General features: G+C 35.6%; 1 protein-coding gene and 2 pseudogenes across 1 annotated transcript; all 3 read left to right on the forward strand.

The window, feature by feature from the left end:
• Positions 1–18,039: 18,039 nt before the first annotated feature.
• LOC142623930 (uncharacterized) lies at positions 18,040–22,375 on the forward strand. The gene is made up of 5 exons (XM_075797416.1): positions 18,040–18,305; positions 21,064–21,178; positions 21,624–21,713; positions 21,805–21,903; positions 22,029–22,375. Exons 1-5 carry the CDS (start codon positions 18,238–18,240, stop codon positions 22,128–22,130), a joined length of 474 nt encoding a protein of 157 aa, XP_075653531.1. The 5' UTR covers positions 18,040–18,237; the 3' UTR covers positions 22,131–22,375.
• A 7,401-nt stretch (positions 22,376–29,776) lies between these two features.
• Positions 29,777–41,913, forward strand: LOC142623176 (1-aminocyclopropane-1-carboxylate oxidase homolog 1-like; annotated as a pseudogene).
• Positions 41,914–48,736: 6,823 nt separating this feature from the next.
• On the forward strand, positions 48,737–60,712 carry LOC142623610 (1-aminocyclopropane-1-carboxylate oxidase homolog 1-like; annotated as a pseudogene).
• Positions 60,713–62,461: the final 1,749 nt, after the last annotated feature.

The raw sequence follows: 62,461 nt of genomic DNA on the forward strand, positions 1-62,461 counted from the left end.
GACATTGCTAGGCTCGGGTTCTTTTTGGGGAGTTACGTCCTGGAACTCAACATTGGGCCATGTGGTCCAATGGCTACCGGTGTACCTTTTAAGCATACCAAACCATTAAAGCCAAAATTTAAGAATCACGATAATGGTTAAATAAATATGTAATATGTGCTTGATATAATAGGTTTGATTAGTAGTTGTAATATAGTTGAAATAAAGTAGTATTTATTTAGAAGTAAAGTAGTCATGTACTCAATGATATAAACTTAAAGATATAGAAGCAAAGTCACTTATCTTCATATGGTTTGTAGCCCAGCTGTGTAGCATCAGTGAGCTGATAAGATTCCAGCAGAATGCCAACGGTAGAGGCTAGTTAAGCTTGCTCCTCTTATCATGCATTTAAATGAGTTTAAGCCTTAGTTAATAATTGTAATAATAGTTGGAATAAAGTAATATTTATTTAAATGTGAAGTAATCATGTACTCAATAACGTAAATTTAAAGATAAGGAAGCAAAATCACTTATCTTTGTATGGTTTGTAGCCCAACTGTACAGCTTCTGTGAGTTAATGATATCCCAGCAGAGTGACCCCAGCGGTAGAGAGGCAGTTTGCCATGATAACTCCAAGATTAAGGGGGAAAATGGGTATAACTGGAGAGAGAGAGAGAGAGAGAGAGAGAGTATGTCTAGCTGTGTGTAGGGGTTGGATAAGCTTGCCCCTCTTATCATGCACTTAAATGAGTTTTTTCCTTGATAATGCTCTTTTAGTTGTTGTGAAGTTATGAATAGTGTTGTCTTCCATAATAAGAGTTTTTTTATGGAGTACTTATATCTTCTAAGAGAAGAGCTTTATGTAAGATGGATTTATGCCTTTCATGAGAAGGGCTTTGATATGAGATTTTAGTGCCTTCTAGGAGAAGGGTTTTAGTATTAAAAGTTTATGCCTTCTATGAGAAGGGCTTTTATAAGAGAGATATAAAAGAATATCAATATGTGTTTATGAGTAGCAGAATAGTAGAATTTCAGAGTGAGAGAGTATGAGAGTGAAGTTTAGAAGAGTGTAGTGTATTATATATAATGGTATAGTAAATGTGTATGAGATTAGGTAAGAGAAGTGGAGAAAGAGATGTTTTGTGGGATGTAGCATTTGTAACATGTATGATATGTGGAAGTATGAGAGATATGGTGGTTAGAGATAGTAAGAATATGAGATTATAATCATTGGAAAAGTTGGAGAGATTGCTTTCCAAGAGGAAAGATTTTGTAAGAGGAGAGTATGAAGATGTGTTTAAGTGTTTGGAGATTGGAGCAGTAAGATATGTGTATTTTCTGAATATAGAGAATGAGAGAATGAGTATATGAGGGGTAATAGTGCTGCAATATATTTAGCAATGTTGCTAAAATTTACTACTGGGCTTTTCTGCTAGTATATACTGCTGAGATTTTTTGTTAGAGGGTGGATGAGGGTTTATGAAGGCATTTTAGGAGTTAAGGGCTGAAGAGTTTTGTTCTTGATTTGGAAACTAAAATCTCAGAACCTCAATAAGAGCTTAGGGAGAGAGCATAGAGAGGTTTGTGAAAGAGTTGTTCTTCTTCCTTTTTTTTTTATCCCCCCTTGATGAAGGGTCCTATTTAACAAAGTTTAAGGGGGGTATTTTAGCAAAGAATCTCAGCCAAAATCTGTCTCAAATAGCAATGAATCTTTAGAAAATTCATCTTAAGATTTGGGCAAAAATGGTAGGTTTAGCTTTAAGGTATTCTTGCTGTTTTTGGTAAAAGCTGCTGGGGAAAGAGTAGCAGAAAAGGAAGGTATTTTGACAAGAAAAAGATGGTTAGTTTAGCTAGTTTTGATTTTAGCCAAATGTGAAAAAAATAGTAATGCTAAGGCTGTTGGGTCGGCTGTTACATCTGTCCTAAAAAAGCTGTCCCAGCTGTCAGGAAAAGCTGCCCCAGCTGTCAGGAAAAGCTGTGACAGCTATCATGAGACAGCTGTCACTTTGGGCAGAAGCAAAAGAGGTCAGTATGGTGATTTCAGAGTGTTGGAGATGTCACTTAGCATTTACTTTATGGCTTTGGCTGAAAATGGTAAGTTCTACTTAAAGGGTATCTTGCTATCTTGGGCATAGCAGCTGGCAGCTGGGATTTCAGCATTAAATAGCTGTTGATATCACTCTCAGCCAGGTGTCAAGTGCTGAATACACTACTGGGGTTCTGCTGGAAATATTTTCCCTTTTGGGTGTTTTGTGTTTTTGGAGCAAGGTTCCATTACAACACATTTCTAGCAAGTAATAGAAGGATTGGTTGAAAGGTAATGAAGGTTTAGAGGTTTAGTCAAGGTCTCATTGTGATGTGACATAATCTTGGTGAGCAAAAAGAGTATTAAATGCTCTGTCCTGGCAGCTGGCAGAGATATATATGGTCAGATTGTGGCAGACAGCAGCTGGGTATGAGAGATGTAATGAATATTTTGCATATAGTTAAAGATAAAATATAGCCAATCAGACTAGGCCATGCATTTGAGTTGGATTTTAGCTGAAAGTAGTAATAAGATTTATGTAGAATAATATAATGAAGTTTCTAAATTTGTATAGCAACAGCTGGTGATTGAATGGACAGTTATGTTCCCAGCAGTTAGATGGCTGGGGGTATTAAGTATTTGTCACATGATGAATATTAAGTTTTAGAAAAAGAGCAATGGGGAATTTTATCATCTAAAGTGTTATGTGATAAGAGATGCTTACCATATGTTACCCGCTATACACGGACTCGTCAGAGTTTAGGGAGTTGAAGAAGACACGCCAAGCAACATGTTTCTTTTATCAACTTTAAATCGCTGGAACTTTACTGAACATACCTCTTGGCCCTCCAAACCATGACTCCCAAAGTTTCCTCAAAGAGACTTATGAGTTTGGATCATAAGTCGAAGATGAGATGACATACCTCGGGTTTTGTTGTCATTTTGTGTACATATGGGCTCTTGTTGAAGGAGCCGCTTGCCATGAGTGTAAGAGAGGTAATATGAGCCGTGAACTTTGATTCATTGCTTAAGCCCGATTCATTGCTTAAGCCCGATCCATGTGTTGATATTGATGATGTCGTGGGGTTATGATCCCGATTGATGAAGAGGAAATGTGGACCGTGAATCTGCTTCTTAAAGTAAGGATTTTATGGGCCATGTGAGCCTAATCCATGAAATATATAAGCTTATTTTGAGCTTTAAAAAGATTTACCCAAAAAATCAATAATATTTTGATGTAGCATGGGTTGCCAATGAAGTAGTGCCACGTGGGGCGAAAAAATAGTCCTCAACACCCACAAAGTGAATATCTAAGTTTTGTGTGCATTTATGTTTCAAATAAAATTTTATTTTATTTTTGGAAAGATTAGGAAGTTTTAGCAAGAAAGAAAAGAAAAAAATAGCCTACCTAATTGCAACACATCTCTTGATTGTGGAAATAGAAGAATATTTAGGGGGGGTTTTCACTTATTTTTGTTATTGTGATACTATAGATTTTGATGGATAGCCAAAAAGTCATAGTCGTCCACAAGAGTCATCTAGGGAGATTGAAGGAAAACCACCTCAAGAGAAATAGAGTTCGTACAAAAGAAAGCAATTCGTCTAAGACAAGAGCCTGTAGACGATGGATAAACACACAACAAATTTCAAGAACTCCCATCAACTAAGGAGCCGGTTACACCATGATCAACTATTCCAAGGCGTAGGGTGAATTCCCCGAAATTCGCTCCACTCTCCCCACTAAGTCCACACATTTCCCATGATCGTAGTGGCAACTAACGAGTAGACCCACTCCAAGTTCTCTATATAAAGGACCAAACCTCACTAAGCAAAGGTATGTACAACTATTCATCCACTTCCTATATTTGAGTCATTGAGAGAAATATTGACTTAATCGTCGAAGGGTCCTTTATTGGCACCACACCGGTGCACTTCAATAGTCCTTTTTTCTTTTTTCAGATTGCTAATTTGGTCATCGAGTTTGGAGATGCCCCAATTTGATTAATAGTGTGTATTGTCTTGGTGTGTGATGAGTCTCACATTAGGTATTTATTGGGTAGATATAAGCTTTATTAACAACTACAAGGAGTCTCAATTGTAACTAGTCTTTTTGAGGTATAACGCAGATGTGACTAACGCTTTTCCTTGGATCATGACAGTTAATGTATCAAACCTGGCTTGGAAACCCTATGTGAGCTCAGAGACATTACCCCACAAAGTTAGAAACAATAAATTTTAAATAAATATATATATATATTAATTAGGATATCAAACCAAATATAACATAAAGAAACTAAACTTATAGATATACTAAGTTAAGGGAAGCAGTTTCTCAAAAAAAAAAAATTAAGGGAAGCAAAATTAATGGAAAAAAAAATGCTACAATGCATATTTAATGCTGTAAAATCAAGAAAAGAAAACAATACAAAGTTCTAAATAATTAATAAAGAAAAAAATAAAAATAAATAAAGATGACCATATGAAGAACAAGTAAAAAATAAAATAGAGATAATTATACGAAAAACATTAAAAACGTTATAGTGTTATAAAATCAACTGTTACATTCACTTGAAAAATGAGATGTTCTCTAGTAATTATATAAAAGAGTAGTAGAAATGACTTTACACGTCTAAAAAAGTGGAATAAATAGAGTTTGCTTAAAGTATATGTACAAATTCACATTTATAAAAAAGTATATGTAAAGGTTTTAAAAAAAATGTATATGGAAGGTTTTTATTAAGTTAAAAAAAAGTATATATATAATCTTCATACACCATTACTTTTAAAAATCTAATGAACGATGATACCTCTGATTTAACGTCTCTATTATGCAAAGTATCATAGTTAGTAAATATATGATAGCAGATAGAAATGTTACAAGTAAGATCATGAAAAAAAATGAAAAAACTAATTAGCTAGTATCATTATGGAGTAGTAGTCTCTGATTTTACACATCTAAAAAAGTGGAATATAGATAGTTTACTTAGGGTATATGTAAAGATTCACATTAAAAAAAGTATATGTAAGGTTTTTATAACCTTAAAAGATGATAAAAAATAAATTGTTAATAATAATAATAATAATAATAATAATAATAATTATTATTATTATTATTATTATTTAATGAGATCATCCTAAAATAGTTATCACACGCAACTTGCGGGTCTATGACTAGTAACAATAAGAACCAAGTACAGGATAGAACACATAACAAAAGAACATAACTCAATGCATTTTTAATTTTCAACTTTACAAAAAGGCAAGGAAAAAACAACTTTTTTAATTTTTCAACTTTACAAAAAGAAAAGGAAAAAACAAAAAAGATTCAGGGGATTTTCAACTTTCTAAGAAGGAACCAACACATAAATTAAAACAACAAAACATTCTCATTCTCATTTTGATTCTGATTTAGATTCAGATTGGGTGGGGTCAAGGCTTAAGCGGTCATGGGTCGACAGGTCAAGGCTCGTTTTCTTTGTTAGGCTTAGCATTAGATGACTTGGGAGGCTTAGAGTCGAACTTAATGGATGGAAATAGCTTCTGTAGCCTAGTCCACCTAGTTGTGCCAGATGTAATCAAACGAAGCTAATCATCATAGATTTGCTCTAATGTGGTGGTATTCTTCCCCATCTATGTCATCAACGCTTTTTCACTCGCTTTGATGCTATCACGAATATCTTTGAAACCCTTTTTCAAAGGAAATGGGTAAAGTAGGAAATAATTTCAAGCACAAAGCCTGTTACGCTAATTGTAAGAATGATTATGTCAACAATTTTGCCAAGCATCTTGCCAATTCAAAGGAGAAACTGAAAACCAAATGAGCACTCATATATATATATAGGTGGCAGTTCACCTCTATAGGTGGCAATTCATCTCTACATGCTTGGTTTTTTCATGGAACACTGGATTCTATCCAATATGAATAGCTACTTGATTATCACTAAACATCGTGACAAGTTATGGATGAGTAACTTCAAGGTCCTTCAATAAAGCCAATAACCATGTAATTTCACACACTGTCACTTTTATGGCTTTGTATTCGGCTTCAGTAGATGATCTTGAGACAACTGATTGTTTCTTGGATTTCTAAGAAATCAATGAGTCTCCTAAGAAAATGTAATAACTAGTTTGGACCTTCTAGCATCTACACAAACTGCTCAATCAGATATTGTAAAAGCTTTTAAATGCAAATTTGACTTTGCTGAAAGAAGAATTCCTTGTCCTGGACAACCATTAATGTACTACAGAATTTTGTAAGCTACAACCAAGTGTGGCTTTCTAGGCTTAGTCATAATATCAGGTCTAGTGATGGTTAGATACAATATTCTACCAACCAATCTTCTATTCATTTATGGATTAGGTAACAGTTCAACTTTAAACTTGATGAGCTTAAAATTTTGTTCCATTGGCCCCCTAGAAGGTTTACAACCTGTAAGACCTGTATCCTTTAGAATTTATAGAGCATATTTTCTTTGACATAGTGTAATTCCTTGATCTGATCTAGCTACCTCAAGAAAATATTTGAGAGTTCCAAGGTCCTTGAGCATGAACTACTGATCTAGAAATGTTTTGAGTTCTTAAACAGTTTTAACATCATTGCTATCAATAAGATTGTCATCAACATATACTAATAAGGCTATGAATGAATTGTTAAATCTTTTAGTAAACAATGAATAGTCTGATTTTGATTGCTTGAATCCACACTTCATGATGGTAATACAAAATTTGGAGTACTACTGTCTGCTAGCTTATTTTAACCTATATAAAGACTTGTTTAGCTTGCATACTAACTCCCCCTTGCTGTGAAAACACTGAGGAAGTTGCATATAAATATCCTCATGAAACTCTATATGAAGGAAAGCATTAATTGTTGGTATCGGTGTGTGTTCCAAACACTTTTATTATTATTTATTTTCTAGTCGTTGGGAACTTATGAGTAAAATAGGAATTAGACAATTATGAGAAAAATAACCGCTGGACTAGCCATTGGGCTTTTTTTGGTTATTAGTAACCAATAACTATAGATTATTTTTGTCATAAATAGCCAATGTAATACCCATCATCACACCCTTTACTATAAGTCATAGTTTACTACCCTATATTTAGATATACACAATTCTATTATATTTCTCTCCCACATATTTTTCTACAATTATATTTTTGTTTAAAGGAAAGGAAATTGAGGGTTGTTCTTGAACCTCCATGAGTAGAAGTGTATCTATTATGAATGTTGACGCTATAATCTAATATTGTGGGATTATTTGGCTAACAGAACTAGTCGAATTGAGTTTTGCTCTGAGTGGCACAAATAAACCTCTAAGGACAAATCGTAGTTTGATTCTATAACATTGTGAGTTTTTTCTAAACTATTTTTTATTTATATTCTTACTAATTATTTATAATATTATTTTTTGTTTCAAAACTTGTATAATTAATAAAATGTTTCCAACAATATTAACATCCAATTATGTTAAAGACCATCCTCTCATAGCAAAAATAGCAAGCAAGGTCTTAACAGTAGCCATTTTAGTTTCAGTGAAATCTACGCCCTCTTGTTGCGTGAAACCTTTAGCAACAATCCTTGCTTTGTATCTTTTAATGGTACTATTAGAATTATACTTCACTTTGTAAACTCATTTGCTCCTAATTGCCTTTTTATTAGGAGGCAAAGGTGTAAGGGTCCAAGTATGACTAGATTTTAAAACTGTAATCTCAGCTGCCATAGCATCTTGCCATTTGGGATCTTGGACAGCCTCATGGTAAACTTTAGGTTCAAAAGTTGTAGAAATAAGGGAACAAAAATGGTTATGTGAAGGAGACAATTTATCAGGATTAAGATACTGTTCTAAAGGATATGACTTACCTCACATAATGGAAGAATTGGATTGAGTTTGCTTAGCACAAGTAATAGAGCTGCACTTATAAGACTGCAAATAAGATAATGGTTTAAATTGTTTTTGTGATTTCCTTAAGGGTGGAACAGAAGATTGAATATGATTGAGTGAAACAATATTAGTATCATTTGCAATATCTGCAATGGAATCAAAACCTACAGCAGTTATACCATTTGCAGTATTTGCATTAGTTGTAAAGGTAACATTATTAGAAGGTACTGATTCAATTGCAATATTAGCAAGTGTAGTATCCATAGTATCTAGAATGGTATTATCCATTATATAGGAATTAAAAGATGTATCAAAAGTAGGAAATATGTGAGGTAAAGGAATTGAAGAAGGTTATTAGAATGAAGAATTGGAAGGAATGAAAGGGAATGTAGCTTCATAAAAAATTGCATCTCTGATAGGAAAATTTGTTTGGTAGTCAAATATAAGAGTTTTTATCCTTTTACACCAAAAAGATATCCAAAGAAAGCAAAAGGTTTGGACCTAGGACTAAATTGGATATGTTATGACTTAGGGTGCGTTTGTTTGGGTGTAAAATATTTTCCGAGTGTAAAATAATTTCAAGTGAAAATATTTTCGGAAAAGGAAAATATTTTTAGGTGTTTGGTAGCATTTTAAAAAATATTTTGTAAAATATTTTCAGATGTTTGGTTGTGTTCTTGAAAATATTATAGAAAACAAGTTTTCTACTTGTTGCTCACATTTTCTTACATTTTCTCAGCTTCCAAACAAATATATAACATCATATTTCTTAGATAAACAAAAAAGAAACAAAACCCAAAAGAAAAATCATCAAATCCGGGAGAGAAGAAGGAAGAGAGAGGCTTCGATCGCGCGATCGGCGCGGCGGAGGCTTCGATTGCGCGATTGACGGCAAAGGCGAGACACGTGGCGGAGGCCAGATAGCGCGATCGACGGCGAAGGCCAGATCGCGTGGCGGAGGCGAGATCGCGCGATCGGGGGCGACTGGGTTCGAGATCGCGCGGCGTTGGATTGATCTTTGCTTGATTGGCGGTGAGAGGCACGGCTCGGACGGCGAGATTGCGCAGTGTTGGAGTTGATCTTGGTTCGGTTCTTTTTTTCTTTTCTTTTCTTTTCTTTTTTTTTTTTTTTTTTTTTTTTTTTTTTTTTTTTTTTCCGGAAATGGTTTGAAGGTAATGGTTTGGAGATGAGTTTTGGACCGTGGGAAATGGTTTGGAGATGGGTTTTGGACCGGGGGGCGGCACGATCTGGGCTGGCCGGAGCTTGGCTGAGGTGAGCTTGGAGATGGGTTTTAGACTGTGTGAGGAGTGTGCTCGAGCTCTCTCTTCAGGTGTGATTTTCGGAAATGGTTTGAAGGTAAAATAAAACTGTAAATGATTTTCCATTCGGAGGGGCTTATTTTCTGGTCAAACTGTAAATGATTTTCCGTTGACCGAATTTTCCGTGGCTGCCAAACATACGTAGACGCGTAAAATGATTTCCTGAAAGTATTTTCAATCCAAACAAACGCAGCCTTAAGGTTGATACAAAACATGAGCAACAAAAAACTTTGATATGAGAGTATGAAAGTATTTCGTTATATAATTTCTCATAAGGTGATTTTGTTTTGAAGAATTGGTGAGGGCAATCTATTAATGATATATATAGCAGTTAGGCAACATTCACCCTACAAATACAATGGCGCATTAGATTGAAATTTAAGAGCTCTAGCTGTACTTGTAATTTGTTGATGTTTTTTCTCTATAACTGAATTTTGTTGTAGAGTAGTAACACAAGAATATTGATGTATTATATCATGAGTTGCAAAGAAATCTTTCATAAAAAATAATTGTGCATTATCAATTCGAATGGCCTTAATTTTTATGTTGAACTGAGTACAAATCATGTTATAGAAATATTTTAAAACAAACCTGGTTTTAGATTTATATTTCACGAGATAAATCCATGTTGATCTGGTAGAATCATCTACTATAAAAAGAAAATATGTGAAACCATCTTGTGTGGTTTGAGCAAAAGGATCCCAAACATTACAATGTATAAGATCAAAGATAAAAATAGACATATGATTAAGAGAAGGGAGAAAAAAAAAGTCTTTTTTGTTTGGCAATGGCACAAACAAGACAATCCTTATTACTTTGGAAATTGAGTATATTAAGAATGATAGATTGAAAAGTTATTATTTTATTATCAAACACATGACCTAATCCCATATGCCACATATATGGTTTTGAAACATTGGAAGAAACTGAATTTACAATGGACTTGAAGATAGAATGTAAAACAGGAGAAATAGATATGCAATTTGAAGAATCTTGCAACAAGTAAAGCTTATAGTGTAGCTTACCCACTCCAATTGTTTTTCAACATGTAAGTTCTCGTATGAAGCAATAGGTTGAAAGAAAAACAACACAACAGGATAGCGATTTGGTCAATTTGCTAACTGAAATAAGGTTGAAGGCAAAAGAAGGTACACAAAGCACATTTTCAAGAACTAGTGTGGATATCACTTGAATTGTGCCCATGTGTGTGACAATTGCCTTTTCACCATTACGTAACTGAACAAAAGTAGAAGTAGAACTACTGATTTTGGAGAATAAGGTAATGGAGTGGACTATGTGATCTATTGCACTAGTGTCCAAAGCCCAAGCTTCATTTCCATAGGCATTTCTATTGACATGATTGACAGCAAATATAAAATGTTGCATACTTAGAAATGTTGAATCTGAAAATGGGTCACAAGATAGTATATTACTTAAAAGAGCATTGGGATTCACTGCAGAATTGGCTGAATGGATCACTTATTTGGTTCCAGACACAGCGGCTTGATTAGAAATCTAGGAACTTAGTAAAGACAACATCTGATGACACTGCTATGGTGTGAAGGGAAAATGATTGTTGTTGAATGAAGGATTGTTGTTGAAAGAAACTTCAAATTGAAAAGTATCTCCATCCACATAAACCTGATTTACCATTGAAGGTTTTACAGTATACTAGCCAAGGCATGGGAGAATGCTGACATGACTGGATTTGGACCCTACACGTGGAATGGCTATGAGCAAGGACAAGGAACGTTGGCTGGGATAAGGGATCTTTGGTTTGTGCCAATGGCGTGATCATCTTAGGGAAAGTGAGATTTGCACCTAACATGGACATCTAACACTCGCAAAAGGGGGATAGTGACTCTCTTTGGTTAGAGGTTGTGAAATCCTTCCCTCATATTGGCTGTGCTTGTGCTGGACCCCTATTGGAGACACGTGCACTGCTCTCAATCCCCCTGATGTCCCTTTCCTTGTCCAAGGATTGCTCCCCACATAATGGCAGGGTTACTTTTCACGCCGCTATACTGACTTCGACATGCTCATTCTCTCTCCTCTAGCCATTACATAGTACAACGGCTGTATTAGGGTTCAAATGGGGGAATCACAATGTGACACTTGTCCTATACCCAACAACATTCCTCGGACTATAAGAGGAACATGTTGCTGGTCTATTAGTGTAAGAACTAGGGATAGAACAATAGAGAAAATGGTAGAAAATTTTTAAGGAAGTGAGGTAAAGAAAAGATCCCTCATTTAGTGAGAATATCACCACTGTACAAGGGAAATCTCCATTTTTATGTAATACAAAACTTGACAAAGCAAGGGATATTAATCTTTGCTCACCTGTGGTTTTTTCTCCCTTCTAAAGGGTTTTCCACGTACATCCCATTGTCATCTTTACTTTCCTTGCATTACTTTCTTTTTCTCTCGACATCATGGTGCTAAAGCTTCCATTTTTATTATTTTGAGTTTTTTCATAAAAATGTACTGTTAGATATCTCACACACTTTCCACACGAGTTTTACAAATCTAATTTGCATGTACAAAGGCCATCCCTTTTGCTTATAGTCTAGTCTATTGTTAGGATTAGTGCCCTTAAATCCTATTGTATGATGCTATGTATGATATTATGTATGACATGATGTATGACTTAATATTGTGTTTGATAAAGTTATTTTATTATTATCTAAAATAATAGTAACATGAATATGGGACATTATCATATAGTCCATGAGATGCATTGTATGTGATTTATGTGAAAAGTCACAGAAGATGTAAATCACAAGTTTTTTGTAAACTCAGAATTAATAGTTCGTAGTCGGTGATGAAATTGGGCATTTCATCTGCGAAGACTATAACGTGTCAACTACGATGATTTGTCTTGATCATGGAAGTGGAAACTTCTAGTTGATATGTTGATATGTTTTAAGAGTTAAAACATATTGAACAGGACCGCTGTGAGATTTATTATTCTTCTAACGACTGTCAAATGAATAATAAATCTCACGACTTCTATTTGCATGAACTCTTAATCCTGAGAGAATAATGGACCTGATCATGAAGTGTAGGTTGCTTTGATATATCAGGAGTGAGATCTAAAGTGATGGTCAAAACCTCAGTATGTTGGGCAGCCACATTTAGTGTTGATGGAACATATATTCTCAAGATGGAATTCATAGTCTCTTGATGGAGATATAAAATATTCCCTTGAGATAAGTTTAATGGTTCAGTTATTCAGAGAGTTAGGCCTAACCACTTTAGTAAGAAATTGCTAAAGTATATATTTATGAAATTGGATTTCATAAATATATAATGAATAACTTTAAAGAATTAAACCAGGTACTCAAGGATAAGATGTAGTAATTTACAAAGTGGCAGTCTACGTTTATGACTTTGTGTTACTACGAATATTTTATGAAGGGGTTACGTATATAATAAAGTCTTGGGATATAATTTATTAATAAGGCCTAGAGTGCAATTATATTTATATAGTGGTATTAAATATAATTAATGGTAACTTTGGACTTGTCAAGAGTTGACGGAAAAGCCCAAGGCCCATTGGAGCTAGTGTCTTATTGGTCCCTTTTGGTCACACTCCAAGCCACACACTAAAGCCCAATTGGAAAGGCCCAATAGGCCAGCCCAATTAGATAATCAGTTAGTTATAAAGGGAGAAACATACAGAATTTTTATTAAGAAGAATTTAGAAAAGAAAAAGAAACGGTGTGTGAGAGAGTGTGAGACACACTTTCATTCTCCCTTTGAAAAACTGATTGAGAGACCACACATCTTGGGCGTAAAGTGGAATTGGAGTGAAGATTAAAAGTGTTCCCAAGTGCTTCTAATCTTTGTTTTGAATTTCTCCACACCAAGGTACGCTATCTTGTTCTTAAATTCTGAAATTTATATTGTGCACGTTATCAATCATGAATGAAATAGATCCTTGTTCGTCGCTTCCGCTGTGGGTTTTGTATGAGATGCAAAACCAGAATTTTTCCTTCATGTATAACCAACTAGCTTATAACACTACTCCATTATATGGCCAAGTTTGCCACAATAATCGTATAAAGGTCTGCCTTTTCTAGTATTTCCTTTGAAATTCTTTCCATTGTTGCTACCTTGATTACCATTGTAGTTAGATCCTTGATTCTTGACAGCAAGGGCTGAGGCTTCAATTGAAGGGGAGACATTGAAACCTAAAGACTGTTGTCTTTCTTCTTGAATAACCAAAGAAATAGCCCTATCAATTGAATGAATAGGATCCATCATTAGAATCTGAGTTCTAACTTGCTAATATGACTCATTCAAACCATTGAGGAATTGCATAATAGAATCTTGATGTTGCAGATTATTGATCTTCTCATTGACACCACAGACACACTAACCACAAGAATAACATGGCATTGACCTGAAATTCAGCAATTGATCCCACAATACTTAAAGATTTCTGAAGTAATTGGTCATTGTTGAATCTCCTTGCATAATTCCAGAGACTTGCTTTTGCAACTGCGAAATTCTTGGACCATTAGCTTGTGAAAAATGATTCTCAAGTACATTTTATACGTCAAATGTTGTGTCTCTATAGATAACACTAGTAGAGATTTGAGATGAAACTGAGTTTAGAATTCAAGAAGATATCATCGAATTGCATTTTGACCAAGCTTGCTTCTTAAGTGGAGTGAATGCCATTGCAGCAGTGATGCTTCCATCGATGAAGCCAAGCTTGCTTTTAGCGTCCATTGCCATTTTCATGGCTCTCGCCCAAGTAAGGTAATTATCGCCAACTAGAGGACGTGGAACAAGTATAGCTCTAGGTGTTTCGCCATGATGTAGGAAGAATGGACTGCTTGGATCTTCCATAGGTGAAATAACATGATGGGAAAATGAGCTGTGTTTGAGCTTGGATCAGAATTTGACAACATTAAAGCTCCAGCTTTGATACCATATTAGAATTGAAGAAAGCTAGAGAGGGTTTTGGATTATTTGAGTGAATTTCATTGAATGAATGAAAAACTATACAAAAAGAATTTGTTATGCACAATTAGAACAGGGATAACAGACTAAAATCTAAGTTAGTTACTACACGTGTGGTCTATCCACTTATGTTTACATGTGTGAGCTGATAAATATCTAAACGACTAACTAAAACTACTTGTAGCTTAACTACCAAAGCTATCTGTCGTTTACAGCTTCACTGTTGTGCACCAGCATCTTTCTTCTAAACCTTCTTCTTTTCTTTGCCTATAGCTTTAGAACTTTGACACTAACCCCCAATGTGTTCTTTACAACCCTAAATTGAAAACATTAAACTCTATTCTAACTGGTGATGTTGAAACTTCTGTTTTTATTATATTGAATATACCCATAATAATGGTACAATCTATTTTAGTTTGGATTGTATTGAATATATCAATTATTATGGTACAGATTGCATCATGACATTATTGAGAGATTTTGGGCTAGGAAAAAAGGAAAGGGGGACCCGGGGGCGGATTTGGGATGGACTATGCTCTGAATTGTACACATCATAATCTGATACCATGAGATTTGGCATATAGGCGTGTTTTCTATTATATTGACATCATAATCTGGTACACATCATAATGATAGTTTTCACTCACCTACGTACCTTTAAAGTATAAATAAAAGACGGTGAAGTTGGATCCAAGTTAAGAGCTCTCTATAGTCTATAGTGTCTCCCACCATTTTATTATAGAATTAATACAAATTGACAAGAGGTTTTTTATACATTAAGAGTAAATGATTACTAACTTGTATTTACTATCATTAATATCTCAGCCAAAAGCCATCTACTACTCAAAGTAACAATGAATACATTTGGATGGCATTGGACCATGCGATTAATTAACTGTCCATATCATACTCCATAGCTCCATACCAAACTGTCTTCTCTATGGACACAATATTTAATTGGAAAAGATTTCGAACATAGCATCGGATATTGCATGCATTTAATCTTCTATATATCATTTAGGTGAGTTGTAATATTCACGTGCAACTGCATCTTTTCTAACGTGGTGTGAAGCATGTTACTCTGCGTTTCTAGAGTTTCTGATCTAAAAAACACATAAAAATACAGGGAAAGCAAAAGGAAGGAAAAGAAATACCCAAGTCAGCCACGAGCTAAACTTAATTGAATAACAGGGTTCTGTTCCTGTAGGAACATGCATGCCTGACCTTACTTGTTCATTGCTTTTGTGTTGAGTTGACTTAAAATTCAATCTTGCAAATTCTTTAATTTACAACTGCATATGAATTGGCAACTTTTCTTTTCCCTTTACCACTCTTTGCTTGTTTATAATTATTGAGATCTGGAGAGGTTGGCTTGTTCTAAACTTTCTTTTCTTTCCCATTGGTTTGCCTTTGCCCAGTCATTTTCTTATAAAGAAAATTTTATTCAACTTCAACCCCGTGTGATGTGGCATTTGATCTCATCGTGTACATGCTCCCATCACCACAAATACTATATACTAAAATGCCAAATTTGGCTACATTTATATATGTACAAGTTGATCAGAATCCAACCATATATTCATCCATCTGCGACCCAACTATATATGCGAATATTATAACATTTTTTTTAGCTTTAATTTTATTTGTCTAAAGTCAGATGCCACCAAACTGCAGGTATCATTGACACCTTTGAAGCATTTATACTCCCTTACATATTACAACAACCGAATGAGAATCGTCTTTAGTTTCCATCGGGTTCTTGATGGAAAATGTAAGCATTACAAGTAATAAGTAGTGAATAGTAATGACCCGGATTTAATCCATGAAGCTGTTTGATCAACTTATTAATCACGTTCGTTCAGTCATGAAAGAAATTCCAACTTCTATCAACCCTGTTTATCAATCCACCAATTGGAAATTGCATTTGAAATTGCACATCTTTGAATTTTAATTGACATTCAAATTTATAATTGACTGGTCGAAGAGTGACTTCATTAGTTGCAACAGACCGGCAAAGCATGAAAAATGAAAGGAAAAGAAAACACGCAGAAGGGTGCTAGTGCAAAACACTAATATCACAATATTAATATAACTATAAAGAAAAAGGCTAACGAGCGTCGTGCGGCTGCTTAGTCATAAATTCCTGTAAGCTTCGTTCTAGTTGTGCATTACAGACCATTTTTAAGAGATGCTCTTAGTTGGGTGGGGTGAAAAATGATCCTAGAGTCAAATTTATGGGATGTGGATATAAAATTTGATGCTTTATAAATGCTGTATATTCAAGATTTTAATATACTTTTATTGAACATATTAGAGATATTGTACTTTATATTTAACCCAATTAAACTATCCATTGTCCTCGAGTAAGATATTTAGAATTTAAATTTAATAAAAAGCTTGTGATCAAATCCAGTTTACATAAAAAAAAAAATTCATTGATATATTAATATGATAATAAAGAATAATCGTATTGTAACATATGTTATAGGCTCAAGTCCTATTATATTTATTTAAAACAAAATTAAAATTTTTTTTTTGGGAAGGAGCAAAATTTTAATTAGTGTTAACTAATTAGAGTTATTTAGGGCATGTTTGGCACCATTGTTTTAACACATTTCAATACATTTTAAATAACATTACACACATTTTCACATACTTTTTCATCCACACATAAATAAAATATACTCAAATAACATAACTTAAACTATACTCTCAAATACTTCCTTAATTTGATACTTTTATGCTTTTCGGCTGTATGGCGGGCCATGTGGCCCATGTCCCTGTTTACCTCTTTAATAGTCATTTTTTGCTTATAGTTTGTACTCATTTCACTTTTCACGCTTGGCAACCCTTTACTCTTCTTTACATAGTATACTTTTCAAAATTATCATTACTCTTCTTTTTATAGTAATTTCAAACTTAACAGTTCAATTTTTTTATAAATTTATCTAAGTGTAGTTTTTTAAACTTATATAACTTTACAAGATAGACAAGACAATAAATAGAGTTTTATTTTTTAAAAACTTTGACTTTTGAAACATGACAAATAAATTAGAACGGAATGTGTATTTAGTATTAATACTGTAATGAAATCATTATTATTTTTTATATATTTACTTTTTGAAAAAGACTATCATAGTTGTTTTTTAATAATTGAATAATTGGAAGAAAATGAATTTGAATTTTGAGCTCAAAATTTTCTAGCAATTAATTGTTTGTTTTAAATAATTTATACTTAATTTTTTTGATAACCTTAATTTTATTTTTGATACTGAATTTAAGAGAGCAATGTATAATTTTAAACTTTAGATTAAAAAATTGAATTAATTTTTTTTTACTGAATATTAAAAAATTGAATTCGATTCGAAATTGAAACGTTGTATTCAAAATATTCCTTAAAAGTAAAGAAAAAAAAAAAAAAAGCAATGGCTTGTGAATAAATTAGACTTTTTAAATGCAATCATGCCCTTGACTAGATTTTAATGGAAAGCTTTTGTGACAAAACCATGAGCGCGCCTTCACCATATCGCTGTCCCCCCACAATCTATAAAGCCACAGCTCCAACACTTCCCAAACCCATACTCGCTCCCTAAATATTGCCACCTACCCAACTCTAAATCAAATCCGACAAACCCATTGGCTAACCATACGTGTAACCCCAGGCTAATACATCACCGCCACCCAATCACAGCGAGTTCACATCTATTACTTACACACCCGCGAGTACGCCTAACCCCTTCATAGACTTTTAATTTTTTTGTTTTTAACATTTAAATTAAAGTTGAATTCGGTGAGAGAGCGGTATAGCCGAAAATTTCAGACCCAATTTAGCCGGCAAAAGCGAAAAACACACCCCAAAAAAAAAAAAAAAGGTCAGTCTCTCTCTCTCTCTCTTTAAATATCGTACGACGTCGTTCCTTGTTTTGCTCCTTATATCTCTCTCTGTGTCTTTGCTTTTATTTTCTTTTTGTGTTACAGCACGCTAGTCTCGAAACACCAACAAGTTTCGAATCTCTGTTTTCTTTGGTTTTTTTGAATTGTTGTCCGTACAGCCATGGCCTTCGTTTCGTTCGTCGGGAGAGTGCTCTTTGCTTCGGTCTTCATTCTCGCTGCTTATCAAGAGTAAGCCCTTGGATCTGCTCTTTTTCTTCTTCTTCTTTTGATGGTTTTTGCTGTCGTAGAACTGTGATGTTGTTGCTCCGTTTTGGCTGCTGAGAAACTGTGTGGGGGTAAAAGACAGTGGCTGAAAAACTTTTAAAGTTCGATCTCTGAGTTTTTCTGTGTTTGGGAGTCGGGAAAGTGGGAGTTTTTTTACTTAACCTACTCTAATGCGGCTACTTTGAAGTGAAAACGCGTTTTACTCTGATATTCAGTGTTGTTTCTTTCTGTTTTTGCGTTTTTTTGGCTTCTGTTTTTTCTCGGGAACTAAAAGGTGTTGTATTTGGTTTGGGTACTGGGTTTTTTTTTTGCATTAGAGTTAGTAAGGTGGAAAATCTAGGGTTTTCGTTACTGGTTTTAGTGTATGCCTGCTTGTGCTGCTTTAAACTTTGAATCTATTGGATCTGGTATATTTGAAAGTTTGATCTTTTTTTTTTTTGATGAATTAAGAACCATATATATACTGGAATTTTTTAAATTTATTATAGAACTAGATGAGTGTAAATTTTGCTTCTTTGCTTAGTGATTTTGACTTTAGAAACAGCTAACTAATTTTTTTTTTTATTTAATTTTGGGTTTCATTTATAGCAACAAGAGCGTTTGTATTTTCGATGTTTAGTGATTGTACAATTATAAACTGCTTAAATAAGTAGATCTTGTAATGTTAAGCAGTGTTTATGTTTGATAGGTTTGTAAATGTTTGCTTGAGAAGGCCTGACTAGGTGTTTGTCATGATATGCTCTCATGGCGGTTTTTGGTTTGCTAAGATTCATATTTTCAACGATGTTTCTTGTATTGGGTTGTGTTCTTTTTTTTTTGATATTTTCCTCGAAAAACAATTGTGTTGAGAATTTGGTGGGTAATTGTAAATGGAATTGTCCCGTATTTTTTTGGAAATTGCAGAAAGCCACTTGAAGTTATTAGTTGACATAGATGAAATTTACAGTCTGACTGACTGGTAGCTTGGTCATTCACTAGGTTTATCAGGATTGCATGTTACGATTAGATCACAATAAGACCACAACTTAGCCATTACAAATCTTTTGGTGACGGTAAGAAAAAGTTAATTGAGTAGACAAGTTATTGCAAATACTTGGTGATTGACACTGATTCCTCATATGTGGTTATGTTATTAACCCTTTTGTTGGTGATGGGGAGTAGAGAAATTGACTGTAAGATTGGGTTTGAGCCCTTATTTAAGGTTTTTTTTTAGGTATCTTGAAGTCTTTATTAGGCTTTTTCTCTACCTAGGCAGTCGTTGAATGTTTATCTATTGGACTGATAGATTTGCCTTAGCCGTAACTTAGATTTATATGATTTGCATGCTGAGATTTATATACTTTTCCCTTAGACAGCAACCTAAGTGGATTAGAAATGGTGTATATGTTTAGCAGTTGTATATTAGCCTTGTTGACGATATTATGCATTAAAGTTGTTAGTTGAGAAGCACAAACACTCCAAAATCTCTGGCGTGTCTATGTCTGGAACACTCTTGGATGTGTCTTCAGTGTTTTGGGGGGGAAATTTGAAATTTTTATTTAAAAGAATATCTTAGATATGTTTCTATAGATTTTGATAGTTGTTACTTATTTTGAAAACTTAACATAAATAAAAAATATACCTAAAAAATAAATAAAATACACCTAACGACATTAAATAATCAATTACTTGTTGGATCTCCATCGTGCTGTGCCCTAATATTTCAAAAATTGCTAGGTTGTTGTGTCCGTGTTTGTGTCCATGCTTTTTAAGTTTTTAGGCCTCTGTATTTGATTGTATACTTGGTTTGGAAAACTTCTGTTCTTTGGAGTTTTTGGTTAGACCATCCATTGTTGGCGTCAAAGATTGGAATGGATGGTCTATCAAAAAGTCCCAAAGAACATTCATTCTATTTTTAGTACTGTCTTTTTCTCTATACAATGTGACTTGTTCTTTGTTAAGTGTGTTTATTAGTTATATTGTATGAGTTTGATGTTTGAAATGAACTGTTCCTACGTATAAAGAGTTATTTAACAAATAATACAGAACCCCGTACATGACATTGTGGAGAGCAATTCAAACAGGTTGTGGTGACCTTGTGGAAGGTATTATCTTTCCAATATGATAGTGGGTTTTTGGATTGGCCCAATGGATTCTTTATGTTAGTAATCTTTGCAATACAGTTGAAGCTGCCCAAGTTTTTCAACTGACTTAAAGAAATTTTGTGATATTTTTTAGCAGAACCTGCTAGTGCTGCTCTGTAAGTAGCCTGACATAAGATGCAGTTGTCAAAACTGGGAGCTCGCCTAATGCATGCACTTGGTTCATTCTCTATGCAATACTATTTTAAGGTCTTTAGTTGCTGACAGTCGTGGTCTAGTATTGCATGTCTTTACTTGACAGTAGGGTGTAGGGTGAATTTCCTGTCAAAGGCACATTCTTCCACCTTTTTACTTTTTGTTTACACACTGTATTTGATAGCTCTTTCATTATTAATTATGGTATTTGTTTTTGGTAAGGGATAATGAGTTTTGTTGTGCAGACAGGATGAGTGGTTTTTTGGGGATCTGGATTGATGGAGAATTGAACAACCAAAAATTTCCAGTATGGTTAAATAAACAATTCCAGCTGCCAGCTGTAGAGAACCCTCTAGTCCTCTAGTCCAGCTGGATACTATCAGTATCAATACTTGTATAAGATATCTGTGCTTGGTTTTGATTGAATTTGTTGTTTCCTCTTTCAGGTTCAATGATTTTGGTGTTGATGGTGGGCCGGCAGCAAAGTATCTGAGACCGAAATTCAACGTTTTCTTAGATCATGTGTTAACTCATTCTGGGTTGCAAGTGCCAGAAGTTCAAGTAAGAAATGCATTCATTTCTTATTACTGTAGAGATTACTTGATAATTCTATTTTGCTTTGCTATTTTGTTTTTTTATCTATATTATTATTTAAGGGACTTCTCCTGTTTGGACCGGATTTTTGTTTATTCTAAAATACTTTTACATCTCTATGTTTAAGTAAAGACAAAACTAAAGGACAATATGGTAAAAATACAACCCTAACTTCCACTAAAACATTTCTTAAAAAATAAGGTCACTGTCCTGTTGATTTCAAATTTATTTATTCACATATAAATTAGATTCTTAAAATAAAAATTATATATATAAAATAAAAAACGTAGATTTTTTTTTTACTACTACCACTAAAAAAAAGCCTAAAAAAAGAAAGCCTTTCGCCCGTGCGATGAGGCTAGTTAAAATAAAAAACAACTCAATTCTGACTGTATGGATTTGTTATTGCCAGATTAAACATTTAGTGGCTGCTGCAATAGTATTGAAGGGCCTTGGAGGTCTTCTTTTCATCTTTGGCAGCTCCCTTGGAGCTTATCTTCTGGTTTGTATATCTTTGCACACCTCTCCCTGTTTTGTACTGTCAGATCAACCAGAATTGAAAAAATTGATGTGTTTGTTATTGTCTTGCACAGCTTCTGCACCAGGCATTTGCTACTCCTATATTGTATGATTTCTATAACTACGATGTTGAGCAGAAAGAGTATACTCAACATTTTCTGAAGTTTACACAGGTTAGAATCTTTGTGCCTTTTGAAATGGTTTGTCAAGTGGAGATGCTGAGGAAGAGAAGGGGGGGGGGTGTTCAATCTTTTTTCCTGGTAAATTGTTAATTAATCTTTTGTTTTTGTTTTTGTAGAATTTGGCATTATTTGGGGCACTGCTGTTTTTTATTGGTATGAAGAACTCATTGCCCAGGAGACAAGCGAGGAAAAAGGCCCCAAAAACCAAGACAGTTTGAACGGAACATTTGGTAATATGAGGGTTCAGTTATTTGATCCGTCCAACAATGCCTGAATGTTGTTCAGGAACTAGTTTTGTATGCATGTATCAGTGCTTTCCAAAGTTTAGAGTACTACTATATTGGGGTAAAAGAAGGAATGCAGGTTGTTTTGAGGGTGTGATGTTTCTTAGTTCGCTAGTTTATGCACATTCAAATGAGGTTCAGAAAGATTTGCAATTTATGATTATTGGTTCTTTTGGTTCTTTGGTTGGTTTATTAAGTATCTAATTTGTTTTAGGAGTTTTGAGCTAGGCTTGGGATTTATATATAAAACCCTTCACAAAATATGATTTTTTTCCTTCAAATATTAAATGTGATATTATGAAAATTATTAATAGATATTTTTATGATTGTATTTTTTATATGAAACTATTTATTCTATCATATAATTTGATAAGATTATAATAGAAGTTTTAAATGTAGAATAATTTTAAATCAATTAGAAATAATATCAGACTAATTATGTGAAAAACTGTAAAGTTTTAAAAACTTTTGTAATTCCATATTATAAGACAATTTATAAGTTACATGCTTTGTCTATATCTTCTATTACTATGCTAATATTCTTGTTTTAAGTTCAGTAAAGTTTTATCTTTGGTGGATTTTAGTTAACTCAATCGGTAAATTTTCTTTTGGTTGAATAAGAGATTTGGATTTAATTTCTGTTTATATTAAAAATTGATTAATGTTTTGATTTGATGATAAAGAGTTATTATTAAGAGCGGACGTTATAGATTGAAGTTCTTAAAAAAAAAAAAAGAAAAGTAAATAGGTATTCTTAAAAAAAAAAAAAAAAAAAAAAAAAATAAAAAAGAACCTCAATCTATAGGTATTCTTTCACGCCTACCAGCTTCCTCAATTTCCTTTTGGAGAAAATATGCACTTCGAACAGTGAAGACACCTTTTTGATTTTTGGTCCAAATTAACAAGTCAGTTGGCCTTTTGACACTTAGGGTCTGTTTGGATAGAACTTATGACTGAAAATTGAAAACACTGTAGCAAAATAATTTTTAAATGTATAAATAATATTGTGGAACTCATTTTGAATAAAAAAATAACTGAATAAAATTTGTGGGTCTGTGAACAGTACACGAATGTACTGTTCATGGAAAAAAGCAGCTGAAAAGTCAGATATATACGGCTACTGTTCATGAACAGTAGCCGTTTGTCCCTGAAAAGTGTGCTGCTGCAGGAAAAAAAAAGAAAAAAAAAAGAGGAGAAACGCAGGACAGTCAACAAGTGCGGCTGGGGAAAAAAAAAAGAAAAAGAGGCAAAACGTTGAAGGAGAAACGCAGACGCCAAAACGCTGAATCCAAACGCATTCTTAGTGGAATAGACTTAATTATATTAGCTTCAAAAGGGAAGAAAATAGAGTCTATTAGATTTCCTTTCCACCTTGGTTGAAAATCAGACCCATCTATCAGATCAGAAACCTGAGCTTCAGCAGGCAAAATAGTCCGTGGTGACAAAACTTTCTGATTTGAGGACATTGGCAGCCACTTATCTTGCCAAATATTAATTGAAGATCCAGTTCCAACTCTCCAGCGGCTACCTTGTATCAGAAGGATTCGACTTTGGGCAATGCTACGCCATGCGTAAGGTGCATGAGATGGTATAGCTGCTTCTAAAAAGGATCCAGTGGGGAAATATTTAGACTTGAATACTCTGAAAAACAATGACTCCTGACAATGTAATAATCTCCACCTTTGTTTAGCAAGAAGGGCAAGATTAAAATATTTCAAGTCTCGAAATCTCAAACCGCCATCCTTCTTTGCAAAACAGAGATGCTTCTAGCTAAGCCAATGCAGTTTCTTCTCTTCTTCCTGTTGTCCCCACCAAAATTGACTCATCATAGAATTGAGTTCATTGCACAACCCAGTAGGAAGCATAAAATAGTTTATGGCATATGTAGGAATTGCTTGAAGCACGGATTTAATTAATACTTCCTTCCCCGCTTGAGATAAAAACTTACCTTTCCACCCACTAAGTTTAGATTGAATCCTCAGTTTAATTTCAGCAAAAGCTTGCTTCTTACCTCTACCAATAATAGGAGGCAGTCCAAGATATTTTTCAAAGGATGCATCAGATGTGGCATTTAAATAACGTCTAATCTCCTCCCTCATGTCCATAGGAGTGTTCTTGCTAAAAAAGATAGCACTCTTATCACAGTTGACCTTATGTCCCGAAGCCAACTCATACAAGTGAAGAATTTCTTTGATGGATTGACACTCTTCAATGAATGCCTTACAAAATAACAAACTGTCATAAGCAAAAATTAAGTGAGTAATCATCGGAGCGCCTCTGGAAATGCTCACACCATGGAGTTTGTTTGCTTGAACCGAATTTTTGATAAGAGCAGAAAACCCCTCGGAGCAAAGCAAGAATAGATAAGGTGACAAATGATCACCCTGTCTAATCCCTCTAGATGGTTTGATAAATCCAGATGCCTCACCATTCACAATTACAAAGTAGGATATTGAAGAAATTCCAACCATCACTAGATTGACCCATCGAGGATGAAAACCCATTTTCAACATCAAGGCTTTTAGATAGTCCCATTCAACTCTATCATATGCTTTGCTCATATCCAGCTTTAGAGCCATATGAGTAGAATTACCCCATCTTTTAGTCTTCATATAATGCAAGGTTTCAAAAGAAATCAGTATATTATAAGTGATTACTCTTCCTGGCACAAACGCACTTTGACATTTAGAGATAATCGTCCCCAAGATCTTCTTCAGTCTGTTGGCTAAGACCTTCGAAACAATCTTGAAAATTACATTACATAAACTGATTGGCCAAAAATGAGCCATATGCTCCGGATTTTTCCTCTTAGGAATAAGAGTAATGTGGGTTAGATTAACACTGCTTAAATCTTCCTTGAGTTAAGACAATCTATAACAGCACAAGAGACATCATGACCTACTATATGCCAAAAATGTTGAAAGAATAGATGATTCATACCGTTAGGACCCAGTGCTTTAGTAGGATGCATCTGAAAAATTGCAGTTTTGATTTCATCTTCTGTGAATTCTTCAAGTAAAATGCTATTCATGACTGGAGTAACAACACTGTCCACTTGCTGAATGACTTGATCAAAAGAGTTGGATGCAGGCGAAGTGAATATCTCCTCAAAATATTGCACAGCAGCAGCTTCCAAATCTGATTGTTGTGGTATCCAGCTTCCATTCAAATCTTTAAGCTTCAAAATCTTGTTACTTCTTCTTTGCTGGGAGGCCACCACATGAAAATACTTAGAATTACGATCCCCATATTGCATCCAAGAAACCTGAGATCTTTGGTGCCAATACATCTCCTCCTAACAGATCAGCTCATTTGATTCCGCCCTCGTTGCATTCCTAAGCTGAATTCTGTGAGGATCAGAAGGATTAAAGTGGCAATTTGTTTCTAGGCCGGACAATAGCTTCCTTTTAGCTGCAATAGATTTCATAAGTCCTCTGACATTCCCTCCACCCCACTGAAGCAAGGCCACTCGAGCTGCCTTAATCCTCTGCGTCAAACGGTACATTGGAGTGCCCCATTGTGAAGTATCCCAGATTGATCTAATAATAGCCTCACACTCTGAATTCTTGATCCATAAAGCTTCGAAGCGAAAAAATCTGTGTATCGGTCCTTTAGGCAGATCAAACCGAGCATCTTTAATGTCAGTCAATATGGCTAAATGATCTGAGAAGCCAAATGGAGTATGAAATAATTTGGAGTGAGGGAATAAATTCAGCCATTCTTGATTACATAATCCTCGGTCTAATCTCTCATAAACCAAATTTCCTTGAAAGCTGTTGTTGCACCAAGTAAATCTCGGACCTTCAAACCCCAAATCCATAAGAGAATAATCATCTATAGCACGCTGGAATTCAGCTATTTGATGATAAGGACGAGCACCACTACCCCAATACTCATCAGGATGGAGAATTTCATTTAAGTCACCCATTAACAGCCAAGGATAAGACATCCTAGCATGTAAATGGCGTAACAATTCCCATGATTCACCTCTTCTTGCTGTCACTGAATGACCATAAATACCAGTAAAAGCGCCATACCACTCCTTCAAACGAAATAAGAGCGTCCATGTGATGAGGTGAATAAGTTTTAACTGCCAGGTTGATGTTTTCATGCCACAAGAGTGCTAATCCTCCACCTAAGCCAATGCGTGGAACATCCAAACCCTGTGTCATATTAAGATTTTTTTTCAAATTAGCAAAGCCTCGTTTGTCAAGTTTAGTCTCACAGAGAAAGAAAACTTGGGGAGCTTCTTCTTTTGCTAAACAGCAAAGTTCAACTACTGCCTCTGGGATCCCAAGCCCACGGCAGTTCAGGCTTAAAGACTTTCATAGATTGACAGGGGGCTGAGTACCAAACCCGGTGGTATGAGCAACTAGTTGAAAATTTTCTTTTACAACTAACTGCTTTTTCTGTTTATGATCAATATTAGGTTCTGTGGAGGTATCCGCTTCTCCAAAAAACCGCTTTGCATGGACATAGAGATGGATGGCTCCTTAACATTCAACTCTTGCTTATCCCTAATAATCCGCTTCCAACTGCATAAAGAGATAGTTTTCAATTCAGGAGTTTCAGTAGCAATATCAGAGGATAATTCCATCTCTATATCTTCATAAATATAGGCCAATTTTTTAGGAGTTTCAAAATTTCTGGATTCTTTCTCCACATTCGAATAAACGATATGGGGTGCCTTATTAGGTGAGGCTAATCCAGCTTTCTCTGTAACATGAGTTTCGGCCTTATCACAATGTTTAGATACATCCCTCAAATTCAAATTTGAAACCGAATTGATATCAACCAACTCTGATAGGATAGGATAATCACCCTTCTCAGAGTTTGAATTAGGTGCAACTTCTGTAGTCTTATCCATTTGAGAATTCAAAACTCCCATGGAACTAGAAAGCACATCGTTTTCCTGCGCTAATTCTCCACCGTCTCCTCCTGGGGTTGTACCAATCGGCACCAACTTCCTTGAGTTCACCACCAGCACCGCCAACAGAGGGTCCATCTGAATATTTCGACGTTGAAACAGAGCCTCCTCATCCTCCGCAAAGGACTGAATATCATCTTCCTCATCATCTCGCATATCCGAAAAAGAGTTCCATGAATCTTTCTTCCTATTTCCTTTCGGTGCCAATGAGCGTAGCCATGGTCCAAATTGAAATCCATCCTCATCTGCAAAAAAACTTCCCTTCTTCAACTGAGGACATTCTCTATCTTGATGACCAAGAATACCACACCTATAGCAAAATATAGGAAGCCGTTCATATTTAAAAGTAACCCAACTAGCCTCAAGATCATCAATCTGAATCATCTTCCCCCGCATTAGAGGCTTAGTAATATCAATGTTCACTCTGACTCGAAGGAAAGGACCCCAAGCAATCCCACTTTTAGGTGCATCTACTATTATAAGCTCCCCCATTTCATTCCCAATTATGGTTCCAACAGCCTTGTTCATACTCTTTAAGGGAATATTAAATATGCGGATCCAGAAAGGAGAATGGCTAAATGTGACATTAGCTGGGCTAGAATGGGCTAGAATCATCTAGGAAACGCTTCATCAAAATCAGCTTCTTATCAAAGGACCATGGACTTTTATCAAGTACTATCATTAAATGATCTTCTGAGTCAAAAACAGCAATAAAAAGGTTTTGTCCCACCTCTTTGATAGTTACACCCTTATTAAAGCGCCAAAGATCCCCACAAGTAGCTTTAAACGCTTCCTTATTGAACTCCTTGTTAGTCTGCAGCTTGAATACAATACTGTATTGTGCCTGCTGCTTAGAGCTAGCCACTTCAAAGGCTTCCACCGTTGTGACTCCTTTTTCCTCTTCTGAAAGTTTGAAATTCCTCCAAAGTTCTTCCATCGATGCATCCATGATGAATAAAACTACCAAAACCAAAGAAAATGCAAAAGACCCGACCTTCTACAGCAATCTGGACACAGATTGGAGAAGTTTTACCTCACTAGAGCCAGTGAATTTTGTTATCTTCTACAGTCTACGGCTTCACAGAGTTGAGAGAGAGAGAAGTTTTTTTGTAATTTGGGAATTTAACTACCATTGGTGGACCGTACATAGTCATGGTATATTATATAAATGACTTATAAATTTGAATTGTTTTTAATTATATGATTAGGTGTTTTATGGTATATTTATATTGGATTCTTCATTTTCTACACTAAATTAACTCATTTGACATAAAAATTAAAAAAAAAAACTTAGATTAGATGGGACACGTGGTGCAAGATTAAACTATAATTGAAATCTAATTTTTACACTGAATTAATTCACTTGGCACAAAAATTTGAAACTTAAATTAGATGAGACACGTGGTATAAAAATTAGATTTTAATTGAATTCTAATTGGATTTTCTTTCACTTTTACCTATTAATATATATATATATATATATAAATTTTATTACCATCTGAATCCTTCTACAAAATATTTTATATATGATTTGCAACAGTAACGATATAAAACAAATCATTAATATATAATGCATTCATTTTGCAATTTGAAGGGGTTCAGGAGTGTCATTTTAGAGTGCGTGGGACTCTCAAGGTCCATTTGTCCTTACCAATGTATAATACTATAATTTTGCATTTAATGGAATTCTATTGCTTTTTCATTAGTAAATAAAAAAGAGGTCCTATTTGCAACTCTATCACATCATTAAAGCTCAACTCAGTTAACCAATCCAGACTTGAGAATATAGTTTTCTCAAGTTACGGCCTACGAATATGATGACTAATAGAGTTCTAGGACGCATTTAACCTCACAATAGGTCATTATAGAAATAAGGGTGAACACTTTGTGAAGGAGATTTTGCTGTGACATCAGTGCACCAAGGGTTTTGTACCAAGCAAAGTCTTTGACATTGGAATTGAAGATCAAAGAGTAAAGTTGTTGTATCAAGAACCTTCATCAACCGTGTAGAGTTCCAATTCTTTGTAGACTGGACCAGTGGCAGTGGTTTAGAGGGTAACCCCTATATCTTGATCCCAATTTTGGTATTGTGAAAATTTAATAAGTGGTTTCCACCTTCTATAAACACAAATCAATTGGATGCAAAATAGTAATCATGTAGCGGGTAGAGAAGAAGTTTTGCAGATGCTGTATTCTTCTACACTACAACTAAAATCTCAAGAACTGCAAAAATACTATATATATATATTCAAATATATATATATATATTTAAAGAGAATCATGTCTGTAATGTTATTAGATATTTGCCAAATCAGCAAGTCTACAAATTCAAAAAAAAAAGAAAAAGATGGACTTACCTTATAAATATTATTTCTTCATAGTTAGCGATTGATAGCTGATAATGATGGATTGTCTCACACACATTATTGGCTTTCAAATTCCAAATCTTGTTAAAAGTCAGTCTCGACTACTTGACTGCCCTTGATAAAGCCGTGAAATTGCTTTCTTTAGATTTCTTTTCACTGTCATAATTAATTAATTATAATAAAAAAAGGATATTCTGTGTTCTATTCTATCACTCACATGTTGCTCCTCGCATATATAGTTCCGTTTGAGCAGAACTTCCTTAGCTACCTCATAAAAGAAAAGAAAAATGGTTATTACCAGCAGAGATGAAGTGCCAGACTATGATAGAGCAAGTGAGTTGAAGGCTTTTGATGACACAAAAGCTTGAGTTAAAGGACTTGTAGATGCTGGGGTTACTGAGATCCCTCGTATATTCTATCACCCACCAGATAGTTTGGACAAGAACTCAGCCACTACTGGTGAGTGGTGACGCCCAGTTCAGTATTCCTGTCATAGACCTCGAAGGCATCGACAAAGATGTAATTAAACGCAAGGAGATTGTTGAAAGAGTTGGTGAAGCATCTGAGATATGGGGCTTCTTTCAGGTGGTCAATCATGGGATCCCTGTGAGTGTTCTGGAGGAGATTAAGGAAGGTGTGCGTAGGTTTTATGAGCAAGATACTGAGGTTAAAAAAGAGTTATATACACGTGACCCCATGAGACCGGTGTTGAACAACAGCAACTTTGATTTGTATAGTGGAGTTGCGACCAATTGGAGGGATACATTTCTTTGTATGACGGCTCCTTATCCCCTAAAGCTACAAGACTTGCCAGCTTCGTGCAGGTATGAAAGCTCGGATTTGTGCTAAAATTCAAGAGCTTGTTTAGACTCCAAATTAAAAAATACGGCTAGATTGCTTTTACTCTAACTTAAGCTAAGTGCGGAACTAGAGTAAATGAGTGCAATGAACCGATAAAGCTACCTTAAGCCATATTTATCCATCATCAACAATAAAATGAAAGCTTAAAGAGTAGGGAAGAAAGATGCAAACACAAGATAACACTAAGACATGTTATCAAAGAGGAAACCGAAGAACTCGGCGAAAAACCTTTTCGTGACCTTCCAAGTCAAAATTGATTCACTAGAGAATAAAGTTGGAGTACACGAATAACAAAAGATCCTCCCAGCCTAGTCTACCCCATGTACTTGAGCTCTCCAAACTCCTGCTACCAACGGATTTCTTGAAATCTTGTTTTTTCTAACTTTCTGGATCCCGCAATTCAGCTCAATTGCATCCGCGAATGATTGACTCCTTCTAATACTTCCCAATAGCACCAAAATCTCACTTAACACTCAGAATGAGTGTGGTAAGTGTTTGGGCGAACAATCTCTCAAAGATTTAGAGATGGAGAGGTAGGAGTTGAGGAAAACCACAAGGAAATGTGTAGATGATTATGAGTATAACAATTTCTAACTCTCAAATGTATTTGTTAGGGTTTTCTCTTTGAAAAGCACTCTATTCAATTCGTGGGTAATGATGATATTTATAATGTGGGTAAAGAATTTGGTAAAGCATCACAACTTTTTGCCTAACAGAAACTTTTGCGGGTATTTCGCAGGATGGCCTTTCTCACGAAACACTCGTGAAATTGACAGCCTGACATGACTCTTCATCTTCTAGTCATATGCTCCACATGTGGCCTTTTTGCGGGTTATTTCTCGCGAGCTAGTCGCGAATTCCACTAATTCACCTTTTGAAGCTTAATTCTTCATCAATCTCTCACACTCATCTCTTACAAAAAAACCCATATACATACAGGGAAAATGATTGAAGAAATTACAATCAAATTTTGTACGAAATTAAAACCAATACAAAATTACAGCTTTACAATCTACCCCTTTAGCTATTCCGTGACAAAACCCCTAAACAAACTCTAGACTTAATTGTGAGTTTGGGAACATAGGCAAAACTCACTCACACCTAAATCTAAAAGCTGTGAAGCACTTGAACCATATACACTTGTATCCTAAAACACTTGCACATAACAAACAAATTTCATTAAGCACGAGACAAGTAGAACACAAGGCATGTATAAAGAACAAGTAATATGTGATCAAGATACCACGTGAAATGTAAGACATAGAGCATAACTTGATCAAACATTAATAGTCATTAGGAAATGACCACAACGAACGCTTAACTGGTAAATGATCATCCGGACACACAATGCAATTAAGAGTAATGCTAAAATCAAGTGCATGTCCAACAAATCACATGATGCATTAAAGAAACTAAGACAATAAGCAATAGAAAACAATAAGCATCAAGGAACGGCTATGTTTTAAACTAAAGTACTTGAAAGCTTTAAATAAAAGCACTGTAAATATCCAAAAGCTATAAAAGTATAAAATAAAAACTAGACTAGCCAAACAATTGTTAGACTATCCAAAAGTGTGCGTGACTGTAGGTTAGCTTCCTCCTTTTGAGCCCATTGATCTCCCCCTTTCAATATGCACACCTCCTTTCCATGTAATGCTCTCCCCTTACTATAGTAAAAAATATTCACACTAAATGCTCTCCCCCTTTTTGGCATGAATAGCTAAAGGCTCTCCTCTAGCTTGCACTGAATCTCATCCAACTATGTCTCAATGGTGGTGAGATGATTCTGAACATGGTTGTTGGTTGAGTATATGACATTAGCAAGTCTAAAAATGCGTTCATGTAATCCCTCAATCAGGGTCGTCAACCTATCCAGATGAGAGCTAGATGGTCCTGGTTGAGTGCTAGTAAGTTGAGGCTCAGGAATGTGAGGAAATACTGTCTTGGTTTGCTCGGGTATAGTAGGAGCAGCTGATTTTTGTTCAGTAGGAGTGGCATGTTGGGAGGATTCGCTCTTTGGAGTCTTAGAAGGACTTTTCTTTTCCTTTTCAGCAGATGAGTGACCCTTGCTCATTTGAAGAGAGATCAATGATATTGGTCGTTGACGAGACAAGGTAGTTCCTTCTTCCGGTGGATGAACACCATGTGAGCACAAACATCAATTTGAGCTCCTTTGATTAGATCACATAGGAATTGTGCTCTTCTGAGGTTGATGAAACCTATGTTGGACAGAGGGTACAGGTTGAGGAACATGATCAATGTGAGAATCTTCATCTCCGGTCCAAATTTTGCAGTCCCAATGGAAGTGCCCGTGGAGGAGACTTCATGATCATCTCCTAAGGTGTCAAGAATCTCTGTCACTAGTGCTAGTCTATCATCATATGGGGAAGTGTCTACATTCTCTGGACGATTGATGTGAAGAATCTTCGCTAGGTAATCCAGAGTAATGACAAAATCTTTTCCTCGAACCCAGCACTTCAGTTTAGCTCCGATGAACCAAGTGTTTGAGTAGAATTCTTTAACCAATTCTTCAATGGGATCCTTAAAGTTATCAAACAAGCTTGCCTAATCCTTATCCGCAAATATCTTAGGGATAAAGGTGGATCATAGAGTGTCAAATCTTACAACCCTCTCCACCACTGTAGGTGCACCCTTGAAATTGTTGTAGAAGGATTAAGAATCCAAGAGAGTCTTGAATCTCTTGTTGTCAATGTCACCCAATGATTGACGAGTCCTCTTTGATACAGGAGATGATGTGAGATCAATCACATGTTCCTTGTTGTGAGAGGATCGACGAGACATTTGCAAAATAAACAACCACACAAACAAACAAAAGAGACACAAACATTGAAACAAACTTGATTAGATACAAGTTAGTTCATAAAAACGAAAAAATAGTCCTAAAAAGCAAATAGACAAGCAAACAAGGTCGCAAGGTCATGTTTTAAGTGCTAAAGGTCTAATAAGACTTATATAGCAAGAGTGAAATGCAAAACATGTCAAGTGATAGGGTGTGTGCATCCAGTGTGCTTGTGGTGTGTATGTGAGATGCATGAGCAATGCATGGCAAAGCACTCATGGGACAAAGTGTGTAAAATAGACATCCAATGATCAAAACATGTGAATCATGTAAAAACATGGTAATCCCAAAAATTTGTACTCAATGGAGTCCAAAAAAAAAAAAAAAAACCATTTAGGCATTTTATCGAACACTTAGAGTGCACACTTTCCACTAACATATGAAACAATGCATGAACATATGGAAAACTTGTCTAAATACATGTTAAAATGCCACTTGGGGCCAACACAAACACAAACAAACACAATGGGCACAACCCAATCAAGAAAATTAAAAAAATTTTGACAAGAAAATGAAATTTTCCTAACCCCTTTCAAAATAACCCAACCCTAGAAATCCTAGAATCTAAGGATTCAAAAGTGAAAAAGTGTTAAAACATACCTTAGATGAGTCATAGAGATGAAAGCCCTTGAGTTTTGGTTGAGATTTTGGAAAAAAATAGTGTTTTGGGTTGAGAGAGGCGCGGAGGAGGCAAAATACAAGTTTTGAAAAATTGTCATTGTTTGGCCTTTAAAAACTGAAAATCCGCTCATTTCGCGGGTAGGGTACTCGCAAAGTACTCGCGAAATGCCTCAAATGCACATGGCTAGTTTTGCGGGATTTATCTCGCGAAAGAGTTGTGAAACTCTCTGTGTAAAATTTTGGAAGAACTGGAAATTATCTTCCTCATTTTTGCAGATAGGCTGTGAGAAGACTTACTCGCGACTTACTCATGAAAATGCATCTGATGAAGTTTTTCAACAAAACTGATTTGGTTTTTTGGTAAAACTCTTCAAACACAAAATTGATACACAAAAACACTTTCAAAAATGAATAAAATACTAGAAAATCTTTTTGGGTTTGATCATCAAGCAATTGAGTATATACATATCACATTTGAACACGTACAATCACATAAATGAAATAGACATTCATTGAACATTAGACTTGTGTGTATAAAACAAGTATGAACTAGTTCATAGTCTAGTGTGAAGCTTCAATGATCAATTCAATCAAGTCATACACAACTAGTATGAAGTCAAGTGACCTATCTCACTAGTAGAAATGAACATATATGACCCCCCACTAAGGTGTTTACATTTGATTATACACTTTTCATTTGGCTTCCATTTTTCATACTTTTGAACTATATAACTCATTTTTGAGAAGTGATGTCATGAACTTTTGATATTTCTTTGATGAATAAGCCTTTGGCTTTGGTATCATACAAATGAATACAATTTTTGCTCCACATTTTCCTAGTCAAACTAGTTTTCGAAGCAAGACTTTTTCAGCTCTTTATCTTTTACCAATTGACGTTTGTAGAGCTTTTGACATAAAAATAAATGTGAGGAGATATATAGGCACAAGTCTACACATGTTTCAAGATCAAACAAGACTACTGACTAATCATTCATGATAAACTTGAAGATCTATTTAAAACAATCAAACGTAGATTTCTAGATGTTGCTTACATTTAAAAAATATGCATACATAACAAGCTAAGCTCGTAAATGCACTACGCCATTAGTACGGAGGTGCTAGGCCAAACTTAACATGTGCTATACACAACACAAACGATTAAATTTTTTGAGATTTTTTACTATTTATGGGTTTTTGAATTTTTTAACACACTAAAAAAAAAAGCAATAAAGTAAGATCAACAAAAATAAGGTAAACAAACAAAGACCTATAAAAGAAAACGTACTAGAACATATGCAATGACACAAGAAGATTGCATATGTCATGATGCATGAAACTATGACCCTAATACATTGGAAGTATCAACGTATGGACATAGTGAGTAATCATGCATGAGTACTCTTTTTCACCCACACTGTATGAGTGTTTTGGGTGAGGTCCTTAGAAGGAGGCGTGCGACTGACATAACTCTCAAACCTCGGGGTGAAGCTAACATGGCATGATGAAATGTTCTTCAATATTTCCATAACATCTCCAATGAGTTGTCTCTCATTTTCTCCTTTTGCTTGATTTCCCTTAGGCATTCTTCTTGAGTTATCTTGACCACATAGAGAATCAGCCTTTTTAAGAGCTTGAAGCTTGAAGCTTGAAGCAATTTGGTCTTGTGTGCCCTCGCACGCCACAATGATGATAGAAATGCTTCACTTGAGATCCCCTTTGACTCTTGGGCAATAACTTTCCTTTTTCATTTGGTCTTGGACCAATGGTTCTCTTTACAATAGTAGGGATCTCAACCTTGGGATTCTCCACTTTGGGCATTTCTACCTTGGGCATCTTTACATTCTTGGCCAACACGAACTTCACTTCCTTCTTGGGTTCATTGCTTGAGCTTCCTTCATCGGTATAGCCTAAACTGGTCTTGTCATGTGAAGGTTTTTGAGAAGAGAGCACACTGTCAAGTTTCTTGGTGGAAATGCGCTCCACTTTGACATTTGCTTGAGTTATTTAAAGTTCAAGGAACTTTATTTTAGAGTAGACATTCAGCAATTCTTCCATCAGCCCTTCAACTTCACATTTCGTGTCCCTTAGTTGCACAAGTGTGGTCTTATGCTCTTCTTCAATTTTCTTCATCTTTTTAATAGCGTTCTTCTCACCTTTGGCATATTTGCCACAATTTTCAAGCAACACATTGTACACTTTTTGAAGGTTCTTCTCACCATTATTGAGGTACACATTCTCATCTTCTGAATCATCAACTTCTTCACCTTCGGAATGTACACCTAGTTCATCAACCAAGTCGCTTAACTCATCTCTAGAATCAACGGTGGTAATCACCATGAAAGTTTCCATCACCTTTTGCATCGGAGTTTGAGCTCTCCGAGTCACTAAGTATAGTAGCAAGTACTTTACCCTTTCCTCTCAAGTAGTTTGGACATTCTTTCTTTGGATGCCCATGACCATCACATTCATAACACACGACTCCTTGGGATGGTGACGAGTCTTTCCCATCCTTCTCCTTGAACTCTCTTTTGTCACTTTTGGAGGGTGAGAATTTTCTTTCGCCAAACGACTTCCAATTGCTCTTCATCTTGAGAAATTTCCGGAAGTTCTTTGTAAGGAATGCCACCACTTTTTCTACATCGTCTTCATTGGATGAATCACCCGTTCTCTCATTTATGGTTTTGAGAGCAAGTGATTTGCTGGACTTTGGAAAGGGGAGTCCAAGCTCATAGGTTTGGAGAGAGCCAATAAGTTCTTGAATTTTGATATCATCCAAATCCTTTCTCTCTTCAATGGCGGTGACCTTAGCCTGGAAAGATTCGGGTAAGGATCACAAAATCTTCCTCACAACTTTGGCGTCTTCAATCTTCTCTCCAAGATTGAGTTTGGCAATCACAATCTCATTTAGTCTTTCATAAAAGGAATCAAATGACTCATCGTCACTCATCTACACTTCCTCAAATTGAGTAGTGAGCATTTGAAGCTTAGTGTCCTTAACCTTCTTGGTATCTTCGTAGGTTGTTTCAAGAATGGTCTACACCTCTTTGGTGGTCTTCACATGAAAAATCCTATGAAACTCATCAGTAGAAACACCATAGAAAATAGCATTAATAGCTTTGCTACTGGCGTTTGCCAAAGTAAGAGCAGCCTTATCTCATTTGGATTTGGCTGTTGTGGGTCTTACATATCCATTCTCAATAGAATCCTATAGTGTCTCATCAATAGCACAAAGTAAAGCATGCATTCGTATTTTCCAAAAAGCATAATTACTCCCATCAAAGTAGGGAGGTGCATTAAGGGATTGAGATTTATCCATCTCACACGGGGTCTTGGATCACACTAGGATATTGAAAGCCAACAAGTGTATTTGCTCTGATACCAATTGAAAGCTCGAATTTGTGCTAAAACCCAAGAGCTTGTTCAGACCCTAAATTAAAAATTACAGCTAGATTGCTTTTACTCTAACTTGAGCTAAGTGCGAAACTAGAGTAAATGAGCTTAATGAATCGATAAAGTTAGCCTAAGCCATATTCATCCATCATTAATAATAAAATGAAAGCTTAAAGAGTAGGGAAGAGAGATGCAAACACAAGATAACACCAAGACGTGTTATCGAAGAGGAAACCGAAGAATTCGGCAAAAAACCTCTCCGTGACCCTTTGAGTCGAAATTGATCCACTAGAGAATAAAGTTGGAGTACACAAATAACAAAAGACCCTCCAAGCCTAGTCTATCCCATGTACTTGAGCCCTTTAAACTCTTGCTACCAACGGACTTCTCAAAATCTTGTCTTCTCTAACTTTCCGGATCCCGTAATTCAGCCCGATTGCATCCACCAATGATTGGCTCCTTCCAATACTTCCCAAAAGCACCAAAATCTCACTTGACACTCAAAATGGGTCTGGTAAGTGTTTGGGCTAACAACCTCTCAAGGATCTAGAGATGGAGAGGTAGGGGTTGAGGAAAACCACAAGGAAATGTGTAGATGATTGTGGGTATAACAATCTTTAACTCTCAAGTGTATTTGCTAGGGTTTTCTCTTTGAAAAACACTCTATACAATTCGTGGATAATGAGGGTATAGTGTGGGTAAAGAATTTGGTAAAGCAACACAATTTTTTTCCAAATAGAAACTTTCACAAGATGGCCCTTCTCATGAAACACTCACGAAATTGATAGCCTAGCACGACTCTTCATCTTCTAGTCATGTGCTCCACACGTGGCCTTCTCGTGAGTTGCTTCTCGCGAGCTAGTCGCAAATTCCACTGATTCACATTTTGAAACTTGATTCTTCACCGATCTTTTACACTCATCCCTTACAAATAAACCCACATACATACAGGGAAAGTGATTGAAAAAATTACAATCAAATTTGGCACGGAATTAAAGCCAACACGAAATAGTTGAAAATCACAACTTTACAAGGTATGTGATTTACAATTTATAATCGACTGAAATTTATTTACTAACATTATTGGGCAAAAGATAACTAATCAGAAATCACAATATTGGTTTTATCTTCTATACAAATATTAAAATAGTTGTGTAAAAATCTTGATATAAAATTATTATTAGATAGATCATCCGGAGAAAGTAATGATGATGTTTCTCTATTACCTATCTGGCTTTTTCTTGAGAGAGCACTATTTTTAAAGTGAGATTGAATTATGCTTATTGCTTAATAAGCCTTATTTGTTTATATTCTTCTTCAAATCATTTAACCAGAAAAACAAAATGGTAGCAAAATTTATTTTTGTGTTTTTAGAAAGTAAACTTTGTAATCTTTGTACTCTTAAATGCTCATTTTGTGAACTCCGTATCTATATTCTAATGGTTGTATATAGGGCTGTCCACGGGTCGGGTCGGGTTTGGGCCTGACTCGGACTTGACCTGACTGAGTCGGGTTCTAAAAAATGTGACCCGCAACTGACCTGATATATAAGTTAAACCCGGTGGTTTGGGTCATCGGTTGAACGGGTTGAATTCGTCGGTTTGGCGGGTTTGGGCTTCGAATTGGGTCACTCTTCACATGCCTCACTCTTAGCACACTCTCTCCAAAGCCCAGCTGTGACCACTCATCCATCTTGGCAATAGCATTGCTCCGGCACCACCTCACGCATTGACGCGACGAAGATCTGGTCCGACCACCCAAGCCGTCCGTTTCCTCCACTCAATGGTGAGTTTTCTCCATCTTTTCTTCCCACTTAACCTCACCGCCATGCTCCACCGTTGCATGTCTTCGATCCACCACTGTCATCATCCACCCTCACCAGCATCCAAGCTACCCATCTACGCACATAACCCAATCCCCATTTCGGCAACCCACACCCACCTTGGCCGATCCACACGCACCATACCCACACCTACAGATCCACATCCAAGAAAAAAAATATACTAAGAAGCTGAGAACGAGAGGTTGAGAAGACTTAACCCATGGTGGAAAGTGAGGTGAAGCGGTGTCAGGTGTGGTGATGAGGAGGCGGCGGCGGCAATAGCATCTGGGGTTTGGAGAGGAGTGTAGAGAGACTTGAGATTGAGAGTAGAGAGACTTGAGATTGAGAGTAGAGAGACTTGAGATTGAGATTGAGAGTAGAGAGAACGAAGAGTAATTTTTGAGAGAGTGAGATTCTGCTTTCTGAGAGAGTGAGATGGTGAGATGAGATTGAGGAATGACTACTGAGAGAGGCTTTTGAGAGTAGAACTATGGAATAGACTTGCGTGTGGACTGAGGCTTTGCGTGTGGACTGAGGCTTTTCGTGTGCATGTAATCTCAGCAACTCAGTGTTTAGTCTTATCACTTATCAGGTCAGCGTCAGTCTTCACGTGTTGGCCTAAAAACAACTGAATTTAAAAAAAAAATCTTAAACTATCGGTCAGGTCGGGTAATACAGGTTTATAATACCTAAACCTGCAACCCGAATCGAAAATTCGGTTTTTGTGAGAGGCAGACCTGAATCCGACCGACCATGGACTTCAGATCCACCTGCTAGGCCTCGGGTTGGTCGGATCCGGTCGGTTTGGTCGGGTCTTTTACCCGCTGGACAGCCCTAGTTGTATATTCACTCACATTGAGAATGAAAGCATGACCACCTTATTTGCTTTCTATAATTACTTGCAGAGAAATACTAGCAGATTACTTTAAGCAAGTATTGAAATTGGAGATTTTACTTTTCAAGTTATTATCAGAGGCCCTTGGTTTAAACCCAAACCACCTTAATGACATTGATTGCGCTGAAGGGCTTGCAGTTTTGTGCCACGGCTATCCCGCTTGTCCACAACCAGATCTAACATTAGGCACAAGCAAGCATGCTGGCAATGACTTCTTCACTGTGCTTCTACAAGACCATATTGGTGGTCTCCAAGTTCTGCACCAGAACAAGTGGATTGATGTCACTCCCGTGCCGGGGGCTCTAGTGGTTAACATTGGAGATCTTCTTCAAGTAAGTATTCACATTATTTTTCTGATGGAATATTAATGTGCGAGTAATGTGGTTAGTTAAGGATAAAATCTAACATTGTATAACAATTACAAGAATAAGTAATTTATATAATATTTTTGGATTCAATTACATAGACTAAATCATTATTGACAATCAATTTTGGTAACGACACTTATAGATTTAGCAATACATTATAGGGATTGAAATTAGGATCTCCTACTCTAATACCATGTTAACTTACTGATTGTCCCAAACGTTTAAGCTCTTAGGATATGGTAAATTTAATCATTAAAGTACATACTCCTAACACTCTCCCTTACATGTGGGCCGAAACTACCTTTTAACAGGTGAGACTCAACATGTGAGAATTTAAATGGGAGGTAGAGTGGAGAAGACGGAAGATCTTGAGTTCGATCCCTATCTTTACTCTACCTCTTATTTAAAATGTTGAATTCCCACATGTTCGACCTCCACTTATTAATGGGAAGTTTAGGCCTACATGTGTGGGGGGAGTGTTAAAATTATGGTTAAGTGATTAAAAACATTATTTCCTAATAGCTTAGCCTTTTGGGTGAATCGGTAATTTAACATGGTATCAAAGTATTAGATTCATGAGTTCGATCATTGTCTTCTCCACTCTACCTTGCATTTAAAATCTCACGTGTTGGGCCTTACCTATTAAAAGGTAGTTTGACCCATACTTGAGGGAGAGTGTTAGAATTGTGTGGTTAAATGATTAAATTTAGCTTGACCCACACGTGAGGGGGAGTGTTAGAATTGTGTGGTTAAATGATTAAATTTACTATATCCCAACACCTTAACCTTTTGGGATAATCAGTAGTTTATCGGCAACTCCTAGAATAAATTGTTTTATGGAAGTGCATAGTATAATCATATGGGCAAGACTTAGGTATAGTATTTAAGTGTCGTTCCTTAAATTCTCCTTTTATGATTCTGTCATGTGGATTTTTTTCTCATGGGATGTAAATATATTTTTTAGTTAAGTAGTCACAAAGCTGAATCTTAAGAAAGGAACCTAATGGATAACACCTAAAATACTGTACTTAAGTTTTGTCTTAATCATATTACAAAGCTTTTTAATGACCCGTTGGTCTAATGTGAGAGTGACGAGACTCCGGATTTAGCCATTTGCCAAAGAGTAAATTTCATTTGCACGTTGGAAGGATCATTTATGTCCAAACAAAAGGAATACATGAACTTAAGTATTAATGATATGAAAAACTATCAAGCTTGTTTTTGTTTCCTTGGCGTGGGGCAGGTGCAGGTGCAGATAAATTTCTTATGTATTTGACACTTTTGATGCTCCAATATCAACAAGGATTCTTATTGTTGTAGCTAATTTACAAAATTTTACCGTTTGGTGTTTTCAGCTTATAACAAATGATAGGTTTAAAAGCGTTGAACACAGTATTGGCACACCAGGCTGGTCCAAGAGTATCTGTGGCATGCTTTTTTTGCACAGGTCTTCAGTCATCCCCAACACTTTACGGACCCATCAAGGAGTTATTGTTAGAAGACAATCCTCCAGCGTATAGGGAAACCACAGTGAGAGACTATTGTAAGTTGTAACTACTTCAATGAACTTTGATGGGACTTCTGCCTTGCCGCATTTCAGGCTTTGAACTTCGATAATAAAGATGAAGATGATAAAGAAGAAGAAAGTGTTAGCAAGAATGACTCCTAAGAGCATCAGCAATGGATACGCCAAATCTCAAATCTAGGCTTATTTTACAATTTAAGCCCAAAATGGCACTCCATTAGATGTTGGGTTTTGTAATTATTACAAAAAAAAAAAAAAACAATTGTGCTACAGTGCAATTCTAAACATAGAATTGCACTGTAGCTCAATGGTAAACTTTATATTAATATTTTATGGTAAATATCAATCCTTTCTCTCTCCACGGTCTCTCATCTCTCTCTCCCCATCATTGAAGCTATTTTTGGGTTTGGGTTAAGATCAAAATCAGCTGGTGTCAAGGAGCTTGAGGATTTTGGTGCAGATGTTGGAGAGCTTCGACTCGATTCGGGTCAAAAAGCGTCGTCGAAGTGGGTTGCGATCTGGGTTGTGCCGCCGAAGTGGAGAATCTGGTGTCAAAAAGTGCCGCCAAAGTGGGTTGCGATCAGGGTCCTCTGTGTGTGTGTGTGTGTGTTTTTTTTTTTGGTGACCGATGGCTAAAGGAAGAGGTCTGGGTTGCGATTTGGTTTCTGGTATGGATTTTTTGTTGTGATTTTTCTAGGGTGGCAGGTGGTGATTTTTTGTTGTGATTTTGGTATGGATTTTTAGATTTGTTGTGATTTTGCTGGGGTGGCAGGTGGATTTCAGGTGCTTGTTTGATTTGGGTGATTTTTTGTTGTGATTTTGCTGGGTATGGGTTTGCTAGAGGTTGAGGGAGAAAGAGAGGAAAAGGTAGGCCTGTCCACAGGTCGGTCCGGGTCGGGTTTGTGCCCAACCCGGAACCGACCCAACCGGATCGGGTCTCCCAAATTTACACCTGCCGCTGACTGGAGAGGTTGATCAGATTTGGCTGGTTGGAGCTTCCACAGAGTTCGGGCGGATCGGTCAGGATTGATTATTTCGAAAACGACGAGAATCGCGCCAAGAAAAGATGAAAAATGGTAGAACTCCGACGAAATTTTTTTGAAAAACGGTAGAAATCCGGCTAGATCTCGCTAGATCCAGCGAGATCTTGGCCATTTTCGGCAAGATCTTGGCTAGATCTAGCGAAATCTCGCCAGATCTACACCTTTTTCGCTGGAAAATTGATGGGTCGGTCGGATTGGGTTTCTCGGATTTAAGAGGAGGAGATCCGATCTCCGATCCGTTGATCTCGGATTTTGGAGAATCAAATCCATCGCCGACCGTCAGAGCAGTCGGTTCGGTTAGCGGTGGGTCGGGTTTCGGTCGGTGGCAGCGAGTGGGTCGGTCTGGCGGGTCCTTGGACAGCCCTAGGAAAAGGAATAGAAAAAGAGAAATAGTAAAAAAAAGATTAAAAAAGAATATTTAAATAAAATTGAAAAAAAAATAGAGTTTTGGAATGTTGGTATGATATAATTGAAAAAATAACTTTTTGAGATGATAAAATAAGATAAGATTGAAAAAACCATTGTGAATGCTCTTAAGAACATTCTTATGAAGAATGCTAAAAATTCTTAAAGCCAAATTTTACCATTAACACACAAAAATACCCACTATATCAAAAATTTTAAATGCCAACAATTTTGACACACAGTTAATAACAGCTTGTAGTAGAAATGTTAATCTAAATATTATTTTTTTATTCCAATGTTCACCTTTTCTCTCTCTTTTTTATTTTGGCGTAAATGCACTTTTAGTCCCTACATTTTGACCCGATTTCTATTTTGGTCCCTACATTTTATTTTTACCACTTTTAGTCCCTAAACTAATTTATGCGTGTTATTTTCGTCCTTTCCGTCAGTCAGCTGATGAAAATTGCTGAGGTGGCAGCCGGAGGCAATAAAATATTATTAAAAAAATTATTTAGCATTTTTTAAATACCAAAATTAAAAAAAAATTAATTACTCAATTTTAATTTAAAAAAAAAAACAAACAAAAGAATCAAAACCCAACAAAAGAACATTATTACTTATCAATATTATTTTTCATAAGAACATTACAACCTGTTCTTTTGTTCTTCGTGTTCATCCCAGATCAAATCCAGCAACCAAGAACACAAATCCAGCAACCAAAAACTCAAACCTAGATCACAACAACACAAACGAAAAAAAGAAAAAGAAAAAAGAAACAGAGACCAAACACAATCACAAATAGAGATCAAACACAAACGAAAGCCAGATCTCAACCCAAGCACAAACACTTACCCAGATCACAACAACACAAACGAAAAAAAAGAAAAAGAAACAGAGACCAAACATAAACACATACCCAGATCACAAATAGAGATCAAACACAAACGAAACCTAGATCTCAACCCAAGCACAAACACATACCCAGATCACAACAAAACAAACGAAAAATAAAAAAGAAAAAGAAACAGAGACCAAACACAAACACATACCCAGAAGCCATCACATCCGCCACAACCCACCATCCCAACCGCTACAACCAAACACAACTCGGTCTCAACCCCAGCCACCCCGATCTCTACCCACCCTAACCCAACCTCAACCCCAGCCACCTCGACTCAAGCCACCCCAGTTGGCTCACAACCCACCCACCTCAGCCCAACCTCAAACCCAGCCACCCCAGTCAGTCTCAACCCACCCCACCCCGATCTCAACCCATCCCACCCCGAGCTCAACCCCAACCACCCCACCCCGATCTCAACCCGTCGACCCCACCCCGATCTCAACCCACCCCAGCCACCACGTGCCACTGCACCACCAGTTACCCCGATCTTAACCCGTCGACCCCACCCCGATCTCAACCCACCCCAGCCACCACGTGCCACTGCACCACTAGTTACCACGAGAGAGAGAGAGAGAGAGAGAGAGAGAGAGAGAGAGAGAGAGAGAGAGAGAGAGAGAGAGAGAGAGAGAGAGAATGAGAAAATTTGAGACACGGACGAGAGAGAGAAGAAAAACTAATTTAAGAAAATGAAATGGAAGAGAAAACGCCAGAGAGAGTTTTTTTTTATCTTAATTTTAGTGATTTTTAAAATTTTTTTTTAATGTTTTTATTTAATTAAAATTGACAATTTTTTTTAAAAGATGCTGACGTGACATTTTTAATAATATTTTATTGCCTCTAGCTGCCACCTTAGCAATTTCCGTCGGTTGACTGACGGAAAGGACGAAAACAACACGCGTAAATTAGTTTAGGCACTAAAAATGGTAAAAATAAAATGTAGGGACCAAAATAGAAGTCGGGTCAAAATGTAGGGACTAAAAGTGCATTTACGCCTTTTATTTTTCTCTTCTTTCTTCTCTCTCCTCTTTCACTTTCCTCTTCTCTTCGTAGCTTCTATTTCTCTCTATTTCACAGTTTGAGCTCCTTCTCTCCAATGCTAAATCTCGGCTTCGTTTGCTGACTTCAAAGATTGAGAGAGATGCAAGAGGGATGCTATAGTGCCACCCACATCCAGGTGAATGTTTGGACAAATCCAAATGATTCCATCGTTGTTATTTTATGGGCTTGCAGCGGAAACCAGGTGTTTGTGCTCAGGAAGGTGGATCGTTTGGTATAAGGTTTACCGTTGAGGAATTTAAGAACATGGTGATGGAAAGAAGAGAAAATGGTGGTGCTGCTTCACCATGGGAATCTCAAGGCTGAACTCTCTCTTCTCTCAAGCTCTTTCTATTTTCCTTTTTTTTTTTTGGCTCCCTGTTTGATCAATGGGTTTGGGAATTGAAAAATGAGATTTTTTATTTGGGTTTGGTTGTTAAGGTTTGAAAAGAAGGGATTTTAGTTTGGATTTGTGTTTGATTTCAAAGTGGGTTTGAGTTTGTGATTTGATTTTGGGTTTCTAGGTTGGGTATCGGTGGGTTTGGCAATGGGTATCGATGGCTGTGGCAGTGGGTGTGGGTGGTGGGTTGCGTTGGGTTGAATTTTGCAGTGAGTTTTGGTGGGTAGTGGGAGTGGTTGAGTTTCTAATGGTGGTGGTGGCTTGGGTATTATGATGATGGCGGTTGCTGGCGGTGGCCGTGAGTGGTGGCTTGGGTGTTTTTGTTTGGGAGAAGAGATGCATAGAGAACGAGAGAGAGAAAGAGATGCAGTAAATAAAAAAGAATTAAAAAAGAAAAAAAAATTATATTTTAATAAAGTGTTAAAAAATATAAAACCTTTTATGTTAGGTGTATTATAAAGTTGGATGTTAAAATAGATAAAATAGTATTTTGAGATACTAATTTCTATATATTTTTTTAGTATTCTTGATATGAATGCTCTAAGCCTTTTAACAATTTTGGTCTGTTATGACGTGACACACTTTTTTTTTTTTAATAACATATTGACCTCATGGTTGTGAAGCTTGAATAGAAGCAAAAAAGAATAATACTGTATACCATTTATGTGCGATGTTTGAAGGCTTGATCAAAATCGGTGCTATTCTGTACCTTCTTCTTGTCTTGAGGCCAAGACTTAACAATTTTTTTTATGGTGAATTGGTGCAAATTGCTAAAAGAATTTACTTTACATGTTGTTCTACTTTGTTATTGGGAAATTCTAGAAAAAATAGTGGCAGATTAACGCGATGCATGAGAATATATAATATTATGTAATGAAGTATAATATATAAAAAATAACAATTACTTCAAGTATTATCTATTTAAAAAAAAAGATTTCTATAAGTGTTTTTTAATCTTTTTATCTTTACAAATGTATCATATTATTATTTTTTGTATATCTGATTAATATTTTTTTAAGGTGAACCATATCCTTCTTCTAACTTTTGTTGTAGTGTATTATATTTACCTAATATACAACAAAACTTTATATGTTTCAAATTTATTATTCAAATTTCTCACCTTGTATGGAAAAAGAAGATTTTTGTAATAATAAAAATTCATCACAAAATTACAATGCTATCTTATCCAAAATTAAAATGAAACCAAGGGAATAAAAGATAGACTTTATAATAATTTATTACTCAAACAATTGGTAGACATGTTCAAATTCATAGCCATGTAGATTGTGCTTTGATATAAACTCAAATTCCTATTTCCAAAAAAACTAAGTATTAACCCAAACCAAAATTCAACCAAAGCAATAAACGGGGGAGAGAAGACTTTGTGATGAGAAATTTTAAAAAACACAACACCAAAACACATATTTTTTTTTAAAAAAACCGTTACCCTTAATTAGAGTTATAAGAAATATAAAAAATCTACCAAAAGAAAAGAGAGAGAGAGTACTTACAGTTTTTTTTTTTGTTGGAAAAATATGGATTGAATGGGAGAAACGATATCAAATTTGTACAAAATAAAATGGGGAGAAGAAGAGTCAAATTATAAGAAAGAGAAAATGATGAAGGAGTAATGGTAAAGTAGAGAGTAGTGGGGAGATAAAGAGGCAAAGAGAGAGGTTTATTGGATTTTTTTTTTTTTTGGAGAATCAAGCCTATTTAACTTCTATTAAAATAAATTGGCTGCTTCAGCTTGAACTACAACAGAAACTGGGAATGACATTAAGCAAATGCTTGCGCATACATGATACAACATAGTGAAGAAAAAAATCATATGACTTTCATTCAATGGAAAAAGAAATATAGGCTTTAGTCACAACACTGTAATTTTATATATAATCATTAAAAAATTGTGAATAAACAGTTATATATATAATATTTTTATTATTTAGTTTACAATACCATCATTGGAAAAAAAATTAAAGGCACAAAAAACCGGGTTTGGGTTGGGTTTGGATATCCATGGGTAAAAAATCATAGTATAAATCGAGTATGAATATTAATCGGGTATTGGGATAGAGTATTCCTTGGTAAATTTTTCGGGTTGGGTTTGAGTATACCCAACATGAACCTGGTCCATGGCCAGGGCTACTATCACAAAGTTGTCAAATTTTCTAAATAATTACCATAATTTTATATGGCAAATGTTTTTGACCCTACCAGCCTTCCTCAAATTTTACTCACAGAACAAAGTAGAACTTAAATTCCACAACAACACATCAGATTCAAAGTTTTGAAACTCACACACTTCATAATTCAAATTCAGGAACCCAACCAACAAAATTCAAACTTATAAAAAACCCATTACAATGTTTGGGATCACAAACAGTGAGATCAGAGGTAGGATGTAGTGATTAGCGACAGGAGAGACAATGATTGAAAGAGACCTCTCTCTCTCTCTCTCTCTCTCTCTCTCTCTCTCTCTCTCTCTCTCTCTCTCTCTCTCTCTCTCTCTCTCTCTCTCTCTCTCTCTCTCTCTCTCTCTCTCTCTCTCTCTCTCTCAGAACCCTTGTCTTACTCACTCTCGGTTTCTCTAGTTTCAACTTTCAATATGTAAGTGTTTTTTTTTTGTTCCCTTTAATGTGTTTTCATATGACAGGCATTGCTTACTCAGTTTAACAAAAGACTAACTCGAATACTAATTTGGCACATAAGTAAAGTTTAAAGAGCAAATTAGCTAAAATAAAAGTTTAGGAAGTGTAATGACCACAAACCCAAAGTTCAGGGGTATCTTGCATTTTTCTATATATATATAAAAGATCTTCTGTGATTTATACTCACATATTGCTTCCCTATGATTTTGTATCACACTAATTAGTAACCTGTACAATGTACATGAAAGTTTAACAAAATATAATTTAGTTTATTTATTATTATTATATTGTATTTTACATATTAAAACATTTATTGTAATTGTGTTTGTATATGTAAACCAAACAATCAATTATATCATTTAAAAAAAATTTGATGTAACAATATTCTAATTAATATATATATATATATATATAGACACACACTGATTTCTATAACTCTGTGGCCCTAAATCACTTTGTTTTGTCCATATATTATAGATAAGGTTCGTTTTTTTTTTTTTTTTTTTTTTTTGCTGAGATAGTTAAGGTTTGTTTTGAGAGTAACTTCCACGACTACCTCATAAAGAATAGGAAAATAGGAAAATGGTTGTTACAAGCAGAGATGAAGTGCCAGACTATGATAGAGCAAGTGAGTTGAGGGCTTTTGATGACACAAAAGCCGGTGTTAAAGGACTTGTAGATGCTGGGGTTACTGAGATCCCTTGTATATTCTATCACCCACCAGATACCTTCGACAAGAACTCAGCCACCACTGGTGACACCCAGTTCAGTATTCCTGTCATAGATCTCGAAGGCATCGACAAAGATGTAATTAAACGCAAGGAGATTGTTGAGAGCAGTGCCGGCTCAAGGCCAAGGCAACTTAGGCCTAGGCCTAAGGCCCCACAACCAAAAAAAATATTCCCTACTAAAAAAAAGGCCTCATCTCCATTTGTAAAAGCCCAAAATTTTATAAAAATATAATATTTTTTAAATAATTGGTACTTTTTTTTAAGTGATGTTAAAGATACCACAAATTTTACTATAGGTTTAAGTTTAGATTTAACTAACATGTCACCAATCACATAAAAAATTAATTCAAACACAAATAAATTAAGTTGTTGAATTTTATCAATTACAGTTATTATCACATTATATTGTAAACATTTTGCAGTATCTGTAGTATTTTTCTTTTTCATTTCTAACAAGGCTTCCAAAATAGGAGATCAATAGAAATTAAAACCAATTGAAACCCTAAAATGTTTTTAAAAAAAATGCTGCAAATTTGATAAATTATCAATGATGACTAATCTCCTCTAATAGTTTGAGATCTTAATTTTTGTAAATTAATATCCTACAAAGCCACGCACCAAATAATATTTATTTATCTTTTTCTCTTAAAAAGAATATATAAATTAAAATTTAGGTTACAACTGTACCTAACTATGCGTAGTTATATATCCAAGTTAAAGTAAATTTCTTTTTTTAAAAAATAATATTTTTTCTATTTATTTTTGTTTAAATTTATGGTTCAACTATGATACTCAATTCTCTGTATGAAATTAACCTTAGTTTAATTATTATCATTCATCAATTTCTGTATTTACATCAAATTAATCTTAATTTGATTATTATTATGTAAATTTATTTAATTAATGTTTATATATAAAAATGCCTCATATAAAATTTTCGCCTTAGGCCTCAAATTTTGTTGGGCCGGCCCTGGTTGAGAGAGTTGGTGAAGCATCAAAGATATGGGGCTTCTTTCAGGTAGTCAATCATAGGATCCCTGAGAGTATTTTGGAGGAGTAGGTTTTACGAGCAAGATACTGAGATTAGAAAGAGTTATATACACGTGACCACACGAGACCGGTGGTTTACGACAGCAACTTTGATCTGTACAGTGGAGCAGCGACCAATTGGAGGGATACTTTTTTGTGTATGATGGCTCCTAATCCTCCAAAGCTACAAGACTTGCCAGCTTCGTGCAGGTACGTGATTTACAATTTATAATCACTGAAATATTTATTAAAATTATTGAGCAAAAGATAACGTTAAGAACAACAATATTCTAGGCTTCTAGCCACTTAAAGATCAAAGTTTTGTAAATGAGTAAGTGCAAGAACGACTAGTCTCAAATGAATGAAATGATCATGTAAGTAGGGGTTAAACCTTTAACTCATTGCAGGGACGGACCCAGGAATTCCGGGGGGGGGGGGGGGGCGGAGATAAGTGAAACCATATATTAACAAACTATCAACCAAGACAAATACACAAAAATTATTGTTTTTTAATATATTAGGATACAATCACTTACCAAGAAAAACAAAAGACACAAAATACTATTGTTTCTTAATACTTTATCTATAAAAAGGGAACTCAACGCTATTTTATAAATTTATCTAATGTCAAATTACTAGTTATAGTATCATGAGTTAATGATAGGCACAAGTGAATCACTGTTATCTTCTTGAATTTGTGTGACAATTTAGTATATTATATGATTTGTCTTTGTCTTTTGTCTGTCTTTATCTCTCTTTTTTCTCACTCACCTAGTCCCACTACCGGCGCTATGAATTTATTATGCACTACCAACAAACACTTTTCCTAACTTTACCATTTTTATTCCTTGAAAGATGAATCACTATTCAGTCTATTTCTATTTCTATCACTTGTCTTAATTTCATTGCCCAATTAGCAGACCACAAACAATCAAACACTAATATATTTTCTAATTTCTACAAACTTTACTCTCTCTCTTATGATCTTTTCTATATAATATAAGAGAGAGAATCACAAACACAGAGAGTCACAAGACTCACAACTCACAAAAACAGAGTCATAAAGCCAAAAAGCCAAAAAAAAAAAAAAAACACCACAAGCACAAATTCATATATTCAATCCACAATCACCATCATCACTCATCAGTAAAAACTAAAACAAAAACACTAACAAGCATTGATTCTGAGTTTCACAAACACTATATTAGGTTTTGAAAGATATATTAAATACTTGAGTGTGAAGTGTGAACTATGAAGGCTAGAGCAACGAAGCTGGGCTGGGCAAATCGAGCAACCGACGGCAAAATGCAGATGGGTCTTGCTGCGTTGTGTGGCCAATGGCCGTTTGGGTTTGCGTCTGCGAGATGGGTCTTGTGGTGGCGGCGTGGCTAGTGAGATGGTCTCGTGTGGTGGCAGCGTCATGGCGTGGGCAGCGGCAAGATGGGTCTCTCTCGCCTCTCAATTTCTCTCTATCTCGAGTCTTGACTAGTCTCTACTCTCTAGGTCTCTCTCGCCTCTCACTTTTTCTGTCTAGCATTCTCCCTTCATAATTTTTCTTTTCTTTTTCTCTTTCGTTTTTCCATTCGGACTGTTGGGTTTACATTCTTTTGGTTTTTTTTTTTTTTAATTTTATTTAAGATTCACATGGGTTGTCCGCTGGGTTAATGGTTCACGGGGGCCCAAGTCAAATTTTTTTTTTGAAAATTAACTTGCTAATTTTTTTTTTGGACCCAGGGGGGGCCCGAGCCCCCTTAGGCCCCCACCTGGGTCCGTCCCTGACTCATTGGAATACTAATCAGTAATTAGTATTAATGTGTAATAGGTTGTGGGCTTTAGGTACATCTTTTTTACTTGTACCACACACATATTTGTACTATACTCTTACTTGTGTTACACATATATGCCTTCTATATAAAGACATTCCTGTATATTCTATTACTTGAAAAATACAATATATTCATTCAGTATTTCTAACATGATATCAGAGCCACTGCTCTAATTTTCTTGTGTCTTGCAATCTTGTTTTTGTTGGTATTTTTCACTGCCTCATCTTCACTGGTTAGTAAACCTTTTTGGTACCCTCTCTTGACTGCTCCGCTACTGTTAGAGGTCCTCAAGTTGAATCTCTGCCGCCAGAAGATCTCTCTCCACCAACAAGACCATTGCCTTCATCGAATCTGTCCCTCTGGACCTCTGTTTAGGACATAAGACATATCCTTGTACAGATCGTCAACTGATTTACTCAACATCGAAAAAATCATCTTCATCGGATGCCACACGCACCCCCACGCATCAGCCAAACTTCCAGCGAGTTCCTCCACGTGCTTGATGTGCCTCACACACCACTGGAAACTTGGCTAATGTCATCTGGCTATCCACTGACGTCATTTGCCATGTCAGCCCTAGTTTCCTTGCTTGTTGACGTCATTTGCCACATCAGCCTAGCTGGCTCACCTGCTGATGTCATCAGTTCATTTCGCTGACGTCATCTTCAGTTGACTTGGACCGACTGTTGACTGTTGACTTTCTAATGTTTGACCGTTGACTTTTTGCAGTCCAGGTGCTCCTTACGTTGTTTTTTCAGGTAGATTTCATTTTTGCATATTTTGCTTCTAAATGAAGAATAAGGACATGTCTTCTTTTTATTGCAATAATCATCGTCAACAAGCCAACAAACGTTTTTGTAATTTTTGCAAACGTTTTGTCCATAATATTGAGACTTGTTGTCAACGCAACAAATTAGCTGTTTCCATTTCTGCTGCTACTACTGTTGCTAAAACTGAGAGTATCCAACCAATGACTCCCGTCTCTGCAAAGTCCAAGTTTTCTGGATCCACTATAACCATTTCCACAGTTAACTTTCAAAACATCATTGCTAATACCATTCATATGGTTGGTAATGCATCTTGTTCCTCTTCTTTCTCAGTTTCATCTGGTATGTCTCCTTCCTCTTGACTTATGGATTTTGCTTGTTGCAACCACATGACACCTCACTCATCTTTATTTTCTCAACTTGAACCTGCACCACACCCTTTTAATATTCTCACAGCTAATGGTTCCACAATATTTGGTCATAATATAGGTTCTATCTCGACCTCTAACCTCTCGGTTCCTAGGTTTTTAATGTTCCTAACCTTTCTTACAATTTATTTTTTGTGGGGCAATTAGCTAAGTTGGATTACCGCATTACTTTTGATTATTCTGGGCGTATTGTACAAGATTCGAGGATGGGACAAGAGCTTGGGACTGGTCCTAGAGTTAGGCATATGTTGCCCGTGGACAACCTTTGTCTTCCACCTGTTGCTCCTGTTTCTATTGCTGCTGTAGCTGCTGTAATTTCTTCTATTCCTTCCCTTGCACTTTGGTATGCCTGACTTGGTCACACATCCTCCTCTCGGGTACAACACTTGGCTTCTAGAGGTTTGTTAGGTTCAGTGTCTACAAAAAATTTTGATTGTGTTTCATGTCTGTTAGGAAAACAACCAACTTTGCCTTTCAATACTAGTGAACGAATGTCCACTGATATCTTTGACTTAATTCATTCTGATGTCTAGGGGCCTTCCTCTGTCTTTAGTATTGTTGGATCTCAATATTTTGTTGTCTTTGTTGATGATTATTCCCACTATAGTTAGATTTTTCATATGAAACATCGTTTTGAATTTTCTCAAATATATTTCAATTTTGCAAAAATGGTTGAAATTCAATTTTCCAAATGTATCAAAATTTTTTGATATGATAATGTTCTTAAATACACTCAATATGCTTTCCAAGCTGTTTTGCATTCCTATGACACTATTCATCAACTAAATTGTCTAGGTACCTTTCAGTAAAATGGTAGAGTTGAATGAAAACTTCGTCATATTCTTGACATTGTTTGTGCTCTCCTTCTCTCTGCTAAAGTTCATGCTCCTTTTTGGGGCGAAGTTGCTCTTCATGTTGTTCATGCTATTAATTGCATTCCCAGTTCGGTCATCCAAAACCCAACTCCATATGGACCCTTTTTGGGTCACTTCCAGACTATCACCACCTTCGCTCCTTCGATTCTGCCTGTTTTGTTCTTCTTCAGCCACATGAGCATAACAAACTTGAACCTCGCTCTAAACTTTGCTGTTTTCTTGGCTATGGCAAAACTCAAAAGGGGTATCAGTGTTATAATCCTGTCTCTCATCGTCTTCGTATCTCCCCCAATGTTGTCTTTTGGGAACATCACTCCTTTGTTGAGCTCTCTCACTCTCATGCCTCTCTATCTACCTTCTCTATCTTGGATCTTTTTCCAGATGAGCCACATATTCCTTCTATAGTTACTCCTGATCCTCCTATAGACTTCTCTGTCCAACCACTAAACATTTTTGATGCCTTTCTTTGATCACCCTCTAATGAAGAGGTGGAAGATGAATAGGTCGAAGATGAGCCCTCTAACCCTGAGCTCAGGTTCCCTGCTCCTGCTCCGCTTGAAGATCTTGCACAAGACATTCCACCTTGTCACTCAACTTGGGTAAGATCCATTTCTGTACATTTACTTGACTATTATTGTTATACTGTCCTTGATACATTGTATGAGCCACACACCTATCGTGAGGTCTCCACTGACCTTTTATGGCAGATTGCAATGAAAGGAGAACTTGATGCATTATCTAAAAACTATACGTGGGATTTGGTGACTCTTCTCCCTGGAAAATCTGTGGTTGGTTGTAAGTGGATTTACAAGATCAAGACTTACTCTGATGGGCTCATTGAGCGATATAAAGCTCGTCTTGTTGCAAAATATTTTACACAGGAGTATGAGATTGATTATGAAGAGACTTTTACTCCGATTGCTTGAATCTCATCTGTTCGTGCCCTTTTAGCTGTTGTCGCTAACAGTAAATGAGACATTTTTCAGATGGATGTATAAAATGCCTTTCTTAATGAGAATTTAAGTGAAGAAGTTTTTATGCAACCTCCTCTTTGTCTCTCTATTGAACCGAACAAGGTTTGTCACATTCGATGTGCACTTTATGGCCTTAAACAAGTTCCACGAGCTTGGTTTGCCAAATTTAGCTCTACCATCTCTCACTTGGGTTACATTGCCAGTCATTATGATTCTGCCTTATTTCTTCGTTGCACTGACAAAGGCACCATTTTGCTTCTCCTATATGTGGATGATATGATCATAACTGGTGATGAGCATAGTGGCATTCAAGAACTCAAGGATTTTCTTAGTCAGCAATTTGAGATGAAAGATCTTGGACATCTCAGCTATTTCTTGGGTCTAGAAATCACTCATTCCATTCATGGTCTTTATATTACTTAGGCCAAGTATGCTTCTGAACTTTTGTCTCGAGCTGGACTCATTGATAGCAAGACTATTGACACTCCAGTTGAATTTGATGCACACCTGACTTCCTCGCGGGGGGGGGGGGGAACCATTGTCTAATCCCTCTCTTTATAGATGATTGGTTGGCAGCCTAGTTTATCTCACTATCACTCGTCCAGACATTTCCTATGCTGTTCACCAGGTGAGCCAGTATTTGCCTTGTCCACGTTAGACTCACTATGCTGATGTTCTACGCATTCTTCGATACCTGAAGGGCACTCTCTTCCATGAACTTTTCTACTTTGCTCAGTCCCCTTTTCTATTTGCCTTGTCCACGTTAGACTCACTATGCTGATGTTCTACGCATTCTTCGATACCTGAAGGACACTCTCTTCCATGGACTTTTCTACTTTGCTCAGTCCCCTTTTGTTCTTCATGCATTCTCTAATGCTGATTGGGTAGGAGATCCCACTGATCGCAGCTCCACCACTGGTTATTGCTTTCTTCTTAGTTCTTTTCTGATTTCTTGGAGAAGTTAGAAACAAACCCTTGTGGCCCGCTCCAGTACTAATGCAAAATATCGTGCCTTTGCTGATACCACATTTGAGCTCATTTGGCTACGATGGCTTTTAAGGACTTAGGTGTGTCCACATCCTCTGCTACTCCTCTTTATTGTGACAACCAGAGTGCCGTTCATATTGCTCACAATGATGTCTTCTATGAACGAAATAAACACGTTGAGATCGATTGTCATTTTATCCATTATCATCTTGTCCATGGGGGCTTTCAAGCTGTTCTCGCTGTCCTCTAAAGATCAACTTGCAGATATCTTCACCAAGTCACATCCTAAGGGACCCCTTCATGCTTTGGTTGACAATCTCAAGTTGGTCTCACACCCACCTTGAGTTTGAGGGGGCTGTTAACGTGTAATAGGTTGTGGGCTTTAGGCCCACCTTGTTTACTTGTACCACACACATACTTGTATTACGCTCTTACTTGTGATAAGCAAAAATATATTGACCCCTTTGGCAAATTAATTAATTAATTATCTAAGTTAATTAATTAAGTCAATTTAACGTGCAATAGCGTGATAGCACAAACAAATCACCAATTCAACTAAATGCAGCGTAAAATAAATTTGACACGATGATTTGTTTATGAATGGAGAAAACCTCCGAGGCAAAACCCCACTGGGATAATTTAAAGTCACCACTCCCAAGAATCCACTATTATCAATTACAGGCGGTTACAAGAAAAAAGGAATCCTAGTACCTAATACCAACCTACAGTTGAACCCTTATCCCAATACCTAATTGGACTTGTATTGTAGTGGCAATCTCTCCGTTTAATGCACGAATCCCAATACGTGACTAATCAATGATGCACGAATCCTAATACTTGGCTAACATACCAACTTGAAGAAGATGTTGGCTGCAAAGTTCTTCAGTTCATCAAAATGAAGATCAAGAAGCTCATTGGTCACAAAACCCTTGGTGCAAAGATGCAATAGCTTTTACAAAGAGAATGATGAACTAGGGTAATTTCTGTCTCCGGTCACAATATGCGTATATTCTGTTTCCAATACCCTTCCATCCCTTGTGACGACTCTTAAAATAATCCTTATATATGTCTAGGGTTGTGAGAAAAGAAACTCTACACAAATACTCAAGGATATGCGTGTAATTAGATCTGAAAAGTCTGATTTCGTTATTCTCGACAGATACAGCTTGTGTCGAGTTTCTGTCAAGGTTTAACATTAAATATCAATAAATAGGCTCCTATTAAGACATTTGTCGAGCTTTAATGAACACCACTTCTTCACTTTTTCTTGGACAAATTTGCATGGTTTTAACGCTTGATTTGAATAACATGTTTCTTGAAGTCTTAAACCATCTTAGATCTACTCAATTACAAGTAAAATGCGTTTTATTAAAGGATTAGTCAATTACATCAAATATGTCCCTAACAACTTGTACTACACACATCTGCCTCTTATATAAAGGCACTCTTGTATATTCTATTACTTAAGAAATACAATATATTCATTCAGTATTTTTAACAATTAGTAATCATAATAGTGGTTTTTATCTTCTATACAAATACTATTAGGGTCTTGTTAATGGGTGCTGCACAACACCCATTCTAGATATAAAATTGTTATTAGATAGATCATCCGGAGAAAGTAATGATGATGTTTCTCTCCCATCGGCCTTGTCCTTGAGAGTTTAGAGAGCATTATTTTTAAAGTGAGATTGAATTATGCTTATTGCTTAATAGGCCTTATAGATTTATATTCTTCAAATCACCTAACCAGAAATACAAAATGGTAGCAAAAATTATTTTTGGGATTTCAAAGAGTAAACTTTGCAGTCTTTGAACACTTAAAGCAGGGTCGGCTCAACAACTTTGGGGGCCTTAAGCAAAAATTTTAAGTGGGGCATTTTTATATTTAAATATTAATCAAATAATATATATATATATATATATATATATATATATAGAATTTTTATTTAATGAAAAAATATATATAATGAAAAAATAATATATATATTTATATATAATGAGAAAATATCTATAGATAAATAAAACACAATTTATAATTAAAAATGATAATTTAACTAAAAATAAAATTTAAAGTATAGAATAATAGAATCTGGTTATTGCAATTTTTCTAAAGCTGTGATCATTTTAAAGTATAAACCTATACAAATAAAAATTAATTTAATATATAGTTCAATAACTTAGTGTCACTATAATACAAATGAGTTGATAAAATACATATCAAATTATTAATTGAAGTAATAATTAATAAAGTGAGAAACCGTGTTTAGATAAAAAAAAAAGGTGAGAAATCGTGTTGTATAATTGTGGGCTGCACAGTGCGGGCTGCACTGCACAGTTGCGCGTTGTGCAACCTGTGTTGCTGTGCGCCTGTGCAGCAGTGTAGATCAGCAGTACTCTATCATCCTGTGACTAAGTTTAAAGCAAAAAACGTGTACTAGCATAGCAGAAAAGGGTCCAATTAAGAGAGGGGCAGAAGAGGTCCTATCATAGCAAAAAACGTGCCACATGATGGACTCCCATCAAACAATTGTGCAGTAAAATAAACTAGAAAAATATATATAACTTACGTTAAACAAATAGAAGAGTCCTCATCTTCATTTTTGGAAAGGCAGAGAGGGAAGAAGATTACCTCTGGTCAAAGAAAAATTTTAAGTTACAATGATTGACTGAGATTATGGAAAAAGATCAAGAATCAAGACGAAGATGAAGAAAAGAAAGGTAAGCAGATAGATGGAGAGGCAGAGAGATAGAGAGATGAGAGATTTTTCTTTTGTTTTTGAAATTTATACAGCCTGTTTGGTAGCCCAGTTTTAACAATGTTGCTCATAGTTTAAACACACAAACTGGTGAGGCTTACACACTTTTTCACCCACACGTATATCAAAAACACTCAAACAACATAACTTAAACTGATCTTTTAAACACCCCTATAATCTCTATTTTAGACAATTACATTGTATTATTAATGAATTTGTTTGATATTAATTTTGATTTTAGTATATTTCAAGAATGAATTAATAAATTTGTTTCCTAAAATTTAATTTTGTTAAAAATTTGACTATTTTTTTTTTCCTTTTTAATCTTCTGCATTTTAGGATACAATGGGGCATTTTTAATGCATTTTATTGATCAATAAAAATGCTTAAATTTTTTTAATTAAAATATATAAATAAATATATTATATATATAATTTTTTTTACAAGTGAGACTTTTTATTTGGGGCCTTAGGTAATTGTATTAATTGCATCATCTATTGAGCCGGTCCTAGCTTAAAGCCTCGTTTTGTGAAATCCGTATCCTATTTCCCATATCTATATTCTAAATATTTTCTCTCACATTGAGAATGACTTGTATCCTATGAAGCATGACCACCTTATGTGATTTATATAACTACTCGCAGAGATATACTTGCAGAGTACTCTAAGCAAGTAATGAAATTGGGGATTTTACATCTCGAGTTATTATCGGAGGCCCTTGGTTTGAATCCAAACCACCTTAATGACATTGATTGCGCTGAAGGACTTGCAGTTGTGTGCCATTACTATCCCGCCAGTCCACAACCAGATTTAACATTGGGCACAAGCAAGCATGCTGACAATGACTTCCTCACTGTGCTTCTACAAGACCATATTGGTGGCCTCCAAGTTCTGCATCAGAACAAGTGGATCGATATCCCTCCTTTGCCAGGGGCTCTAGTGGTTAACATTGGAGATCTTCTTCAAGTAAGTCTTCACATTATTTTTCTGATGGAATATTAACCTGCAAGTGATGTGGTTTGTTAAGGATAAAGTCTAATATCGAATAGCAATAACAAGAATAAGTAGTTAATATAATATTGTTTGATCCAATTAATCATTATCAATTTTGGTAACGACACTTAAAGATTTAGCAATACATTTTTGTTTTACTCTTCTATTTGTCTACTAGGGATCTTGTTATGCTGCAACTCCTAAAATAAATTATTTTATGGAAGTGCATATTATAATCATATTACAAATACTTAATGACCTGTTGGTCTAATGTGAGAGAGACAGGACTGCAGATTTGAAGCCATTGGCCAAAGAGTATTGTGTTGTAGTGTAATACCAATGTTCTCAGCTCACCAAAGTAAACTGTTTCCAAGTTCCAACATGGAATAGCTTCTGTTACTCTAACACATACCCATTTGATCAAGAGCAAATCCATTTACTTGCACATTGGAAGGATCATTTATGTCCAAATAAATGGAATACATGAAATTGTGTATTAATGATATGAAAAACTATGAAGCTTGTTTTTGTTTCCTTGGTTTGATGTTGGTGTGAAAAAATTTCTTATGTATTTCTCAATTTTGATGCTCCAAAATCAAGAAGGATTCTTATTGTTGTAGCTAATGTACAAAATTTTACCGTTTGGTGCTTTCAGCTCATAACAAATGACAGGTTTAAAAGCGTTGAACACAGAGTATTGGCAAACCAGGTAGGTCCAAGAGTATCTGTGGCGAGCTTTTTTTGCACAGGTCTTCAGCCAAACCCAAAACTTTACGGCCCCATCAAGGAGTTATTATCAGAAGACAATCCTCCAAAGTATAGGGAAACCACAGTTAGAGACTATTGTAAGTACTTCAATGAGGCTTAAATGGGACTTCTGCCTTGCTGCATTTCAGGCTTTGAACTTCGATAATAAAGATGAATAGAGTGTTAGAATGGCTCTTTAGCCTTTTACACTTTCAGTTTGTGATGATGTAACACTTTTTTTATAGACATATTGACTGCATGGTTGTGAAGCTTGATTAGAAGCATAAATGAATAATACTGTTTATATGCGATGTTTGAAGGCTTAATCAAAATCTGTGCCATTCTATAGCTTCTTCTTTGTCATGAAGCCATGACTTATCAATTTTCTAACGGTGAATTGGTGCATATTACTAAAAGAATTTACTTTCCAAGTTGTTGTTCTACTATATTATTGGGAAATTCTAGAAAATTAAAGAAAGAAAGAAAGGAAAGAAAATAAAATAAAAAAGATGCGCACACACAAAAAGACTTGGGATGGAATTGGCTATTAAGACTTGAATCTCAACAGTAGTGTACACAATTGTACATATTTATTTAGTCTATAATATAAAGTGTACACCAATAGTTTGTAAAAAATATTGTAAGATAATTTGTAGGTAGAGACCGAGCCAGACTACTGAGGGATATGGGCTAAATTTTAAAAAAAAAATGAAAATGTAAACTAGTATACATTTAATATTAACAAGTTATCAACAAATGAAAAAAGACACAAAATAACAGTTTTTTTTAGTACATTACAATACAACTATCTATTAAAGTGAACATATGAGGACAAATCACAAATAGTCAAACAAAAAATGCTAAACTAAAATATTAATTTGTTAATAAGATTGTTGCTAAGATTAATTATTTATGTCTAGTCATGTTTTGTTATCTCTTTGCTATAATTATAAAGAAATCAAACAAAAAGGCAAAACAACACAACCATGTCAATAAAAAACAACATTGCTATTGGCCCATTCTACTACCAACAGTTTTCTTTTAAAAAACTACCAAAGCAAAACATACAAGAAATATTTTACTTTTACTTAGATGAATGGGCCCCAGTGGTTACAAAAGAAATATCTTTCTCCCGCCCAAGTAATTCGCCTTGTTCGCATAAGCAATTTGGTCAAATGATAGAAATCATTTATTGGAAGATATCTTGTCCAATTTGGGCCTTAAAATACTTGCTTCATGTTTAGTAACTTCTCTAGGATATATTGATCGACATCACAAAATAAATACCCAAATATATGAATTTTTACAATTTCCTTCTACTTAAAAAAACAAAAAACAAAAAGGGACTAATGAGAGATAAAGCAAAAATTGAGAATGCTGATATAAGAGTAATAAAATGAGAGAGAGAGAGAGAGAGAGAGAGAGAGAGAGAGAGAGAGAGAGAGAGAGAGAGAGAGAGAGAGAGAGAGAGAGAGAGAGAGAGAGTACTTGTTGCGTAATTGCAAGTAGAGTCGCCAAGGAGAGCAGAGCTGCCAACACTATTGAGAAAAACTCATGATGACCATATTCCTCTTAGCATCGTTTAAAAGAAAATGAAATTAGAGATTATTTTTATGGAGTGGGTTGAGTGAGTTATGACTATGAATAATTATAAGTTTTCAATTTTTGGTTTTGATGTGTTTTTTGTTGAATTACTTGTTCATTTATTGTTGTTTGGTCTAATTTTGTTATTGTTTGGGCTATTAATTAGGTTAATTTTTGGAGTTGTGTTATGGACATAACAAATTATCATAGCAGTTTAGGTGTTAGTTCTTTGCAAGTTAAAAAAAAAAGTTATATTGTGATCCACCATAATTAAAAAGTGTGGTGAAAATATTGTGAGATTTTGTTGTATTCAAACAATTTGTCTTCCTTTTATTGTTGTTATTTGAGATTTTTTTAAGGATTTAAGGATTTGTATTTAAGGCACCAAAATTATTTTGTTGAACAAAAGTTTTTGGGATTTTCCATTTATGGTATTCAATAATTTTTTTTTTAGATTAGAAATGTTATTGGCCCATTCTACTACCAACAGTTTTC

The sequence above is a fragment of the Castanea sativa genome, chromosome 2, assembly GCF_040712315.1.
Source record: "Castanea sativa cultivar Marrone di Chiusa Pesio chromosome 2, ASM4071231v1".
Classification (NCBI taxonomy): domain Eukaryota; kingdom Viridiplantae; phylum Streptophyta; class Magnoliopsida; order Fagales; family Fagaceae; genus Castanea; species Castanea sativa.

What these genes read in the sequence shown, in the direction of transcription:
- LOC142623930 (XM_075797416.1), top strand. Translation starts at nt 18,238, where the DNA reads ATGGCCTTCGTTTCGTTCGTCGGGAGAGTGCTCTTTGCTTCGGTCTTC. An exon ending in ATTCTCGCTGCTTATCAAGA is followed by an intron (nt 18,306 to 21,063) that starts GTAAGCCCTTGG and finishes TTCCTCTTTCAG; the next exon opens with GTTCAATGATTTTGGTGTTG. An exon ending in CCCTTGGAGCTTATCTTCTG is followed by an intron (nt 21,714 to 21,804) that starts GTTTGTATATCT and finishes TGTCTTGCACAG; the next exon opens with CTTCTGCACCAGGCATTTGC.